Source organism: Rattus rattus, chromosome X (assembly GCF_011064425.1).
Source record: "Rattus rattus isolate New Zealand chromosome X, Rrattus_CSIRO_v1, whole genome shotgun sequence".
NCBI classification, from domain to species: Eukaryota; Metazoa; Chordata; class Mammalia; order Rodentia; family Muridae; genus Rattus; species Rattus rattus.
Window position 1 is genome coordinate 12287004 of NC_046172.1, and position 72089 is coordinate 12359092.

At 40.9% G+C, this 72089-nt stretch overlaps 1 long non-coding RNA gene and 1 pseudogene across 1 annotated transcript; one reads left to right on the forward strand and one right to left on the reverse strand.

Moving 5' to 3' along the window:
• Positions 1-7246: 7246 nt before the first annotated feature.
• LOC116889378 lies at positions 7247-43187 on the reverse strand. The gene is made up of 5 exons (XR_004386378.1): positions 42986-43187; positions 42836-42897; positions 13027-13474; positions 10479-12340; positions 7247-7676 (listed from the first exon to the last, which is right to left on the reverse strand). It is a non-coding gene; the product is annotated as an uncharacterized LOC116889378 (long non-coding RNA).
• A 9924-nt stretch (positions 43188-53111) lies between these two features.
• On the forward strand, positions 53112-53628 carry LOC116889062 (annotated as a pseudogene).
• Positions 53629-72089: the final 18461 nt, after the last annotated feature.

The following is a 72089-nucleotide window of genomic DNA, read 5'->3' on the forward strand; positions in this document are numbered from 1 at the left end:
GAGTAGCAAGTTGAATTGTCATGGCCTGGTTCTACCAAGAAGGATCATATTGAGAGCTCTCTTCATGTGTACTGGGTAGAGTAATGGACTTGTTATAAGTGAGGCCAGAACAAAAACTGTCTGTGGGTGTGACTTGAACAGTCACAAAAAAATAAAGGGAACAGAAGTAAAGGACTCTTGAGTTAGTGCAGACTTGCTTGGGGATCAAGGTTCAAGTATGAAGATTTATTTCCTGTGATGTGCTTCTCTATGTAACCCAAACTGGTTTTGAATGTGTGGCAACTCCTGCTCCAGCATCACATATGCTGGATTACACATGTGTCACACCCTGCCCAGCTTAAGGGAGATGTTGTATGGATTGTTTGTGCGAGTTTCCACAGAGACACAGGACATCCAAGTCTCAAAACATCACCAAGTCAAATCCTCTTGGTTTTCAGATGAAGGGCTAATAAGATGGCTCACCACCCCTTCAAATATAATCACCAACATCAGTTTGGTTTTAGGGGGCACCCCAGAAGTATAAGGGGCACAGATGATTCAGACAGGGTCCCTAACCCTAAGCAAGTCACAGAGTCTGAAGATCAGGAACTGGGGACAGTTTCATTCATAGCTTGAATCTGAATCTCTAAGTGGAAACTACATACTTAAGTCTTTCTCATTTGTAAGCCATGTTCCCATATATCACAGCAACATGTACATATATGCATGTATGCATACATGTATTGTAGGCATATATATCACCATATTCAGCTTTTTTAAAAAAAACAGCCTTTCATCTATTCCATACTGCACAGAAATACAATCAGTGGGTAGCAGGCATTGTCTCATCTTTTGGACTCCTCATTGATTTTAACATAGTACATTTTATTGGGAAGCTTGCACACTTGTTCTCACAGGAAATGGTCATCTTTGGGGCCACACTAGGCTTCCTCTCAATGTCCCAAAGCAATGACATCAATGCCAGCAGTTGTTAAGAGAATTACTGTCACAGTTACCTCTTGTCCCCTATTGGCCATCTGTATACACAAGAGATGAGAGAGCAATGCTAAGGATGTAGACGTTATTCCCGGTGCTCCCATCTCATTTTTAATATTATTAGGTGGAAACTGAGGCTGGAGTTCAAGGGAGCAAAGGTTTGCACCAAGATTGCATAAGCAAAGAAATTCATTCGCTCTTCATAGACTGAGAGAGACCAAAACAGGACAATTACATGGCTGCGTCTAAAGAGTGGTCAATAAGGTAGTTGGGGGAGGGTGGATATTTACAAGAAACTACCTAAAGAGCAGTTATGAGACTAATTTCAAGAATTTGAAAGGTATTTATGAGTTCAGCTCCAAGGAGTTATCCATAGGACGGATACAAAGCTATTTCAAAAAAATAGTGAACAAAACAGTTGAATTTCCTTCATTTGTCTCTTATCTGGCTCAGCAGACAGATGTCACAGGGTGGACACAGTGCTTTCCACTTAAACTAAGGCTCAAAGATGGGGTTAAGGTAAGAGGAAGGCATTTTATAGTTTACAAAGCTATTGTTTGGTTCTTTCAAATCCTCTTCTCAGAGTTTAAAAATTCACATTAACTGGAAAGTAAGGCCAAAGATTAACTTTCTCTAGGCTGCTTCCTGGTGATTAGGGCTGTAGAGCTGACCTTGCCAATCCACACAGCGGAAAATTTGAAGAGAAGGGTCAATACTGGACTGAGGTGCTGGAGTTTAGCTATCTATGCTGAAAGAGTTTGAACTTTTACTTATGGAAGTCAAAAGGATAAAAGTCAGCATAAGGAGGAAGATAGGAGTAGGACCTAGGAGGGAAGTTAACCAAGACGAGTATTTGCCTTCCATTTAAACCAGTATACAACTCAAAGTTTTTGTAGTTTTCTAAATTATTGCCTTTTTAAATTATGACAGGAAAGTTTTATAGTAATTGCCCAGATTCGCTGACATATAAAACATTCTTCTTGTAGCACTGCACAGACCCCACCTTCATTGGCTATTAGTAAATCTAGGGCAGTCTGTTTGGAAGTACCATCTCTCCCAAGGAGTTTAGTCGCCATTATGTTCCTTATGCCAAGAAAGTGGGTTTCTTTGCATGTTGGCTTGTGCATAAGAAAAGTGTTGTTTGGACTAAGTGCCAAGATCCAAGCCAGACAGCACCTTTGAAAGGAATACTGGGACTTAGCTGATTTGCTGCCAGAGACCATTAGGAATTAGTTTTTCCTCAAGGGTTTGTGAAGCAGCAGTTGGACAGGGATGGTTGGGAAGTATTAAAGTACTGCGTGGAGTCTCTGCCCAGTGGCAGAGAGATGCAAAATGCCTCCATTCCACAGAGAACGTAGATTCAAGAGGGTAAACCAAGACAAATAGAGATTACCAGTACCATATCTACGCAAAGAGTGGTGGAAAAGGGTTTTGAATAGAAGGTAATTTTCTCCTGTGGCCATAGCTCCCAGTGGAGGGACTTGGGAGGGTGCTATGTCAGGTTTAAGCATCTGGGTAAAAAGAGAGACAAGAAAACCTCTGAAGAGATCTATTGCCAGGCATGAGCTAGTTTCTCTTCTATAGTATTTCTTACGGTTGGTAGATTGTATTCTTTGGTTGGGAAAAAAAGTTAATTATCATAAAAACAGACCTTGAGTTGTAGAACAATGTTTTTATGTTGTTCACAACTCAAATTGGTTAAATTGTTGGTTAAGGTAACTATCCCTTAATGTAGTCGTCTAGTCTTCTTAGAGACTGGGAGTGGCTTCAGAGTTTAAAGAAGATAATGGAAGGAACATCTGTAGGCTTTATGGAAGATGAGGAGAGGCCTACAATTGTAGGTTTTAATACAAATGGGGAACTGAATTGGTTAATTTTAACCTGGGGGAGCATTGTCCATGTCCTAGTAGAGATTTATCAAAGTGAGTGAAGATTTGAACTTTTCCATTAAAAGGTGACATTTATATGGCTTTTGTCTGAATATGAAGGTAGCATTGATGATAATCCAATTTAAAAGATTTACTGAAATGGAGAAGAGCCCCCTTATTTGGAGATGTGGCAGAATAGACAATCTTTGTATATAAAATTCTTTTGTCTGTCTGTGTGTTTTACATTCCTGTTTACATTCCAGTGGAGACGCGTGCATTTGTGTGTGAGAGAGAGTGTGTCAGTCTATGTAAGGGTGCATGTGGAGGACAGAAGTCAACTTTGGGTGTCATTCCTCAGGAGCTTGTTTTCTCCAGACAAGGTCTTTCTCTAGAACCTTGGGCTCACCACTAGCTGAGGGACTCATCTGCCTACACTTCCACAGTGCTGGGATTACAAACATGCACCACCATGCCTGACCTTTGATGTAGGTGCTAGGGATTTCTTTCTTGCATAGCAAGCACTTTAGTGATGGAACCATATCTTCAGCCTCACTGTTTAATTTAATGCTTAGATGGCTTGGGTGCTTTCACAGGAGGGAAAGAGTGGGTTCGAGTAACAAAAGAGATGGAATTCTGGGGAAAACGTATAAGAGAAAATGGTTTATTTTATGTGTTGAAGAAGAGCTTGGTAGTAAACTATGTGTGAGAATCTAGTGAACTAAGACCTTAGTCTGTTTGAATTTGGTGGAGAGGTTAGAATGATTAGAAAGAGAGGTGGATCTAAGGTGGGTGTCCTAAACGTTTAGCTGCAGTTTGAGTGGTTAAAAAAAACTCCAAAGGATTCCTTCTGAGGTTGGTTAAAGGGTTTGTCTTGGTCTTGATAGGTCCTAAAGGAGGAATCAGTCTTCAGTTTTATGTTAAAGGTGGAGTGCGGGGAACGTAAGAGAAGATATTGATCATCATTCGCCATCAGCATACTTCTAGCAAGCTCTAAAATAGTTAACCAAAGGAAAGTGTTGGGTAGGAACATGAGGGTGGAGGGGAGAGATCTACAGTACATTAGCATGACAGGATTTAAGTGTAAAAAGCATCCTAAGGCTGGCTGTAAATCTTCAAAAAGCTAAAGGCAAAATTTGGGGCCAGTTTGTTAAATATAGTTCAGTGGCATGTGGAAATTTTGGTTGTTTGTCTAGAGTGGCTTGTGAGGGGAGAAGACAGGCTTCCCATAGGACTTCATATAGTTTCTTTTTTTATTGGATATCCCCACCTCCCTGCCATGGCATTCCCCTACACTGGAGCATCGAGCCTTCACAGGACCAAGGGCCTCTCCTCCCACTAATGCCAACAAGGCCATCCTCTGCTACATATGAGGCTGGAGCCATAGGTTCACCCCTGTGTACTCTTTGGTTGGTGGTTTAATGCCTGAGAGCTCTGGGGGTCTGGTTGGTTGATATTTCTTCCTATGGGGTTGCAATGGTTGGTTGGTATTGTTCTTATGGTGTTACAAGCCCCTTCAGCTCCTTCAATCCTTTCTCTAACTCCTCCAATGGCGACCCTGTTCTAAGTTCAATGGTTTGCTGCTAGCCTCTATTCCTCATGCTCTGACAGAGCCTCTCAGGAGACAGCTATATAAGGCTCCTGTCAGCAAGCACTTCTTGGCATCCACAATAGTGTCTGGGTTTGGTGGCTGCATATGTGATGGATCTAGGTGGGGCAGTCTCTGGATGGCCTTTCCCTCAGTCTCTGCTCCACACTTTTTCTCCATGTTTCCTCCTGAGAGTAGTTTTTTCCCTCTTCTAAGAAGGACTAAAGCACCCACACTTTGGTCTTCCTTCCTCTTGAACTTCATGTGGTCTGTAAATTTTATCTTGTGTATTCCAAGCTTTTGGGCTAATATCCATTTATCAGTGAGTGCATACAATGTGTGTTCTTTTGTGACTGGGTTACCTCACTCAGGATGATATTTTCTAGTTCCATCCATTTGCCTGAGAATTTTATGAAGTCCTTGTGTTTGATAGCTGAGTAGTACTCCATTGTGTAGATGTGCCACATTTTCTGTATCCATTCCTCTGTTGAAAGGCATCTGGGTTCTGGCTATTATAAATAAGGCTGCTATGAACATAGTGGAGCATGTGTCTTTGTTTTATGTTGGAGCATCTTTTGGGTATATGCCCAGGAGTGGTATAGCTGGGTCCTCAGGTAGTACTAGGTCCAGTTTTCTGAGGAACCTCCGGACTGATTTCCAGAATGGTTGTAACAACATGCAATCCTACCAACAATGGAGGAGTGTTCCTCTTTCTCCACATTCTCACCAGCATCTGTTGTCCCATAAGTTTTTTATTTTAGCCATTCTGACTGGTGTGAGCTAGAATCTAAGAGTTGTTTTGATTTGCATTTCCCTGATGACTAAGAATGTTGAACATTTCTTTAGGAACTTCTCAGCCATTCAATATTCCTCAGTTGAGAATTCTTTGTTTAGCTCTGTAACCCATTTTAATAGAGTTATTTGGCTCTTTGGAGTCTACTTCTTGAGTACTTTTTATATATTGGATATTAGCCCTCTATCAGATTTAGGATTGGTAAAGATCTTTTTCTCAATCTGCTGGTTGTTGTTTTGTCCCAATGACAGTGTCCTTTGCCTTACAGAAGCTTTGCAATTTTATAAGGTCACATTTGTCAGATACTGATCTTGAGCATAAGCCATAGTTGTTCTGTTCAGGAAAATTTCCCCTGTGCCCATGTGTTTGAGGCTCTTCCCCTTTTAAAATAAGCCCATAATTTGTGATACAGTTGCTAAAGATGCTGTGAGTGCAAGAAAGGTTTTTTTTTTTATTTGTGGGGGTTGTAAGGTAGCAATGAAGTGTTTTCTCTGCATTGTAATTGACCTTTGCACTGGTGTGAGGAGGAGCCCCTAGTACCAAATTGTTGACTAAGCTGGAAGATGGCCTAAGACAATGTGTATCCCTACTGTCCTAGGAAATTTAAGAAGGTGATGGTATTGCGAGGTGACATTTAAAGAGAACTACAAAGAAATAGACTGTCAACATATTAGAGAAGGATGTGCTAAGGAAAGAAAGCTCTAAAGCAAGAAGCCATCTAAGCAAATGTAAGTTGTCTTGTAATCTTTGGAGAAGGACCATCCGTGAGCTGTTGTGAGTGTTGGCTGTCAGGATTAGTGTGGGTGATGGCAAAAATATCTGGAAACTCAAGAGACAGGACAATGGTGAAAATAGCATCTTTCAGGTCTGAAACAGTGAAATAGGGTGTAATGGGGAAAGGTCCTGAGGAGAAGATATGGGATGAGGACAACCAAGTATAGAAGAAAAATCTCATTAATGATTGATCTTGAGCTAGATTTTCCATCAGAGGCCTTGGCAGTGGGAATGAAAGGGTTTGCATGGGAATTAGTGGGCATAAGGATCCTAGACTTTTAAGAATCTGAAACAAGAAACAAAAGGCTGGAGTTCTCTGAAGGACTTCAGTTTGAGGGTGTATTGAGGTAGAAATAAGAGTGATCTATTCAGTATATTGAAAGTAGAAAAACTTTTAGAGGTGCTGCCTGGAGTTTGTGTCCCCCAGACAGAAACAGAGTGCTATTAAGGGTGATGAGGTATACTGAAGGATAGAGAGGACTGGGAAATCCTGATTTGTCACAGTTAATAGGTCAAAGAAATGAGGAAGAGGCAACTCATGACCTAAATGTCTGCAGACTGGACATAATGTCTCTTCATAACAAAAGAACTGAGCAGAAGATGAGACAACAGTGTAGCAGGCATAGGTTGAGAGAAAACATCATTGACCCAAACTATTGAGATAAACACAGGAAAAGAAATTAAGGCAGGACAGAACAGGTGACACTAATTTTTTAATAGAAAAACCTCTTTACCTGCCATAGACAGAATTACCCTGGAATCAGCCAACCAGGTGACGGGACCATGCTGGGGTATGAGAGTTTCATATGTGCTCTAGCAGATAAATCACTGGAGACGGGTGAGCCTCTTAACCTGTGAAGTTCTGTCTTCATGTATTTAATGGTTCTCCTCTTCTTTTGAGGGAGGTGCACTCACTTTTCCAACATGCATCTAATTTTTATAACTACTTATTTATTTATATTTCAAATGCTGCCCCCTTCAACTCTCCCCTCACAAAGACCCCGCCCACCTCCCTACTACTCCTCTGAGAGGGTGCCCTCCCCTGGGTATCCTCCCACCCTGGTGTATCAAGTCTCTGCCAGATTAGGCACATTCTCCTACTGAGGCCGGGATGAGAACCCCACAAAAGGACCAACAGAGTCAACTAACCTGGACCTCTGAGAGCTCTGAGACTGAGGCACTAAATAACACACACAGGCTGAAATGAGGCCCCTGGAACATATGTAGCAGACATGCGGCTCAGTCTTCATATGGACATGTATCTGATTTATTTACTGGGCAAAGCATAAGAACAGGAAGCCTTGCTCTGGGACAATTATTGTTCCGATAGCCAGGCTGGCCGTACATAAAACTGTAACTTGCACATGTTCAGGATTGAACAAGGGCTGGCATTTGTTCTTAGGGTGACTGTCTTTGGGGGGGCAAAATAGAAGCAGTGAGTTGGTGCAGGGCCTAATTCTGATCTTGGATCTTCTTGTGGTCTCTTTGTTATCACCATTAAAAAAACAAGTTTCAGGATTGAGATGTATATTATAGTCAAAGGAGAGTGGTTGTAGAGTGGGAGGAAGTGACATTGCAATTCCATTGCTTGAATGCTGGTTCCATGTATTTTAATGTGCCCTCCCATCCTCCATAGGAAACAGCTTACTGAATCCAGGCTCAACCCAGCTGATGCTTCTTTCTATAGCACAGAAGGGAAAACACAGGCTGTAAAGTGGCTTTTCTGGAAGCACACACACATTCACACTCACACACAGTCATCTGAGACAGGGTATAATGTCACCAGGGAACTGAGCCTATCGTTATTACCAAAATATACACCTATCACCATTAAAAATAAACACTACACCGATGCCCTCCCACACATATAAAATTGTAATTTTTCACACTCTTGACTTGGTTCGTCATAGAACCTCCAAGTCCAGGGTCACATTCCCTTGAAGACAAGCTAAATACAGAGGTGAGGGTTGGAGAGACCTGGCAAAGACCTGGAATCGGCCCTTCTACCTGGGTATGAGTCAGAAGTAGATAGAAACCAAACTTTGGTACAAAATTTGGAGGTGGAAAGGCCTTGACAGTCAAAGCTGTTTCTCCTGATGGGGCAGGTAGAGGCTGTGCCATCTTGAGTCCCACCTGTGACTTAGCTACCAGGAAGGAAGGGAAGAGCATAGTTGTATAGAAGCTAAGAGTGCACGCATACCATCATATCGTGGCTATTAAAAGTTACGTAAAACTACACATAAACGGGAACACTTCAGGATTCTACTGGACATATTGCTAGGGATGGGTCTGCAGCCACACAAAACATCACAAAAAGCTCTGCAGCCAAGGATAGAAAGAGCCCTCTGGCCTGGCTATCAACATAGAAGAATCATGTCACTTGATTACAAGGTTAGGAGTGGCAGTCACAGCTTCTGAAAAACCTAGGAATCCCATAGTGCAGGCCACCTTGCTCAGCTGGAGGTCAAAAGAGACCCTGGTGGCTTGAGTAGGTGACTTGTGGGGCACTAGTGTGTAAGGCCCAAGGAGGTGGCTATATTCTAGGGGCTGCTGAGACCTCCTCACATCTGGGCATTTCAAGGCACAGGTCCCTGCACAGGACTGTAAAATGGGCTAGATTTCTTTTTTTATTATTATTTAGTTAGTTAGTTTAGTTTTGTGGAATTTTTTTTTGAAACAGGATTTCTCTGTGTAGCCCTTGGCTGTCCTGTAGTCCAGGCTGGCCTCAAACTCACAGAGATCCTTCTGCCTCTGCCGCCCAAGTGCAGGGACTAAAGGCGCATGCCAACATGCCTGACAAAATTTTAATTTTTAAAAGAACAGGTAAACTGGTTCTTTTTAAAAATATACATCTGGTCTGTAAGGTTATTTTAGTTGATAAGTTTTTAATTAAAGCAGAATTACACCTTGCTTGTCTCTCTGCCTTCCCTCCCTCCAGCCTCCTATCCAGCCCTTACTCTCAGGTTGATGGGCTCGTTCTGTTATTATTGTTACATGCATATCTATGTATATAGTGTGTACATCCAAGCTACTGAGTCCACTTTTGTTGTTTGAGTATAAATGGTCTGTAGTCTGATCACTCTGCATCAGACAACCAGTATTTGGGCTTATCCTTGGGAGACGCTAATTCTCCCAGGACTCATTAGTTGCCTAGAGTTCTCTGTCTGGTGGTAGAATCCAGTGAAAATTTTGCTCTCCTATGTCAAAATTTCCATCGATATTGGCATTGTTCTGGTTTTATTTATACAGCCATTTCTAGAAGAAACTTCAGAGGCTTCCAGGTAGTCTTGCTCTTACAATCTTTCCACTCTCTTCCTCAGTGTTTCCTGGGCCATAGATGCAAGAGCTGAGCGTTACGTGTCCGCGGGCCTGAGCTCCCCCAATCTGCCAGTCTGTGCAGTGTGCCCAGTTGTGGTTTCCTGTGATGGTTTCCATTTGCAGTAGAGACAGGCTTCCTGGTGGTAGTTACATTATCTCTGGGTAAAAGGATAAGATTTAAAATGTATTAGGAATTATGCTGGTCTAGCAAAGTGGCAGCAGTGCACTCTTTTCTGCAGTCCATAACCTCACTAGCCCCATGAAGTTGACTAGGGTTCAAGTACCAGGCATTACTTCCCTCCTAGTGGGTGGGCTTTAAGTCTATGACAGAGCTCTTGGTTGCCACCAACATGTTAGTGCCACTTATTCTACCTACAGTCTTACCATGATGGCAATTGTTCTGGTTCATAGGTAAGACTGGGTAGGACTGTTTAAGTGTTTCCCTCCCTTGATAGCTTCCATAGTATTTTCTGGAACAGCGGAAGCTAGACCACAGAAAAGAGGTTTTTAGGTCACATCCAGCTCAAGATTGTATATCCTAAGTGTTTGGTCTATTCAGCAATGGGGTCTATCCTCAACCCCTGACAGGCAACCAAGGGCTACATCTATACTCAGAATCACTTGGACTACCTTAGCCATTTGAACCAGGCTCGGTACTGGGCTATCTTTTAATCTATGATTCTTGTGGGGAACATTGTCAGTACACACACACACACATACACACACACACACACATACACACACACACACACACACACACATCCATTATACACATACACTTGTTCTTCTATTGTGTATAATCTTAGGTAAATATAAAATGATTCTCTGGGGCTTTATCAAATAATATTAGTTTTATCTGTCCCACATCCCTTCTCTGTCTGTATTGACCTCCCTCTCTCCTCCCAAGTTGGACCCCTTCCCTATTTTTTGTTGTTTCCTACTCCATATCACCTGTGTACTGCTTGTTATTCCTGTGTCAAGTCCAACACCCAGCCACCCAGCTCCACCTCTGGTTTCTGTGATGGCTATTCTTGACTGTCAACTTGACTACTTTTGGGATTAATTAAACTCAAGTGGTTATCCCTGTGAGGTCCTTTTTAATTAAATAATCTGAAGTGAGAAGGATCACTTTTAATCCTGATCCTTAGAGATGGGAAAGATCTACCTTTAACCTGGGCCACACCCTCTGTTGGAAGCCTATAGGAAGGACATCGAAGAAGGCAGCTTGCTCTTTCCTTGTGTGCTTGCTCTCGTCTTGTTAGCAAGTCCATCCCTTTACGAGCATTAGAGCCTACTTTGCCAGGGCTCTGATATATTCTGAAGATCGGCTGAGATATCCAGCCTCTGGCACTGAACAACTACTGGATTCTTAGACCTTCTGGGACCATATCTTCATTATTCAATTGTCAGTTGTCAGACATCTGATTTGTTTCCATTTCCTAGCTATAGAGCAACAGTGAACAGAGCCGGGCAAGTATCTGTAGAGGAGGATACCCCTTGGGCATATGCCGAAGGGGTAGAGCTGGAATTATTTTGTAGAGCTATTTTTAGCTTTTTGAGGATCCTCCTACTTGACTTTCAGAGTGGCTGTGCTAGTTGGCATTCCCGCTGACTTATCTGCAGCAGCATTTGTTGTCTACTGTCTCGTTAAGAATTGTCAACGTTGGGTTAGTTTACATTACCCTAACTGCTAAGGAAGTTGGACACTTTTTCTGAAGTATTTCTTAGCCCTTTCTATTTTTCTGTTGAAATTGTCTACATCCCCCACCCACTTTTTAATTGGGTTGTTTGTTTCCTTGACTCTTTGTTCTTTGAGTTCCTCATATATTGTAGATATTAGCCCTCTGACAGATGTGTAGCTGGCAATGACCCTCTCCCATTCTGTGGGCTTCCTCTTCACTTGATTATTTCCTTAGCTGCACAAAAAGCTCTTCAGTTTTATGAGGTCCCTGTTGTCAATTGCTGACCTTAATTCCTAAACAAATGTGGTCCTGTTGAGAAGGTCCTTCCCTTCATCTATCTCTTGAAGGAAACTGCATATGTTTACTTCCAGCAGCTTTGATGTTGTGGGTTTCAAGTTGAAGTCATTGGTACACTTGGATCTAATGTTTGGTATGATTGGACAGGTATGAGTCCGATCCATTCATCTGCATGTCGCCATACAGTCTTCAGCTTTAACCACCACTTGTTGAAGATGCTCTGTCTTTTCTCCAGGGTATGTTTTTTGCCTCTTTATCAAATAGCAGATGGCTGCAGTTACAAATACTCATGTTTGGGTCTTCTATTTTGTCCCATTGACATACATGTCTGTTTGGTGTCAGCGCCATATTTTCATTACTAGAGATCTATAATATATCCTGAATTCTGGAGTAACAATCCCATCAGCATTGTTCTTTTTGTTCAGGGATGCTTTGGTCGTGGATTTGCAGCTTAATGGGTGCCTGCACTTCCTCCTCCAACAAACTTATCTGGATCAGAACCATCACATAGTTCTTCTAGTAGGGATGATGGATGGGACAGAGAGCATGAAGTCAGGGCTGCAGTCCCTGAAAGAATTATAAGCCCTTGGTCATGCCCTTGTTGCTTGAGAAGTTCTTGAGGAACTGCTCTGACACTGAAGAAGGGATGTTGGTGAGTTGCCGGGTGGCTGAGAACAGGAAGAAATTCTTAAAGAACTTGGGGCCCAGCTTCTTGAAGCAGTGCACTGGTGAGCTATCAGCGTTTTTGGTGAAGCCAGTTTTCCTGGCCCTCACAAGGCAGCTGCACACTCTGGTGCTTTGATGTTGTAATACGCATTGGCTCCCCATGTAGTTTGTTTGGGTGCCTCATGGCCAGCTGGGCCTACCTGCTGTCTTCTCCTTGTTGAACAAGATCTTCACCTGCTTCACATAACCATAGATACTGAAGAGAATAAAGGGGCTTGGCTCTGTGCCTTCTTGTGTTCAGGTTTCCGGCCAGCAAGATGGAATCCCTGACACCTTCAGACTTGAAATGATGATGCAGTTGCAACTGCTGCTGATAGTACGCCTGATGGAGGTTGGAGGGGAAGCAGACAGAGACATTAGGGTCAAAAAGGACAATGCTGTAGCCATGGCCTTCTCCAAGAAGCTATCTGTTCCCCAAAGGTGGCCTCAGAGAGCACAGTCATGACTCTTGTACTTAGTGTTGTAGACATTTACGTGTCCTAGCTAGGATTCCAATGCTGTGATAAACCATGACCAAGAGCAATCCAGGGAGGAAAGGTTACTTCAGGTTACACCTCTCAGGTCATGCTCTGTCACCAAGGGAAGCCAGGGCAGGAGCTCAAGACAGGAACCTGGAAACAGGAACTGAAGCAGAGGTCATGGAGAAATGCTGTGTACTGACTTGCTTTTACGGCATTCTCAGCCTGCTTTCTTATATAACCCCAAGACCACCTGCCCACAAGTGGTTCCATCCACAGTGGGCTGGACCCTACCACATGAATCATTAATCAAGACAATACCCTCAAGATTTACCTACAGGCTAAACTTATGGAGGCAGTTTTTCAACTAAGATTCCCTCTTCCCAGATATAGGTCTAGGTTTATTGTCAAGTTGACAAAACAAAACAAAACAAAAAACCAACTGGCACTGTGAGCTTGGAAAAGTAATGTGTGATATGTAGCTGTTCTGGCTATCTAGAGCCAGATTAACATGTTGGATGCTCAAGTGGTGAGCACAGTACAGCAGTACCTGGAAATGGTCTTAGTGAAGATGATGATACTGAGGACAGTGCCACACTTGAAGAAGGCCTGCTGCAGAGCATCCAGGATCACTGAGTAGCAGAGATTTTCCCATGATGATCCTGAGTTCGGCGTTCTGGTCAACCATCACCATCTTGGTGTACGTGGGCCACTGGAGCCCATGAAGACCAGGTTTCTCAAATGTACTGACTTCACCACCTGTAAGATTACCCGATTGGCATGCACCTTGTGTGGGGAGCTATTGGTCTTGAGCACCTTGTGCTTGAAGAACTAGACATAGTTGGACTGGCAGCATGGCACTGATACGTGTGGTGTCAGCAACCTCTTGCATGTATATTTCAACGAAGGCTTGGCTCTTCCCCTTCAGTATGAGAAGGCTGGTGACCTTCCCAAATAGTAATGTCAAGTGTGGTGGTTCATCACTACAACCCCAACCCCTGGAAGACAGAGACAGGAGGATTAAGACTTGAAAGCCATCCTTGACTATATCCTCTCTCAAAAAAAGCAACAAACACAAGGAACAATTCAAGGTTTAGACCAGGATAAGGATAGATTCTAAGGTTACACCATATGTAATTTTTAAACATTTGAGACACGTTTCATGGATACACCTCTATTACTTGAGTCTTGAATTCATCATGATAGATCGGCTATTTCCTTGTTTAAAAGCTATTATCTGAGCAAAATCCAGCTTTGGACATAAACCTGACCCCAAAACTTCTAATAATCAGGTGTAACAAGATCCTCGTGATCATCTGTAACTCGACATTATCAGGACCATTTTCAGGAAACAGTTCTGAAAAGGAATCGTGTTTGAGCTTATTTTCCAGTATTTTGTTAAAAGTATCTATAAATATTTTAGCATATACATAAAAATTGTTTGCCTTAAATCAAACTAAATCACCTTAACAGCTGCCCTCATTAAGTTTTATAGTTTGTTTCTCAAGGAAGTGAGAACAAAGGTCTACTCAAACTTGTAATAAAGGCGAAGGCAACAACGTCAGGGGTTCCAGGCCAGCCAGAGCTACATAGGAAGTTGGAGGCCAACCTGGACTACATGATATCCTGTCTGAAAAAAAAACAAACAAACAATAAAGATGCCTAAATCTACAAGACTTTCCTGTCATTGTTGGTACTTGTTTCTCAGGGTGGAGACATGGTTATCACTTTGCTTATCTCAGGCCTTGTTACTTTTAGCTTGATATGGAAAAGAGCATGAAATATTTACATGTGGCTTTGTCCTTTACACATTAGACAAAAGATGGTTTGTCATATAATAAATTTTCAATATTAACAATAAAAGAACTTCTGGGGGAATCACCACCATCCCTAACCTCAAGCAGTATTACAGAGCAATAGTGATAAAACTGTATTGTATTGGTTCAGAGACAGGCAAGTCGATCAATGGAATAGACTTGAAGACCAAGAAATGAACCCTATGGTCACTTGATTTTTGACAAAGGAGCTAAAACCATCCAATGGAAAAGGATAGCACTTTTAACAAATGGTGCTGGTTCAACTGGAGGAAAGATAGCATTTTCAACAAATGGTGCTCATTCAACTGGAGGTCAGCATGTAGAAGAATGCAAATCAATCCATTCTTATTTCCTTGTATAAAGCTCAAGTTCAAGTGGATCACATAAAACCAGATACACTGAAACTGATAGAAGAAAAAGTGAGGAAGAGCCTTAAACACATGGGCACAAGGGAAAATTTCCTGAACAGAACACCAATGGCTTATGCTCTAAGATTAACAATAGACAAATGGGACTTCATAAAATTGCAAAGCTTCTATAAGGCAAAGGACACTGCCATTAGGACAAAACGGCAACCAACAGATTAGGGAACAATCCTCACCAACTCCACATCCAATAGAGGGCTAATATCCAAAATATATAAGGAATTCAAGAAACTAACTTCTAAATAACACAATTTAAAAATGGGGTACAGAATTCTCAACTGAGGAGTCTCAAATGGATTCTCAACTGAGGATTCTCAAATGGCTGAATAATGCCTAAAGAAATGTTCAACACCCTTAATCATCAAGGAAATGCAAATCAAAATGACCCTGAGTTTCACCTTACAACCATCAGAATGGGTAAGATCAAAAACTCAGGTGACAGCAAATGCTGAAGAAGATGTGGATAAAGAGGAACACTCCTCCATTGCTTATGGGATTGCAAGCTGGTACAACTGCTTTGGAAATCAATCTGGAGTTTCCTCAAAAAATTGGAAATAGTTCTACCTGAATACCCAGCTATACCACTCCTTGGCATATACCAAAAGGATGCTCCAACATGTAACAAGGACACATGGTCCACTATATCCATAGCAGCCTCATTTATAATAGTCAGAAGCTAGAAATAACCTAGATGTCCTTGAAGGAAAAATGGATACAGAAAAATGTGGTACATTTACATAATGGAGTACTACTCAGCTATTAAAAATGACTTCACAAAATTGCAGGCAAATGGATGAAACTAGAAAAAACCATCCTGAGTGAGGTAACCCAGACTCAAATGGACATACATGGTATGCACTCACTGATAAGTGCCTATTAGCCCAAAAGCTCAGAATACCCATGATAAAACTCACAGACCATATGAAGATTAACAAGAAGGAAGGCCAAAGTGTAGATGCTTCAATCCCACATAAAAGGGGGAACAAAACGATCACATGAGGTAGAGGGAGGGAGGATCCTGGTGGGAGATAGGAGAGGGAGGGGAAAAGCTAGGGCAGGTTTAGGTGTGGGAAGAGACAGGAGAGAAGTCCAGAGGGCCAGGAGAATGAATAGAAAGAAGTAGCAGTGGGGAGAGGGCAGGAGAACCACTAGAAAGTCCCAGATGCCAGGGAGAGAAGAGGCTCCCAGGACCCACTGGGGATAACATTTGCTGAAATACCCAACAGAAGGCAGATAGAACCTAAAGAGACTACTTACAATAGATAGGCACAGCCCCCCAGTGGAGGGAAAGGGCCATTCACCCAACTCAAAATTTTTACCCAGAAATGCTCCTGTCGAAAGGAAACACAGGGACAATAAATGGAGCAGAGAATGAAGGAAAAGCTATCCAGAGACTGCCCCACCTAGGGATTCATTCCATCTGTAGACACCAAACCAGACACTATTGCTGATTCCAAGAAGTGCTTGCAGACAGATGCCTAGTATGGTGGTCCTCTGAGAGGCTCTGCCAGCACCTAAAACAGATGTAGATACTCACAGCCAACCATTAGATAGAGCCCAGGTACCCTAATGGAATAGTTAGGGGAAGGACTGAAGAAGCTGAAGGGGGTTGCAACCCCATAGGAAGAACAACAGTGTCAACTAACTGGACCCCTCAGAGTCCCCAGGAACTAAACCACCAACCAAAGAGTACACACGGAGGGACCTATGGCTCTAGCTACATATGTAGCAGAGAATGGCCTTATCTGGCATCAGTAGGAGGGAAGTCTCTTGGTCTTGTGGATGCTTGTTGCCCCAGCAAAGGGAGATGCTAGAGGGGTGAGGCTGGAGTGGGAGGGTGGGGCAAAGCACCCTCTTAGAGGCAAAGGGGAAGGGGCATGGAATGGGGGGTTTGCAGAGGTGAGACTGGGAAGAGGAACAACTTTTGAAATGTAAGTAAATAAAATAACTAATTAAATGGAGATACAAGTACACATAAATTCAACTTGTGGTTATGCAACAGGGATTCCTTGTGCCTACAATCTACTACGTTGTCTTGAAGGAACTGCATTTTCTGTTCCTCGGGAGTGTCAGTGCAATAACCTCCATAATCTTTTACTCAATCATCCATGGACCTTTTTCTATCAGATGCATATTTTTCTGTATGCTAATAGCATTTGGTCAAATTGTGTCTTTGACTCTGCACACCAGCTTGACTTGCTCTGGTTCCTAGGTTAGTTACTTGAAATATGAATTTTCCACAGACCATATCATTCTTCTATGAAAACAATATGGTTTGTCTGGTGGGGAGATAATAGGGGTTCTAAATATAAAAAGATCAAGGGGAACTCAACCTTACAGCAGGGGTCCCATACTTGTGAGTTCTACCTGTAGGAACTTAATCTTCCCAGTGATTATCAGGGTTAAGTCCCCCTGCATTTATGGTAAGAAGATAGGAATGGGAGACATTTTGGAATGCGTAAGCACATTCTATTCTTAACAAGAACTTCCAGAAAGTCAAACTGTTCCCTTAGAGCCTAAGCTATTGATGTTTCATGAGGGTCCAAGCAACCTGCAGGAAGGAAAAAGTCAGACTGCTCTTCTGTTTATGAGGAGGTAAATATTAAATTTCCAAGTTCAAAGACAGGCTCACAGAAAGACTGAATTCTAATCATAGAAGTAGATTACGTGTGACCTCCCTTCGCCAAGCTTGACCCCCAAATCACTGAAGGACAGTTCACAGAAGTTATAACCAGTTTTACAAGGTACACTGAAACAAAAAGACAAACACGGATTGAAGAGACGGGAAATGTAAGAAGCAGATGCGGATATGGCAATGACGTTGGTATTGTTAAAGCAGAATTTTAAAACGTAAGTTTTAGTAGTCAGTTTTGCATACCAACCTTGGGTGGAACAAGGGATGCCCAGAAATCTGATTAGATCGTATTCTAAAAGGTACTTTTGAAAGTGAAGGATATTTTCATGATCTTGATAGTGAGAATGGATTTTTATGAATATGTGTGTGTGTTAAAACAGCAAATTGTACATTTGAAAGATGTGTAATTATTTATAAGTCAATTACACTCAATAAGCAGCATAGTTGTTCTAAGTAGAAGCAAGTTTCTCATGACCAAAGCATGGACTTACTATATTCATATTGTAATAGAATCATGGTTCAGAATTGGAGTTACTGGTGTGGCCCAATGGAGAGAAAAACAGAAAGAAGCAGAGATGTAGATGTGTACAAAGACGTGTCCATGGGTTCTCTTTATTAGCCAAGACAGCCTGAAGCGCTGGCAACCCAGAGCACACCTAGTACTAGTATATACGGTTTTGCTTTGTTTTGTTTCATTTAGTCCAGGCTGACCCAGAATTTGTTATGTGGTCAAGAATAGCCTTGAACCCTGATCTTCCTGCCTCCATCCAAGGGCTGGGACAACGGGAAGGCATTCCCACACTTTCAAATATTCTTTAAGATTGTAACAAACGAAGGCTGGAGAGATGGCTCAGCCATTAAAGGCTAGGCTCACAACCAAAAATATAAGATTGTAACAAACGATAAAATTAAAAGTATCAACAAATACATAGAAGATATTTAAAAAACAAGTAACAATTTTTAAGTATTTTTTAATTTTAAAATTAAAATATTACATATTACATATTTCTCTTCCTGTTTCTTCCTCCAATCCTTCCCATATACCCACCTTGCTCCATCTCTTTCATTGATCGTCACAGTTATAGATATATATAAATGCCGAAATATATAAATCCAACCTGCACAGTCTGTTTATTGTTACTTATATATATAGAATTTCAGGGCTGATCACTCAGTGTTGGATAACCAATTAGGGAGCTCATCCTTGGAGAAGACCATTTCTCTTGCCCTTAGCAGTTCTTAGTTGTCCCAGGGATAGGGCCCCATGATATTTCCCACTTCCATATTAGCATGTCTATTGGTGGTGTACTTGTTCAGAGCTTGTTTGGGAAGCCATATTGTTGAGGTATCATGGGTAAAGCTTCCCTGTCCTTTCTAAAAGCACATTTTCTGGTTCTCTGGCTCTCTTCTGCAATGATCCCTAAGCCTTCGATGTAGGAGTTCTGTTGTAGATGTATCAATTGGGGCCAGGTATCCCATAATCACTTCTTTTCTGTATTTTGATCAGTTATGGTTTTCTGTAATGATTTCCTTCTGTTGTAAAAGAAAGTTTCCTTGATAAGGCATGTGGTGGTTTGAGTAAGAATAGCCCCTATAAGATTACAGATTTGAATACTTGGTCATTAGGGAGCAGTGTTTCTTGACAGGAATCAGTAAGTGTAGCCTTGTTGGAGTAAGTGTGGCCTCTCTGGGGTAGGTGTGTCACTGAGCTTTTGGGTTTCAAATGCTCAAGCCAGGTTCTATGTCTGTCTGTCCCTGTCTCTAGGTCTCTGTGTCTCTTTCTCTCTGTGTCTCTGTCTCTCTGTGTCTCTGTCTCTCTGTCTCTATCTATTTATCTATTGATCGATCTATCTATTTATCTATCTATCTATCTCTATCTCTATCTCTCTCTTTCCCTGCTGCCTGCTGGTCAGGAAGAAGAACTCTGAGCATCCCCTCCAGCACCATGTTTGCCTATACACCAACATGCTCCCCAACATGATGATAATGGATTAAACCTCTGAAACTGTACGTCAGCCAGCCCCAATTAAATGTTTTTCTACATTAGAGTCGCCACGGTCATACTATCTTTTCACAGTAGAACACTGACTTAAACAAGGGGTGAAAACTACACATCTCTGTGCGTATACAGATGAATATTTAGAATGTAGTTAGGAATGGTTGCTGGCTTAGTAAGGCAGTAATAGGTTGTGCTCTAATATCCCTGACATCACTAGCTTCAAGTAATTAGCTAAGTATCCAATAGCAGGCATGACTTCCTTCCTGTTGAGCTGGCCTTAATTATAGTTAGAGAACTAACTGTTACCAACAACATGGTACAATACCTATCAGGGAATAGGAAAACTCACTCTCTTTGCCTGCTTCCTTCCATCCTCACTAGCAAGTCTTCCTTTTGGATTCTGGTATATACTTTTTATATATACTGATATATACCAGCGGAGAGACCCAGCATTGAAGAATGAACAACTACTGGAATCTTAGACTTTCTACACATAGGCAGTCATTGTTGGATTACTTGGAGTACAGCCTGTTAATGAAAAGCATGAAAACCTACAGAAATAAGAAAGGAACATCAATTTACAACTACTAGGCAACAAAACGGAAGTTCTAGGTAATGAGATATCACACACGCACACATACACACACACACACACACACACACATATTATGGGATATTTGAACCTGTTTCTACTTGTGTAGCTCGGTCCTTAGCACACACCTTTAATCACTCTGGCTGGAATACCGACACACCCTTAGTATACACCTGTAATCCCAAACAATGAAGATAACATTAGTATGTAGAAGGAAGCACCCATGTTTGACAGTGATGTCTAATTGAGTGGCAGACAAAGTGACAAATCAGAGAAAGATTTGACAGAACAGAATATGCCCAACTCTCAGGAGACAAGAGAGGAAAGGGGGGCTACTTAAGGAAGAGAAACAGACAGTACAAGAGAGTGCAGTACAGGAACACAGTAGTATTCGTGAAGAGTAGTGAAGTAGAGTTGAGAGGGAGAGTAGAGTAGCACAGAGATGGAGAAGGAGACAGTTTTACTGGGAATGTTTTACAGAGACAGACTGAAGAGAGAACGAGCTAGACACAGGTAAAGACAGAATGAGACTGAGAATGAGAAGGATCCAGAAGATTAGAAAAGATTACTAGAATTAGTTGGAGGCCAAGCAGAGCAATTCAGGAAAAGCCAAGAGAAACCAGATTGAAGCAGTCAGCTTAGAGAGGAGTTTAAGCCAGAACAGATGAGTTGAACCAGTCAGTCAGAGTTCAGAAAGAACTAGAAAGGGTGAGTCTATTCAGCAGTAAGTCTCAGAGGCTGAAAACATTCTAGACTAGATTGTACAGAGGGTAGAAGCTTCCAGGACTAGGCCTAAGTTAGCAGACCAGAGGCAGTAAGCCTTGGAGACCACAATTACATCACGCAAATAAAAGTTACTTTACACACACACACACACACACACACACACACACACACACACACACACACACACAAATAAAATTAAAAAATCAAATGTTAAATGTTCTTTTTAACTAGCGGCACATGCCTTTAATCCCAGCACTTAGAAGAAAAGCAGGCAGATCTCTGTGAGTCCAAGGCCAGTCTGGTCTAATAGCAAGTTGCAGGCCAGTCAGGGCTAAAGAGTGAAATGACTGTCTCAAAATAAAGTCTAACTTAGAAATAAGAAAAATCACTTTTATTCCAGGGCAGTATGACCCTTATTAAGAAAATTCCCAACAATTAATCCAGGAGAAAAATCAGACTAATGAATGGATTTAAAAAGATGTAATGTTCAAAATGTGATTTGTAAAACCAAAGGATAGAAATCATCAAGGACTTGGTGATGGTAGCGCATGCTTTTAATCCCAACACTTGGGAGGCAGAGGCATGTCTCTGTGAGTTTGAGGCCAGCCTGGTCTACAAAGCAAGTTCCAGGATAGCCAGGCTACACAAAGAAACCCTGTCTAGAAAAAAAAAAACAGAAGAAAGAAAGAGAAAAATTATCACGGACCTACAGAAAGCGGAGGTGGAGCACAACTTACCATTTTCCTAACTCAGATGCTTAGAACAGTCCACTTGGCATCAGAGTGCAAATTCCTTCTAATTGTACAAAGTCCAGAAAAAACATATCCTAGGTTAGCAAATAATCCTTAACAAATCTAAAAGAATAAAAATCATACAAAGTATCTTTTCACACAACAACTGAAGTTGAGAATAATAGAAAGATATCATGAAATTTTGCAAATACTTATAAACAAAATACTTCTAAGTAACTCATAGGTCAAAGAGTATAAAGATGAATTAGAAATATTTTGACCCTTATAAAAATTAAAATGTGGGGTTGGGGATTTAGCTCAGTGGTAGAGCGCTTGCCTAGCAAGCACAAGGCCCTGGGTTCGGTCCCCAGCTCCAAAAAAAAGAAAAAAAAAAAATTAAAATGCAGCACACAGCAAGTTATGTGGGTGCTACTTACTAGGCAGAACTGAAAGGCAAAAGAAAGAAAAGAAAGAAAAGAAAGAAAGAAAAAGAAAGAAAGAAAGAAAGAAAGAAAAGAAAGAAAGAAAGAAAGAAAGGAAAAAGAAGGAAGAAAGAAAAGAAAGGAAGAGAGAAGATATATTCAAATCAAGCTAAAAAGGGTAAGAGATAAAGTTAAAGGAAAAAAAAGGAAAATTTAAAACCAGAATAGAGAGTAAAACCAGTTACAGGAAACAATGATTCTCTGAAAAGATTAAAAAATATTGATAAAGCTGACAAGACTGACCAGTTTATCAAAATTCTGAGCAATAAGGGACATATAATATCATTACAGAGTCTGAGGATATTATGTGCATAATTAGAAAATACTTCAAATATATTTTGCCCTTAAATTTGAAACTGAGATGAAATGGATTAAACTCTCAAATACCATAAATCACAAAAACTCCGCCAAGTGATAATAAATAACTTAAATCATTCCACTTTGTAAGTCTATTAGTTAAAGAGGATATATTTTCAATTCTTCCTATTTCTACTAGAAAACTAAAGAAGATAACACTGCTCAGAAAAATGTGTTGGATGAACATTAGTTTAAATATACACAGACACTAGAGGAAAGAAAATTATACCAATATCTCCCACAATTATGAATACAGAATTAAAAAAAAAAATAACTGTAGAGGGCTAGAGAGATGGCTCAGTGGTTAAGAGCACTGACTGCTCTTCCAGAGGTCCTGAGTTCAATTCCCAAAACCACATGGTGGCTCACAAACCATCTGTAATGGAATTGATGCCCTCTTCTGGTGTGTCTGAAGACAGCTACAGTGTGTGTGTGTGTGTGTGTGTGTGTGTGTGTGTGTGTGTGTGTATTTTCTTTTTTAAAAGTGAAAAAGACTGTAGCTAATCACATACAGTAATATGGTACTATCTCACAGCCAGAGATTATCCTGGGAATACAAAATGGCTTAATATTCTGAAAGTAATCCACATCATTAGCAATGTAAATAGGTCAAAGCACATAATCATATTAATTGGTGCATAGAAGCTTTCGATAAAGCAAACATTTATTTATGAAGAAAACCTGTCAGAAAACTCAATCTAAATGAAAGCTTCCTCCTCATTGTCATTCTGTAACTCTACACCTCCTTACTCTGGTACACACCTGGGATTTGGCCCTAAGTAATGAGGAAAAATGTGTTGCACACATCCAATTATTTGGCCTCAAAAAGTAATCTGACACTCAGAAAATATATTTGAATGTTTTGTAACTTGGGAACTTCCAAGGAAGTCAAAATGAAGAGGCAAAGTTAAATGGGAAAGGGTCTGGCCTTTTACAAAGGGATGTACGCCTAAGATAAAGCACAAGAAGTCTTAAAGATCTGTTGATGGTATAGGGCCCACTAAACAAAGAAAAGCACGTACAAGCCAAAGACAATAAAAGGACACAAGGAGAAGTGATGGAAGTGGAGGATGGTGTGACCTTTCTGATCTTTCTTTGCAGAAGATCTTGTTTCCTTTTTTTTTTAGATTTATTTATTACAGAAAAATAATGACTGCAAGCCCAGTCACTCCCTTGTACATCAAGAATGTCGTCATTTGTCTTGATGACATAAACAATAGTGCCTTCCTAAAAGACAGCTTGTCTTCCTTGTCTTTTGTCTAAATCGCTACAACTAACAAGGGCAGGAAACAAAACAGGATGAAAGAGCTACTATCCTAGAAAAAACAAAACTAAATAATCACTCAAAACCAACAACTTTTCTAAACATAGACTAAAATTTATATGTTTGCATTTTCTGCTTAATGACCATTGCTATGAAATGAAATTGATTTTCCAGAAGCTGGATTCTAAATCAAGCATAAACACACAAAAAAGAAAGAAAAGAAAAGAAAAAAGAAAAAGCACTACCATCACATTTAGCTAAACAGACCCTCCATAGATTATAAAGAACATTATTATTGAGATAAACACAATCTCAGAGTCATGAAAGATGCCTGTTTCTTCATGTAAGCTTGAAGCACTGTAATGTATAAGGAAATACTGTTTAAACATTAGCATTATCCTGGTACTGTGAGATATGATGTGAGAAATGAGGCAGGTTATAGGACCAGCACATCCATGTCTCCTTTCTGGAGTCCACATCTATTCACTGAATCGTGGTTAAACTCCCATAAGTCAAATGCATGAATAAAAGAGAATATACTAGTTTTCACAAAGCTCATCGTTTCCTATAAAAAAAAAATACTCATTTTATAGACAAAGTTACTGAAGATCATGTAAGCTAAGCCATTTAATGTTTCAATATGAATATTGTTTCAGAACAGAAAGAGGGGACTTGTCTTTCTCAGTCCCAGGGTATCTGTTAAATGCTGCCTGGAATATACGAATGGGGAAGGCCCAGCTGACCCCCCCCCCAACCCAGGTCTAGACCTCCGTTCTCTAGGACTTCATTTAGAAACAAGGACAGCTAGTACAGAAACTAATACTATAATGATCTAAGCAAACAGGCCAGTGAAGATTTTAATCAACTCATGCCAATCAGTTGTCATTTAATTTGCACTGGGCCTCAGCACTGACAAGGCTGTACTGTAATAAGAATGAAAGGGATCAATAGTCCTTGACTGTGGAACAATGGCTGTAGTCCCCAACAGGGCCCACTGGCCACAGAGTAGGAAAGACAGAACATGCCCCAACTCCTGGGAGAATTCCAAGCACAAAGTCAAACTCCCCGCCCACACAGGCACCACCAAACAGTTTCTATTACTTATAGGATCCAAGCTCTAGGCCCATGTCCATATGTCTCTAAAAAAAAAAAAAAAAAAAAAAAAAAAACACGGAGCTGTAGAAATAGGTCAGTGGTTAAGAGCACTGACTGTTCTTCCAGAGGTCCTGAGTTCAAATCCCAGCAACCACATGGTGGTCCACAACCATCTGTAATGAGACCTTATGCTCTCTTCTGGTGTGTCTGAAGACAGTTACAGTGTACTCATATATAATAAATAAGTAAATCTTTAAAAAAGAAAAAGAAACCGACATGCCTTATATTACAGCTCCTGTGGCACTGTTCTGTGCATACTAACCTTTGACATAAGTTGTTCAGGAGACAAAAATCAATGGAATCTAATACAGAAGCAATACTCTCCAGCTATGCAGTGCCAGACAACTCCTGCCACCTCTCCTCTGCTAGACTTAAAACAGACTCATTGATAAATGATGGCCTTCTTGATCATAGGTAATATGTAGTACCATCACAGGTAATAAACAATTACAATACTTATGCTCAGCCTTAGAAAAAGAATCTACTATATATTCTCTCAAAACATATATGTAGGGGTTAGCAAGATGGCTCAATGGTTAAAAAATCTTGCTGCAAAATAGCTCAGTGGTTCTTGCTGCCAAGCCTATTATCTGAGTTCCATTCCAAGACCTTCGTAGTAGAGAGAACCAACACCCACAAGTTGTCCTCTGATCCCCACATGGGCTCCATGGCATATGTTCCCTAAAATGTAAATAAATAAAATATAAAAATTAAAAATACATACTGCATTATGTCACCAATTTAGTATATCCACAATAATAGTGTAAATGTGCTAAGAGAACCAAGACACTTCCACAAATTCTGTGACTTTTCCCCCGTTAAATCACTTGCTATGGGTCTTTAAACCATTAGCTCATATACTTGGGGCTCTCAGAGTCTGAACCACCAACTAAAGAACATACATGGGCTGCACCTAGGCCTCCCCACACATGCGCAGCACATGTGCACCTTGGTCTTCATGTGGGTCCCAAACAACTGGAGCAGGGGCTATCTGTCCCAAGAGCTGTTACCTGTCCCTGGGATATGTTCTTTTAGCTGGGCTGTCTTGACTGGTCTCAGTGGGAGAGGAAGCACCTAGCTTCACAGAGAGTTAAAGTGCCACCCCCCCGACCCCATCTGCTCAGACAAGCAGAGAATAGGGATTGTGGAAGGTGACCAAGAGGGGGTCAGTGAACAAGATCTAAAATGAATAAGTAAAACTAAAATTAAATTTAAAAAATAATTTCTCATTCCCAGTAATTAAATTTTCCTCCAGTCTGGTTGTATTAGGATATCTTACCACTAAAGCAAAATCCATCCAATCTTTGTTGACTTTATTACTTTTCTATTGATGTGACAAACTTTATGACCAAGGTAACTTATAAAAAGAATCATTTAAATGGTTTTACTCTTTTAGAGGGTCAGAGCCCAGAATGGCTGAGCAAAAGTGTGGTGGCAGGAAGACCTGAGGGCTCACATCTTGATCCACAACCACAAGGCAAAAGGAGAGCACTTGGGATGACAGGGGTCTTTTAAAACAAAAGCCCAATCCCAGTGATGCACCTTCTCTAACAAAGCCACACTTCTTAGCCCTTCCCAAATCGTTTTACCAGCTGAGAGCCATGTGTTCAAACATATGAGCCAATGGGGACCATTCTCATTTAAATCGGCACATTTGTCTCAACTTGTGAGAATTTAACTACCATTCGATGAGTAGATGTAGACTCCAAAAAGGAGACATGGTTCTGATGTCAAAGGTCAGGAAGAGATGCACAGAACAGTACCAGAGGAGTTGTACTATAGGGCGTTTCGGTTTCTTTAGAGAGACAGGGACAACCAGAATATGGACATGGGTCCAGAGCTTGGAGCCTATAGAGAATAGAAACTCATGGTGCCTGTGTGGGCGGCGGGGGTGGGGATGGGAGTGGTATTTTGCTTGGAATTTTCCCAGGAGTTGGGGCATGTTTCTGCCTTTCCCACTCTGGCCAGAAGACCCTGCTGGGAACTACAGATCTTTTAGCCTGACTCATTTCTCACTTGCCTCTCACAACAGTAGGGTAATTATAATGTTTGAACACTACCATTTTCTTACATATTATGGTACCTTTCTTGCAGAGCTCAGGACATCTGTCAACAAAATCTCCATCCATTTGCATATACTAAACATACTATAAAATGTAGACATTTTTAGAACCAGAGAGGAAAATGGTATAGTTAGAAACTGTAAAGGACTAAAATGGGTTTTAATTTTTTACAAAGTTCTTAGAGTATGATATTAAAGGGATATTTTGTGACTATCTGAAGATTATCCCATAACCTTTAAGCATTAACTTCAAAGACAAAGTCACCCAGCAACTCACATAATTCATACCAATATGATTGAATAAACTTAAGTAGAATACCACACAAAATATATATAATCCTGGAAAAAAAGAATACAAAGGAAAGGAATCCCAGTCTTTTATAAAGTCAAATAGAAAAAGTCCATGACGTACATGTGCTTAAACAATAACTTGTCATGTAAGAGAATCCAAAGCCATTGTTTGCTTGTGTTTTTTTTCCTCCTGCATGCTGGACGGACACACCTAAGTAAGAGATCGCTGTCTCTAAAATCTAAATAAGCCCACTAAGCACTGTGCTTCTTTCTTGGTGGTGAGACAGGACAGGTGTTCACCCTTGAAGGAATATCTCTGCATGCCCCACACCGCTGGACTCCTAAAATTTTCACTGAATTTTGGTTGGATTTATTTCCCATCCTCTGGTGCATATATGTGTTACCAACAAGTCCAAATTGGTTACTATCTTCTGCTCACTTGGTCCAATCATAGTAGACCAATGTGATATTTTGTAAAATATAGCCGACCAGTGTGATATTTTGTGGTTAAAACAGAAGATCATGATTCTTTCTACGTAAGTTAAGACACAAGGCTAACCCCATCTGCAGACACCAAACCCACATCCTATTCCTGATATCAGGTAGTACTTACTGACAGGAGCCTGGTATAGCTATTCCCTGAAAGGCTGTGCAGATGTAGATGTACACAGCCAAACATTGGACTGAGCATGGGGACCACAATTTAGCAGTTGGGGCAAGAAATGTAGGAGCTGATGGGGTATGACCCTCAAAGGAAGAACAACAGTATCAACTAACCAGACCTCCCAAAGCTCTTGAGGACTAAACCACCATCCAGTAAGTACAGTTGGGGGTACTCATGGCTGGATATGTAGCAGAAGACTGCCTTATCTGGCATTACTGGGAGATGAGCCCCTTGTCCTGTGGAGGCTTGATGGCCCAGGATAGGGGAATGATAGGGCACTGAGTCAGGAGTAGGTGGGGGAGCACCTCATAGAGGAATCCTGGGAAAAGGGATGACATTTGACATGTAAAATAAATTAAAAAAAAAAGACACAAGGCTAGACAGCTAATATGCCCACTAATATGCTCTTAAGATAAAACTGTAAAGCTATGCTGCTGGCCTTGCCAACTGAAAGCAAATTGATTCTGGTTGTCCTTATGGACAAGTGCTGAGAAAAAGGCATTTGCTAGACCAATAGCTGTATACCGTGTGCCAGGAGATGTGTTAATCTGCTCAAGTAAGGACACCACATCTGGCGCAGCTTCTGCAATTGAAGTCACTATTTGATTAAGTTTTTGATAGTCAACTGTCATTCTCCACAATCCACCTGTCTTCTGTACTGGCCAGACAAGAGAGTTAAAAGGAGATGTGGTGGGAACCACCACTCCTGCATCTTTCAAGTCCTCAGTGGTGGCACTGATGTCTGCAATTCCTCCAGGAATATCATATTATTTAGGTACAATATTTTTCCTGATAGAGGCAACTTCATAGATTCTATTTGTCCTTTCCAACTATAATAGTCCTCACACTATGTGTGAGGGAACCAACGTGAGTATGCCAACTTCTAATTATATCTATCACAATTATACATTCTGGAAATGGGGAAATAACTACAAGATGAGTCTGGCAATCCACTGGATCTACAAGCCTCTGCTTTATTTTTATAGGGGTTTTTTTTTGTTTTCTTTTTTAAAGATTTTAGTTATTTATGTTATGTATATGAGTACACTGTAGCTGTCTTCAGACACACCAGAAGAGGACATCAGGTCCCATTACAGATGGTTGTGAGCCACCATGTGGTTGCTGGGAATTGAACTCAGGACCTCTGGAAGAGCAGGCCAGTGCTCTTAGCCTCTGAGTCGCCTCACCAGCCCAAACCCGTGCTGTAAATGGAAGGACACGATGATCCTTTAGATCTCCCAGTATAGATGTTATTCTGAACCAGTATACAACAGACCCTAGAATATCTGGTTGTTTTCTCTCTCCCAGTGTATAGTTACCCTTGTAAAAGGCTGTAGATCCCTTTGGGGAAGGGTGGGGAAAAAGTATTTTAATCAAGATCCTTTCTTGAGGAGACCTGGCCACCTCTTCATTCAAGGGGTTGTAGGTCTTCAAACTGATGAAAGTCTGGAAATTGGTTTATGGACCAATATTTCATCTTGCCACAATGCGATGTAGCCATTCTTTCATTTCTTTGAGAATTTTTCTTCTTATACAGATCAAACAAAAATTCAGGAAGAGTCTTATCATTGCATACAAGGAACTGCCATGATTGATTAGCCAGTACCAAAGATCCATACAAGTCACGCCAACACAAAAATCACTGCCTATGCTGACCGTTATGATTTAGCCATTATGGGCATTCTTTGTCTATAGTGCCCGTTCCTATAACTACAATCACCTTGCTTTGGTGATTCAGTGCTGCCACCTAGTCCCTGCTATTTCAGGAGCCAACTAAATTCATTGCATTTAATTGATTCAACTGAGCAGCCATATATCCAACCCTAAGGTCTGGCACAAGGAAAAAGTCAACAACAAAGTTCTTTATGTGCTGGTGTCCCTCTCACCATGTTTTACATCTTATAGGATTCATAAAGGGCATGTCTTCTGGGCCATCCCATTAGGGAGGATTAGGTTTTACACAACATCCTAGCATTGCAATTTCCCTGAGCTTTAAAATCGGAGGGTGGACCAGGATGGGGTAATGACTGGACTGTAAAAAAATAAAAGTAATTTTAAAGATCCCTTCATCAACACTAAGCCAAGGAATATCAGGCATCTCCAACTCCCTTTCAGTAGGCCTGCTTTTGATAATGCATCGGCCAACCATTCAAACTTTGACACCTTTTTTTGTAAACTGTGCAAGCCTCCATATTAAACCTAGACTCTCCACTCAGTGGGCCCATATTAATAAACTCAGCCAGATCTCCTTTCAGGTTCTTTCCACCGTTATCCCGCGCCCTTAAAATCCATTCCTATACATATTCCCCAGACTTCTGCTTGAATGAATTGGCAACCTCATGAAGTTCTTTAATAGTGTAGGGCACCTCCTTGTAGACTACGCTTTCTGTCTCCCCTCTAGCAGTCTGCTTTGCCTTATGTCTGCTTATAACTCTAAAGGCAATTGTTGGTGGGCCCTGGGGGACATCAGAATTATCTTGCCTGGCTTCTCCTTCAGAGAAAGTCACCGCTAGTTTAGCAGACAGCCCTAAGTCCTGGGAAGGCTTGTTTTCCCAGCGTAAGGGAATGCCAGGGTGTTGAGGTGGAAGTGGGTGGATGGGAGGGGGAGCATCCTCATAGAAGCAGGGGGAGGGGTGATGGTAGAGGGGGGAACCAGAAGAGGGGATAACATCTGAAATGTAAACACATAAATTATCTAATAAAAAAGTATACTTAGCAAGAGAACAGTGCGTACTTTCTCCAGACACAAATGGGAAGCTGACTGCCTCCTGCCTCACCAAAAAAACTGCTAAAGTTCCTGAGGGAATCAAAGGAAATAAAGATATAGTGAATGAAGACAAGAGCTATGATGGCTTTGAAGACTGTGATGTATGTCAAATTATTACATTGTGACGGTCCTGAATTCACTGTAAAAACAGAATGCATGCTAACATCAGGAATTGTGAAGGCCTTGTTGAGTGGGCTCTTTTTTCCTTTAGTCCTTCTCCTTCCTAACAAAAGTTCACTGTTGTGCTGTCTTTTACAAATCATTTACAAATATAGACATTCAGAATAACAACAAGGATTACTCCTTTGACTGACCCAATCCTTTTACAAGACAAATGGTTCCCATTCCTTTGCATTTAACAGAACTTAAGAAAGGCCTTAATGGAGTTATCAGCCGTCATATCACAAAAATGATTTTTAAAGTCAGAATATTGACTGAATTTTGGAAAATATGTGAGCTGGTATTCATGAAGCATGGTCGATCTTGTGAAAATTACAGCACCTCATATAAATTGAGACGGATGGGATGAGTGGGTGGCTTTTTAACTTATTACTTGGCACACTTAAATTATTACTGGACTACATAATTCTTTTTTTTTTTTTTCCGGAGCTGGGAACCGAACCCAGGGCCTTGCGCTCGCTAGGCAAGCGCTCTACCGCTGAGCTAAATCCCCAGCCCCCACTACATAATTCTTGACAGTGTATTTTCTATTATTTGATTGACTTTGATGACAGTAAAATAGAATAACAGAAATCCCACTTCTATTAAGAAGCAGCCAGGGTCCCATGAAAACATAAAATTCAATTCTCAGCCCTTAACAGGATCTCTATATAAAACCTCCCAAGGCTCAGGGACCATTGAAGAAGAGAGGGTAGCAAGAGTCTTTAGAGCAAGAAGAGATGGATGACTTCAGGTAAACAGCATTTCCGAAACAAGGCAGGCAATGATGCATATGAATGCAGAACAGTTGAGACAGCATGCAGAAGCCCTGTGCATGCTCAAGCTAGACAGAATCCCAGCAGGAAGAGGACAGGAGGTAGACATGGCGTCCCACTCCTAGATGAGATGCTCTTGGTAACTGATAACTGCTAGAAGGGGGAGAGTTAGTTTTACTTAAGAGCATGGCCTCTGGTAGAGTGACTGCAGTCCAGGGGAAGGTCAAATCTACCACTTGAGTAAGTGGGCAGCACACGTCAGACTTGGTGGATTGAAAACCAAAAGAGGACACAAAGGTGGGTGAGGAAAGAAGGAGGGTGGATCTGGAAGAAGTTGGAGGAGAGGTGTATATGATCAAAATTCTTGAAGAACTGGACCAGGCATGTGGATTGCTGTCTATTTGCAGGTAAGGGCAAGCACGAGATAAGGCAAGGCCTGTGACTGGGCAGTGAAAAAGAAAGGTGGGGACAGAGTTTTGTAAGGTGGGAGAGAGGAGAAAGAAAGGAGAAGAACCAGAGAAAAACAACTCACATCTGTGTGGCCTTAAAGGACCACATGTGGTTATGAATGTTTCATAAGGGATAGATTTTTATAGGACAATTTGTCTGATCTAGGTGAGCAGTTTATATCAATATTAATTGGTTCAGAGTTTACTGTGTGACCATTTTGTGGGGTGAGCACTTACTAATAAATCTGATTGATAAATTACAAGCTTTTTTGATTTCACCTGGATACTGGGAATTGTGACTATAACTACATGGGGTGGATTCTGGGACTGTGAGCAGAGTCCATATCAAGAGAGCCTCAAGATAGACAGTCTCTGTATGGGACTGGCCTGGCAGTGACCCGCCTTGGGATGGATGGTCAATGATGGGGTTAGTCATGGAGGTGAAGAGACCACCAGAGACAGAGAGTAGCTGGCAGCAGTCTGAGATGGAAATTGGGAATCTAAAAAGTCAGGTGGAAACATTTAGCTCATTGAGATGAAAATACCCCGCAGATGCCATGTGGCCCACCAGTGCCAGCAATAACATGGGTTGGTGCATTTTGATTTTATTATTTCCCACTACACAGGCATGGTGATGAATGCCTTTGATCCCAGGATTCAGGAGGCAGGGGCAGGCCAATCTTTGAGTTCAAGGCCAACCTGATATATAGAGTAAATTTGAGAACTACACAGAGAAATTGTTTCAAAAATGGAAGAAAGGGATGCCCATTCAGAGCCTGCCCCACATGTGGCCCATACATATAGCCACCCAATTAGACAAGATGGATGAAGCAAAGAAGTGCAGGCAGACAGGAACCGGATGTAGAACAACAATGCCAAGCAACCAGAGCTTCCAGGGACTAAGCCACTACCTAAAGACTATACATGGACTGACCCTGGACTCTGACCTCATAGGTAGCAATGAATATCCTAGTAAGGGCACGAGGGGAAGGGGAAGCCCTGGGTCCTGCCAAGAGTGAACGCCCAATGAAGGTGATTGTTGGGGGGGGAGGATGGGGAGGGAACACCAATAGAGAAGGAGGGGGAGGATTAGGGGATGTTTGCCCGGAAACCGGGAAGGGGAATAACAATCGAAATGTAAATAAGAAATACCCAATTTAATAAAGATGGAGAAAAAAAATCTCAAATTCAAAAAAAGAAATTCTCAAAGAACTAATATTATAAAAATAAGTAAATAAGTAAAAAAGTGTAACAAAAAAGGTCAAAGATGAACTAAATAAAAGAAGAAACTTCCGTTGCATACATACACAGCATTTTCTTTATCTGAACACTTGTTGATAGGCTTCTAGTCTGACTCCATATCTTGACTACTGTGAATAACTCCATATGGATACTGAAGGATCTACAAGGTATGGAGTATGCCACAGAATATATTTGGGTTAATGGAAGAATAAATAAAACAAGCTAAAAATGATTAGCACAAATGCAAACTGAAGACAACGGATTCTAGCTATCAAGTTTTTCATAAAAGAAATGAACAAGAATGGATTTGACATAAAGTGGAGATAGTATCTGACACCCTGAAAAACCTCCACTTTGACAGTTAAACCATTTCGACTACCTCTCCATACCAACATAGGTCACGTGAGAAAACTGAAGATGCTACGATTCTGAAGATTGTATACTTTACCCTGCTAAATAAAGTCAGGGATCTTTGGGTAGTATTTAAAGAAAACAACAACATGCCTAACAAGAGCTTGCTTATCTAAATGTTTGTGAATTGTTAAGGAAAAAATACAACAAATTTTATAAATGCATATTTAGCCCAATAATTCTACTTATAAAAATTTGTCTCACAAATATATTCAAATATGTAAAAAGGCAAATTCACAGAAACCATTTGCAGTGCAAATAATGTTTTACAAAGTCAGATGTGGTAGCACACACCTATAATTCCAGTGTTTGGGATGCAGTCAGGAGGATTGGGAGTTCAAGGTCAGCCCCAGCTACATAATGGGACTTGACCTCAACAAAACAAGTGTTGAGGACATGGCTCCTGGATATGCTGGACCAGCAGGTATTGCAATATAGTTAGATCCCTAGCAGTGAAATAAGTTTGGAACCCACTGTACTAGCTCTTTTTTTTTTTTCAACTTGACACAAGCTAGAGTCATCAGAGAGGGGGGAACCATCCCTGAGGAAATGCCTCCATGAGATCCAGCTGTAAGGCATTTTATCAATTAGTGATCAATGTGGGAGGGCCCAGTCCATTGTCCGCTGTGCCTTCACTAGGATGATGGTCCTGGGTTCTATAAGAGAGCAAGCTGAGCAAGCCATAGGGAGTAAGCCAGTAAGCAGCACCCCTCCATGGCTCTGCATCAGCTCCTGCCTCCAGGTTCCTGCTTTGTTTGAGTTCCTGGCCTGACTTTCTTTGGTGACAGTGATATGGAAGTGTAAGCTGAATGTCATGGTGTTTTGTTGCAGTAATGGAAACCCTAACTAAGACATTGACCTAAATGTCTAAAATTTGGAGACTGGTTAAATAAATTGTGGTGCACAGACATGGATCTCTTCATCATGGAGATTCATTTTGAAAAAAAAATGTGTTATTGGGCAGTTTCATTATTGTGCAGTCATAGAATGGGATTATACAAACCAAGATAATACAAGTCAATTTTTAGTACTACATTCCTCCTCTTCTTCCTCCTCTTTCTTCTCCTTCTTTATGTATATGATACTCTGTCTGCATATTTGTCTGCGTGCCAGAAGAGGGCATCAGATTCTATTCTAAATGGTTTTGGTCCACCTTGTGGTTGCTGGGACCCCTGAAGAGCAGTCAGTGCTCTTAACAGCTGAGCCATCTCTCCAGTCCTTAATGTGGTCTCTTGATACAATTAAGAGGCATGGTAGGTATGGGATGCCGCGGGGCTGGCCATTTCCCACAAAACCATGCTTTGCTTTGGAGCTTCCTTTCTAGTCTTAGTTGTGGTGTGAGGAATTGAACCCAGGGCCTCACAAATGCAAGCAGACACTCTCCTACTGAGCTGCATACTCAATGCTGAACTCTATATAAGTAGAACTATACTTGCAAACACTAATGTAAGTATTATATGTTAAGTACATAAGCACATATTGTAGTCATTGGTGATGACTGATTTTCAAGTAATGTATGCTGTACATTATTATGTGTGCTACATTTTTCTATATCTGGAAGCATAGTAGGTTTTTTACGCTAGCATCCAGGACAAATACATGAATAATATATTGCCCTGGAATGTCTTGATGGTTAGTATCACTAGATAATGGAAACTGTTCAGCTCAAGACAAGCATGGTGGCACATGTCTGTAATCTCAAGCACTTAGGAGGTTACAGAAGGATATCATTGAGTTTAAAGTCAGCCTGAGCTGCATAAGGAGAACTTGAGCCAGCATGGGCTATATTTATCTCAGAAGAAGAAAAGAAAAGAAAGAAAGAAAGAAAAAAGAAAGAAAGAAAGAAAGAAAGGAAGAAGCAAATAGAGAAAGAGAGGGAGGGAGGGAGGGAGGGAGGGGAGGGAGGAAGGGGATGGGGATAGATAGGAAAGAAGAAAAGGAGAAAGAAAGGCTTTTCAGCCACATTATAATTTCACCAGATGATCGTCTCTGACTATACAACTATGATTATCAATGGAATGCTATAAATGCAGCTGATAAGAATCAAGGATTCTATATGCACTTAAGTGAAAGATCTCTAAGATATAACTGTTAAATTAAAAGAGAAAAATGGGGCTAAAGCAACAGCTCTGCAGAAAAAAAAAGTCAGTCACCCAGAACCCACATCTAAAGCAGCACGGAACATATATCTGTAATCTGAGCACTCCTACATATAAGATGGCAGTTAAAGACGGGGAAAATCACCCTGGTGGGCCAGTGAGCTTGGAGTACACAATACAATAGAAACAAGAGGGGCCTTGACTAAATGAGGTAGGAGAGAAACAACTTTGGAAAGTTGTCTTCTGACTTCCATAATTGTGCCATAGCACACACAGGCCTGCAGTTACATGCACACAAATAAGTCAATATATAAATAAATAATTTTTTAAAGACTGTATATCAGTCCATCTAGAACATTGGCATTTCTTTGACCACAGGGGCTATATAAATTTGAACATGTTTGTATCTGTGAAGGAAGATGCCATGGATAAGAATCAAGGGCCTTTTGGAAAGTGGCAGTGAGGTATAGGACTGAAAGGGGAGAGATTGGTTAAAAGTCTGTGTGTGTGGTGACTAGCTATGCACAGTATTAGTCACTTTTCTTATTGCTGTGACAGAACACCCAACAAAAGTCAACTCATACACAAGAGGTTGACTTTAGCTCATAGTTTAAAGTCATACTCCATCATGGCAGGGAAAGCACAGGGCCCAGAGTGGAGGCAGCTGCTCACATGGCACTCCCAGTCAGGAAGCAGGGAGCAGTGAAGGCTGGTGCCCAGGTCCCTTTTTCCCTTTTACTTAGACTGGGATCCCAGTCCATGGGATGGTGCTGTCCACAGTTAGGTTGGGTCTTTCCACCTTGATTAACATAACTGACAAACTCCCTCGAGCATCACCTAGGAGGCAAACCTCTGCGCATGTCTCAAGGGAATTTCTAAATTGTTGTAGAGTTGGGGGATAGTAATAGTTAACTTGCCAGGTAGGTTTTGATCAGCAACAACTGTCCCCCAACTCTGAACAAGGTGAAGCTGAGAGACTTTAGACATGCAGACACCAAGCAAAGTAGAGACAATGTTAAGAGTGTGCAGGTTTTTTTTTTCAGTTGGTAAGATTAAAGATGTCAAACAAATTATCGTTGGTGGCATATGCATTTATTCCTAGCACTCAGGAGGCAGAGGCAATCGGATATCTGAGTTTGAAGTCAGCCTGATCTACAGAGTGAGTTTCAGGACAGCCTGGGCTATATAGAGAAATCCTGTTCCAAAACACAAACAAAAGATATCAAACAAAAGACTTCTAGATACAAAAAACTGAGGTATTCTCTTACTGTAAAAGCTATCATGCCTACGTCACACTGCCTGGGGGTCAAAAAAACAATATTGGACAATTTCTTCTCACCCAGATGGAACTCTCATTCAACACAGCTTCCTACAAAAATGACAAAGTAAAATGAAAGCAGGAGGGAATGGAATAAAATTCATAAAGCAGCAGATGAAAATTTAGAAATTTTTAATAAGTATCTTATGGAAGAAAAACTCTGTGCCTCTAAAACTAGATTCATTAACAGTCTTAAATAAGCAAGACAGAGAAGACAGAGGTGCCATTATCAAAACAGAAGGAAATACTTCAGAAAACATAGTAAAAGTATTTTTTAAATTATTTACTTATGCTTTATGTGTATGGGTGTTTGCCTGCATGTATGTTTCTGCATCACATGCATTCCTGGGGCCCAGAGAAGAAGAGGGTAACTAATCCCCTGATGGTTAGTCATGAGTCCCTATATGGGTTCTGGAACCTGACCATGTCTTCTGCAAGCACCCTTAACCTCTGAGCCATCACTCTGGCCCCCATCCCACCCCACCCCTGTGTGTGTGTGTGTGTGTGTGTGTGTGTGTGTGTGTGTGTGTGTGTGTGTTGCTCTTTTCACACCAACCTCATTTGTTTGTTTGTTTCTTTGTTTGTTTGTTCGTTGAAACAGGGTTTCTGTCCTGGAACTCACTCTGTAGACCAGGCTGGCCTCAAACTCACAGAGATCCATCTGCCTCTGCCTCCCAAGTGCTGGGATTGAAGGAGTGCACCACCAGCTCAAAGAAACTTCTTTACACCAGCAAAATGATGTGGTACTAGTACTAAAATCAGGCATGCAGACCAATTGAACAGTACCCAGAAGCAAACCCATACATTTCTAACCAACTGATTTTTATAAATGTATCAATAACATACCATCATAAAAGCATAACTTTAGGGGTTGGGATTTAGCTCAGTGGTAGGCGCTTGCTAGGCGCAAGGCCTGGGTTGGTCCCCCAGCTCGAAAAAAAAAAAAAAGCATAACTTTAAAGGGGATAACTGAATATCCATGGAGAGGGGAATGAAATTAGATATTGTCTCTTATTATGCATAAAAATCAACTCAGAGTGAAAGTTCTAAAACCTTAAAATGACCACAACAAAACACAGAGGAAATGCTATATGCTATTGATCTGGCAAAGGATGTTTTTGAAAGAAAAACTCTAAGGCACAGATGAACTGAAGGATAGCAAACTTTCCAGGATAATAATAAAGAACCTTAATCAACACACTAAAGATGCGGACAACAGAATAGGGAGAAATATCTGCAAATTTCACATTTTATAAATGAATAAGCATAGATAAAAGAAACTCCAGTGACAACAACAAAAACCAATACGCTAATTTCAGAATAAGTTAAAGACATGAGTAAACATCTCAGAAAAGAAAGCATACAAATGGCCAAACATCCAAGAAAATGCTCAATGTCAACCATAAGAGAAATGCAAACCAAACCTGAGTACAATATCAGCTCAGCTCAGCTAAAATGGCTGTTATCAGGAGGGCAAAAAATAGTTTCTTCGTTAGAGAATATGACTTGATGTCTACTTCTCAGTTCTGGAATTGTCTCTGGTTTAAACCTATGCAGGTCTTGTGCGCACATGCTGTCACAGTCTCTGTGGGTTCCTGGATGTCTCAGTCTTATGTCTGTGAAACTGTCTCCTTGGAGTCGCCTCTGACAGGTCCAGTTCTTCTCACTCCTTTGTATTCCACTCCATGGGGTTTGTGTGCTTTGGTTTTAAGGTTTGGGGATTTTTGTTGTTGTTGTTGGGGGGAGGTTGTCTTATTAGTTTTGTTTGTTTGTTTGTTTTGATTTTTTTCATTTTCCATTTTGAGGTTTGTTGTTGTTTAGGGAGTTTTGGTTTTGTTTTGTTTTAGATAGAAAGAAAGAAAAAAAACACGATGAAGTTGACTGGGTAGGGAGATGGAGAAAGCCTGGGAGGATTTGGGAAGGAAGAATATGAACAAAATATATATTATTTGAAAAAATCATAATAAAAAGCTAAGAATAACAATTCCTTGAAAGAATATGAAGAAAGAGAATGCTTGTACACTTTTAGTGTGAACATAAATTAACATAGTCATGTGGAAATGAAGATGTCAATTCATGAAAAAATAAAAACACAATTACTATATAATCCTACACTCCTACTGGCCACGAGTTTTATTGTCATGCTGCTTATGATAGCCAAAATATAAAATTAGTCTAATTATTCATAAACAGATGAATGGATAAAAAATATGCTATATATACATAATATATTACCATTTGGCAATAAAAGAATGGAAGCCTATTGTTTTGTTATTATATGACTAAAGAAAGGGACATGAATCTAAGTGAAATAAAACAGGCACCAGGGGAAGGAAATTCACAGCATTCCTAACACCTACAGGATACTTGAAAAGTTACTTTTATAAAATAGTGATTAACAGAGGTTGAAGTAGGTGAGAAAAGACCAAAACAGAGAAGATTTGCCAATGGGTACGATGCTACAGCTAGAAAGAATAAGTTCTAGAGCCAGGTGTAGAGGCACATCCCTTTAATCCCAACCCTCAGGAGGAAGAAGCAAGCAGCTCTCAACGAGTTCAAGGCTAGCCTGGTCTAGAGAGTGAGTTTCAGGACAGCAGGGTCATACAGGAAAAAAACATGTCTCAAATAAACAAAATTGCATGCTCTACACCAAGCCAAATCCCAGTCATAATGAGTAAGTTGTTTTAAACTGACAAAATGGCTCACTGGGTACCTGCCTTCAAGACTGGCAACCTGTGTTTGATCTCCAAAATCCACATGGTGGAAAGAGAGAACTAATTCCCTGCAAATTGTCCTCTGAGACATTCACATGCATGATCACACACATATCCACCTATATCCACTCATACACACACACACACACACACACACACACACACAAATACACACACACACATACACATGTACACATACACAAATAAATAATAAATGTAAAATAATAGGATTTGAGATATGGCTTGGTGGTTAACAGTGGTTGCTGCACAACCATGGCAGCTGGAGTTTGGATTGCAGCACTCACATAACAACCTGGATGTCCCAAGCATGCCAATAACCCCAGCTTCTCATGAGGCAAAGATGGGAAGATTGCTAGCACTCTGCTAGTTTTCAGGCCTTGCTGAAAAAAACATGAGCCACAGATTCAAAGAGAAACCATGCTTGAAAGGAATAGATCAAGAGTAGTAGAGGCCACCCAGTGACTTCTTCCTGTCTTTGCACACTTATGCACCACAGTTATAAGAACCCACATATACATGAACACCCTCTATAATCCATTAGATAGATGATAGGTAGGTGGATAGATAGATAGATAGATAGATAGATAGATAGATAAAATTACAATTGGCAGAAATTCAGGTAGCAATTTTCTGTCCATGTCAGTACATGCTATCCATCTTTCTTTCATCTTCTTGTCCACCTCCCAGCTTCTGACCATTCTACATTCCTACCATTACTCTGCATTCAGATTCATTATCGCATATCAAAAACAAAGCACGGTATTTGTTTGTCTGCCTTACTTTGCTTATTCCATTAGAGCAGCGAAAGTTCTAAAAATAATGAAACAACACTACACACTATAATTGTCTAAATCCACAGTTCTGGAAGCACCGGGTAGTGGTGAGAATGCAGAACAACAGAACTCTCATACACGGCTGGAGGAATGGAGAGTAGCATTCAGCTATTGCTTACGAAGCTAAACATCATGCTTATCTTATGACCCCGTAATTACACCCCTGTTGCTTACTCAATGAGTCGAAACTGTTTATGCAAAAGTCTGCACAGAAACACTTAGAGAGGCTTTACTCATATTTGTTAAACCTTGAAAGAAGTCAAGAGTCCCTTTAATGAGTAAACAAATTCTAGCACAAGTGCTATTCAATGATTTAAAAACTGAGCTCTTGAAATATCAAAGAGCCTCGGATAAAGCACATATTCCCAAATAAGTATATAATTGTTAAAAAGAATGTTATTTCTAACCCGAACACCAGTATCAGGATAAATAATGAAATGTGAGAATTTTCAATAAAGTCAGGGAAGGGGGTAAATCCCCATCATCACCACAATGACTATTCTGACAATATAATAGACAAAAGAATGAAAGGAGACATAAACGTCAAACTAGACAACAATCTTATTCATTGATGGCATGGGCATATAATGTGGAAGCATGGTGGAATCTGCAGAAAACATATTCAAAGCAATAACAGCCTTGAATTATGCACTAATAATCACTATTCCATATTGAGTACAAATAATACTGAGGGAGTATCTACACAGCAACAACCAAAAGTACTCGGAAATATTTCAGAAATATTCAGAAATACTTGGAAAATTGATCTAGGAAAATTGAAAATGCTGTTGAGAAACAGAAAGCACAGGAACAATTCAAAACCCAGACCCTCCTCGGGGCTAGGAAGACTCAATGCTGTCACAGCTGATGAAATCTTCTCCAAATTCACCGACAAATTCAATATGAAAAGCTCAGTGGGTATTTTGGAATAATCAGATTCACATAGAAGAAGAATATGTGGAAATACACAATAAATGTTCTGGAAAGGAATCAAAAAGAAGTACTGCCCTCCCAAATATGAAAACGTATTATAAAGTTATGGCGATTAAAACAGGACGGTACTTGTATAGGTGTAGACAGCCGGGTTGACAGAGTAGAAGACAGAGGACAGAAATAAACAGAGCGCATATGAAACCTCAATGGTAAGAACCCAATTCTATGGATCCAGGGAATTACTCAGTAGCTGTTGGACTGAAACAGCAGAGACTTAGCATTTGAAGGGCAAGAAGCTATAGCCTGTTCCAAACTCTACCCTAAAATAAGATCCACATAGATCCAAGCTTAAAACTGCAAAAGTGGAACCATGAAATTACTAGCAGAAATGTTGAGCCAATCACTTTAAATATTAATATTTGGAGCTAATAACATCTTTGTAAGGCATAAAATGAACACCTAGACTCCATGAAGGAAAGGATCAAAAAACATGACCATGTATAACTTTAAATAAAGTTGGGCAGCATATCTATGACAAGGAAAGTCAAAAGACAACAAATGGGTATGGGAAGCATTTGGGGAAATATGTATTTGTCAAGAATATTTATTCAACATCTCTTCTTAAAATAATAAGAGGAAATAACACCCTCCAAGAAAAACCTGGTTACATAATTTCCAGTATATATACATACTTCTATACTATAGTGTTATCATTTTAGTACGGTTCTGCTACACAAAGATGTAATTGATAAACTGTTATATATTGTATAAAAACAAGTTGAGAATTTCCATCCTTTTTAAAAAGTGGTCATATTAATCTTTATAGAGAGATATATGCACACTTGTAGAGTTATATAAAATGCCTCGGCAGATACAGAAGTGATTCATGGTGCCTCTGGAGAGACATTGAGAGAAGAGAGTTAATGAAGGACTTTTTTTTAGTTTATCCATTTATGCATTCATCAAATAGCAGTTTAAGTTGTTCTATAGAGTATCTTTTAGATCCCAAGGATACAGGTAGGACTTCAGTTGCTATTTCTGAAGGGAGCTAGACAATAAGCTAATTCTACAAATGATCAAGAAGATTTCAGACAATGAGGTTGTGAGGTTGACCAAAGGCCTCTCTGAGGAGGTAACAATCAAGACTTAAATGACATGAAGGGGCCAACCGCCAGAAAATCAAGAGGAAAAGCAGTCCAACTAGAAAATGAAGAGGAGAGTTGGAGTAGCTGATTGACAGTGGGATCGGGTAAGATCAGATGAGACTAATCCTATATCCTCTTTTACTTTTTTATAAATAAAATACTGGTAGCAATTTTAAACAAGAAATTAAGAAATCAATTCAGAGACACAGGTAGACTGGATAATCCCTTAGTCAAGCTAATCTCATTAAGCCTCAGTTTCTCCACTTTGTAAAATGAGGAAAAGAACACTCACCTCTGAGGGGATGAAGCACAAATTAAATGGAATCTATGGAAAGGGTTGCTTGGGTTGGGCCTCTTTTGGATGCAAGAAACAGAAACCAAATGAAGCAAGATCAGGAAGCAGAAATCCAAGGGTAGGAATTCAAAATAGAGCTCATTGTACCTGGAGCTTGAGGAAATGTCTAGCTGTAGCATGAACCTCTCTGCTCTAGAGGTCTGTCGTTCATATGGCTCATCCACGTTACATGCCTGCTTCTCTCTGCACAACTGCCCCATGTCCTTGCTTGGCCAACTACATTTAGCTGTTCAACAGGCACTTGACCTAGTCCATAGCACTCCCAACCCAACCAGCATCTTGGTGTACTGGACCTCTCAGCTTAGCTCCCCACAACTAACTGGCAACATCCCTCTGCATCTCTTATTTCACATTCCCAAGGAGAGCAGATCGGATTGGTCCACCTCATCTACTAAAGCTGGGCCACTCACTCACAGATAGTGGGACTGGCCTTGGGTCAGTACTGTGCCCTAAAGTGAAAGATCTGCTGCACAGTTACTCCTTGCTTGGCTCTTTAGCAAGAGCTGTCTGTGAGTAGAACTGGACTCCACACACAAGGAGATGTAAGGATGACCTGGCAAGAAGTGGCATCGCTGATGTATGTAGGTAACACAGTGACTGGCATGTGGTACATGTGGTACAGCAAATGGTTATAATTATTAACAGTACCATCATGCCACCTCTTACAGGAAGCCTTCCTGGAACTCTGTCAAACTCCCTAAGCTTTTCCTCTCAAGTCAGAGCCCCAACAACAGGAATTGGATAATGCTTTCAAGATGGAAAGTATTGTGCTGGACCCTGAAAAGGAAATACACACACACACACACACACACACACACACACACACACACACACACAACACACACACAAAGGCCTTCATCCCAGCCTGAAGGAGCAGCTCCTGGGGCACACTGCAAGGTAACAGGCAACATAAGCCACAGAGATGCAGACAGGGGGCCCTGGGAGTTCAGAGAAGGGCAAGCTGTTGTTTATCCATATGTACTCCTGTCTCCTAGCTACCTCCCCTTAGATGTCCCAAAGGCACTTAGAACTAAACATATTTAAAACTGATCTCATCTGCTCCCTCCCAAACCTGTTCCTCATCTCAGATTCCCTCTCAGTGAGGCAAATTCATCCAAGCCATTTGCTCAAGCCTGAAACATGAGCTGCAGTGGCTCATGTCAGCTGTCGCAGTTGCTAAAGTTGTCCCTGAACCTTTGGTGTGTGTTTGCCTTGCCCCAAAGGTCAAGACTAATAATAAAGTTGAGCTGAGCAGCAGGGCAGGAAAATTAAACCCAGCTTGGAGACAGACAAGACCCAGCGTCACCAGAATCAGTTTCTGATTTGACCTCTGATGTCAACCAGTATAATCCCTTTTGGGAAAGCGGGTTGACAAAAGCCTAAAAAAGATGCTCGTGGTATTTTTCCCAGAGAATCTGCTTCAGAATCAATGACCATTTATCTGGGTCCCCTCCTGAGAAACAAACATTCTAAACACAAAATTATCCCTTGTGGGACCTTTTTTTCTCTGATCCAATACTGGGGAAGCAGTCTTTGCATCCAACAAAAGTAAAAGGGTTAAAAAGCACAGCTGTCTACAACTATTACCCTAGGGATGAAAGCTGTGGACATTCTATAACAAGGAAAAATTATTATGCTGTAACTAAGGATACAGGGTTATGTGTGTGCTCTGATTGCAGCAATGTAAAAATTTTGGAGGCATAGCATTGCCTAGGGGACATTTACATTTTCTTCTCTGTGAAGTTCAAAACTAAAGATCCAAACATTGTCATTTATGAATTATCCTCCAGCTGTTGACTTATTTAGCCAGTCTCATCTTTCAGTCAAGAGTCTTAATCATATGTCTGTTTTCTATCAGTTCTTCTTTGAGTTCTGCTCTGACAAAGGCAAGTCACCCAGTATCCATTTGCTCTCATATGTCAGGACAAGAAAAATAGGATATAAAAACAAGCGCTTTCAAAATCTATGGTGCAGACTGCGTGGAGCCCACTTGGAGTCTTTTGCAGACATGGTCACCCCCTGGTGGCCACTTGCCTGGTCGCCTTCGGGTAGCTCTATGGCCGCTTGGACAGAGGGCTCACCTCTCCCTGGCCCAGTCCCAGCTTTTTTCCTGGCGTCCAAGACTCCTCCCTTTCTGTTCTCCTGGGCGGGCTCTAAGCTCCTCCCTTTCTGTTCTCCTGGGCGGGCTCTAAGCTCCTCCCTTTCTGTTCTCCTGGGCGGGCTCTAAGCAGTCTGCACTGCTGGCATGAACTCCCCACCAGGTTGCGCTCTCACACCTTCCTCCCCAAAGTCTCCTCCAGCTGCAATGACGTCTTTGTCACTTGTTCGCATGCGCCCTCGCCACTGACCAATGATAGAACGTCACTGCCACAGGCCCCAGAGTTTCCCCTCTGATTTTTCCCCGTAATTGGAAAAAAAAAATGGAGAAAATCTAATACTAAGGCGATCCTCCAAACTCGCGGTTCTAAAAGAGAAGTGACACACAAGAAAAGCTACAGTCCCCAAGCCAACTACTTGCTTGGTCATCCTACCAGTACCCGCAGCTCTACAGCATAGAACACCCACCCTGGCTAAGCCTGGCAGGCCCCCTCCTCCAGATATCCACATGAGGCCCCGCCCTCCTTGCAGCAAGCCGACTGAGTGTGAACACCAGGGCTGGCTAATGCTAGGCTGATGCAATCTGGAAGCTAGTTGGGAACATCTGGTGAAAGGGGTGTTGGGAAGGAAAATAGTTCCTGCAGTAGCTCTCTCCTCAGTAATCCTATTTTTGTAGCTGTATACAAGCATCGCTCTCCCCTCAGTAATCCTATTTTTGTAGATGTATACAAGCATCGGCTGCCTACCTAGGGTAATGGTTCAGAATCACTTAGAGGGCTTGTGAAAACAAAATGGTTGGGAGTCATGAACTGTCAGGGATTTTGTGTCCATTGATTTGAAATGAGACCTGAGAAACTGTTTCTAACAGTTCTAAGGTCTGGTTCAGGCAGTACACTATTAAATAGATAGATGATAGATTGATAGATAGATAGATAGATAGATAGATAGATAGATAGATAGATAGATAGATAGATAGATAGATAGAGATAGATAGATCATAGATACCTCTGAAGCAGAGTTTTTTTTTTTTAATAGCAAGTTGAAAAAAGTGTTAGTTGTGCAGGAAGATCACAAGTTTGAGGCCAGTCTGGATGCTGTATTCAAAAACACAGGTTATGCCACATACTTACTAATTGTGGTGGAGGCTATTATCAAAATAATAGCAGAGACACCTCAAAAGTCTTATTTCTCCATAGATACACTGCAGACTAAGCAGAAACTAATAACCAACTTGTCAAAACACTAAGAACCAAGAAAAGGGGTTCCAGCAACTAAACAAATGTTGGATTTAAAAAGGCAATTTTAAAATGGTAGGTTTCTTAGTTAGGATTACTATTGCTGTGATGAAACATCATGACCAAAAGTCAAACTGGGCAGAAAAGGGTTTATTTGGCTTACACTTCCATATCAGTGTTCATCACTGAAGGAAGTCAGGCCAGGAATTCAAACAGGGCAGGAACCTGGAGGCAAGAGCTGATACGGAGGCCATGGAGGGGGCTGCTTACTGGCTTGCTCTCCATCACTTGCTCAGCCTGCTTTCTTATAGCACCCAGGATCACCAGTCTAATGATGACACCACCCACAATGGGCTGGGCCTTCCCCCATCAGTCACTAATTAAGAAAATGCCCTACAGATGAATCTTATGGCAGCATTCATTTCCTTGACTGAGGCTCCTTTCTCTGGTAACTCTAGCTTGTCAAATTGACACACAACCCATCAGCCGAATAGGAAAGCTTATTGGAATCTGTACTTGGTGTCCAGTACATTGGTGGTCCTGAAAAGAGAAGCCTGCATTTCCATGTGGAAGCCTGACATCTGGTTCTGGAGGGAAAAAGCAGAGCAGACTCTATGGGTAAGTTACCCTTTCTGTGTGTTCTAACTAACTTACTTAGATGTTGGAGGACTTCCAGAGGATACTGATCTCTGTCTCACCTCACTCACAATGCAGGCAGGGGAGAAGAAAAAGGACCAAAATAGAGTGTAGGAAAATTTTTAAATAAGAAGACCCATCATATACATGCACGAAAATTTCAAAATATAAGTGAATTTTTTTTTTATTTAAAACGTGAGATTGGATTCCTCAAAACGTAAGAAAAACTAAGAATATGTAGACGTCTAGAGTAAAAGGTTGAGCCACCTCGCCTGAAGGAAGGGGCTGTGACTTCAGTGAATCTGACTAAGCTCGAAGGTGGTGTGGCCTATAATGTGTTACCTGCTACCATGAGTGCCTGTTTTGACTTCCGAGTGGCGCCAGATGTAGGCATGAAGGCCTTCAAGAAGCAGCTGCAGAGCTGGTGCCAGGAAGCGGGAGAGGAGGTCACCTTTGAGTTTGCTCAGAAGTTTACAGAGCCTCGAATGACACCCACTGATGATACGGACCCCTGGTGGGCAGCTTTCAGCGGGGCCTGCAAGGAAATGAACCTTACTCTGGAGCCGGAGATCTTTCCTGCTGCCACTGACAGCCGTTATATCCGAGCGGTAGGGATCCCAGCTCTGGACTTCTCGCCCATGAACCGCACATGTTACTACATGTTACTACATGACCATAACGAACGACTGCACGAGGCTGTGTTTCTATGTGGGGTTGACATATATACACGCCTACTTGCTGCACTCGCTAGTGTGCCCGCTCTGCCTGGTGAAAGCTGAGCTTTCAGCCCAATCAGTGCCAAGGATCTGTTGCCCCCGCCCAGTAATAAAGCCAGTGTTGAATGGGATGTTCTTTAAAAAAAAAAAAAAATTGAGCCAAAATGTAAACTGGACCATTTAAAGTCTTGGGAGCAAAGCTGAGGGTGGGTTTCTTTGAGAAATTGGAATATTCAAAAGAAAAAAACATAAATGGCAGAATTTAAAAAATGTGCTCAGAAAAGAACTGAGCAGACCCCCAGCCATCACCAATAGCGATTCTTAAGGCAACAGTACCCTAAAATAGATCAGTTTTTGCAAAAATAAGAAGATAAGTTTTGCTATTACTTTTGACTTGTTTTTGTAAATTTGGTTTTGGTTTGCTGAAGGGTTTTGTGGGGGAGGAGTGCATGTGTTTTTTGGCTCCTTATGTTTAGGAAATCTCTATGAAAACACCAACTAAGAAACGGAGACTTCAGTGAGCACACATAACGAATACAGTGTTCACAAAATTAGTCTGGAAAAGTCACCTAACAAACACATTATTAAGGCTTTCAAAAACAGCAAAGTCAGGGCGAAGGGAAGAGCAACTATAATTTGCAGCATTAACACAGTAGGACATTCAAATGCATTCTCCTTTGGTCTTGAACTTAGGAAGCCTGGGCTGCCTTCAATCTTTGGATCCTTCACCTCAGTCTCCATCTGAATGTAAGGTTTGCCACAAAAATAACACGAAAAAGTAGTTCAGCTAAAGGAACAAAAGAAGGAGGCAGGAGATGGCTTTAGTATTTTACATTACTTGCTGCTCTAGGGGGGCCTGAGATTAGTTCCCAGCAACCATAGCAAATAGCTCACAACTGCCTCTAACTCTAGCGCCAAGTAATCAAATGCCCTAGTTTGGTCCACATGGGCACCCACACACAAATGCACATACTCATACAGAGACATACACAGACACATAAATAAAAAACCAGTCTTTTAAAAAAAGGGGCAGGGGTTGGGGATTTAGCTCAGCGGTAGGCGCTTGCCCTAGCGAGCACAAGGCCCTGGGTTCGGTCCCCAGCTCGGAAAAAAAAAAAAAAAAAAAAGAACCAAATAAATCAGTAAAGCCATCCTTGGAAAATACGAAGAATTAGGTTTACCAAGTAAATACTTTAACATGGTTGGCCCAAATGTGCTCAGATAGCTAAAGGAAAACATGAGCAAAAGTTGAAAGAAAAAACGTTCTGTGTGTTAATATAAATTTAAATGATAGAAAGTATGAAGAGAAACCAAAAAGAAATGTTGACTATGAAAGCTACAGTCCATCAGACACATTTGACCAAAAGCTGTAAATATAAAGACTAGAACAGAAATAAAGTATAAAAGAGAAAAGGGGTGGTTTTGAAATGATAAATGCTTTACTAGACTAGCAAACCTGAAATGTATGAAATCCAACAGGAGGGCCAGTTGAGATGGGTCAGCATGCAAAGGTGCTTGCAGCCAAGTCTGACAGCTTGAGGCCAATCCCTGAACCATACATGGAAGAAGGAGAAAAATAACTCCCTTACTTTGTCCCCTGAACTCCACACATGTACCAGGGTACATACAAATACAAATAAATAAGTAGATATAATTTTTTATCCAAAATCGAGCTGGAGAAAAAAGAACCTTATAGACAATTACATGGAAATATGATAATATGAAAGATATTGATGAATCCCTGAAGAAAAATACAACTTCTTAAAGTGCAATAGGAAGAAAAATAGCAAGAACAGACAAATAGCATAGATCAAAGTAATAATTATAAAACTCCCACTTCCCCATAAAGCCCAGGGCAAGGGGAGTTTATAGCTGAATTGTATCAAACTTTCAAATATGAATTCATACCATAACTGGCAAGATAGCTCAGAGAGTAAAAACACCTACTATCTAGGCTGCAGACCTATTCGATCCTCAGGGACCACATGGTGGAAGGAGAGGACGAACACTTGACTGCCCCTTTGACCTTTACAAACACTCTTGGGCTCGAAAGTGAATGATTCAAAAGAGAAAGAAATTTGAAGCATCTATTAGCAAGAGATGAGGACTAACATGAAGACCCACAACTGGCCAAGGTGTAGAGCATAAGGGCCTGCGGGATACTCAACCCTAAAAGCAACATCTCTACTGAAGACCTCCTCACAATTCTCAGGCATCTGTGTGGAAGATGGGGCAGAAAGGCTGTGAGAGCTGAGGATGCTGTGGGACTCCAAGGAAACTGTATCCTCCCGACACTAGAGGGCAACTGCACACACAAACTCACAGCAGTTATGACAGCATGCACAAACCTTGTGCGAGCTCTAGCCAGAAAAAAATCCCAGCATGGAGAGGAGAGATGAATATTTAGTCCACCTTTAGCCAAGGAACTACGGACAATTGAGAGCTGCTGGGAGAGGGACAGTAAGTTTTCTTTAAGAGTGCAGCTACTGATCCACTGACCAGACTCCTATGAAAATATGAGGACAAATTGGACCTGATGGCTGAAGAGAAAAAAAAGGACACAAAGTTGGGTGCATAGAGAAAGGTGGGCGATCTGGAAGGAGTTGGGGGAGAGGTGAAAACAGACAAAACTCACACTTTGAAATTCCCAAAGAACTAATTTTTTTAACAAAAGGGAAAAGATTACAAAAAGATCTGAAGGCACGTCTTCCTAACATCATGAAACCAATGTCACTTCATACGTAAGGTGAACAAAGACATTACCCAAAAATATCTACAAAGCAGGATCTCTGAAAAATATTTATACAAAATTCTTAAATAACATAAAACAAGTTGGGGATGGGGAGACAACTCACTAAGGTGCTTGCCACTCCAAGCATAAGGACCTGTGTTCAGATCTCCATCATTGGCATAAAAATATGGAAATGGCATTGGGTGGTGGTGGCTCATGCCTTAATCCTAGCACTCAGGAGGCAGAGGCAGATGGATCTCTGAGTTCAAGGCCAGCCTGGTCTACAGAGTGAGTTCCAGGACAGCCATAGCCACACAGAGAAACCATGTCTCAAAACAACAACACTGACATTGCAGCAGCACCAGTAATCCCAGTGCTGGGAACAGAGAAGACCAGCAGCTTACTTGCCAGCCATTCTAAATAGTAAAATCAACAAGCTCCAGGTTCAGTGAAAGACCAGTCTCAAAATATAAGGTAGGGGAGTTAAAGAGATGGCTCTGTGGTTTAGAGTACATGTTGCTCTTGCAAGGGACCCAGGTTCAATTTCCAGCACTGGCATGGTTGCTCAACCATTTGTAACTCTGCTCCCAAGAAGTCTAACACCCTCTGCTAGCACATGTGTGACACATATGTATATAGGCAAACATAAATGCATAAATGTAAAATTAATATATATATATATTTTTAAAAGTTTAAACATCAAAATACATAGATATAAATTTAAAAAGAAAATTGGACAGATTATACACTTAAAACTATAAAACACTAATGAAAGAAATTGAAAAAGACATAAATGTTCAATGCTCATAAATTGCAGAGAATATTGTTTAAATGTCCATATTTCCTGTAATAATATGTAAGTTGACTGTCATCCCTATAAAAACCTCCATGTCTTCTTCATAAAAATAAAGAAAACTTTTTTAAAAAGATTCATTTATTTATTTCATGTATGTGTTTACTTTGTCGCTGTCCTCAGACACACCAGAAGAGGGCATCAGATCTCATTACAGATGGTTGTGAGCCACCATGTGGTTGCTGGGAATTGAACTCAGGACCTCTAGAAGAGCAGTCAGTGCTCTTAACCGCTGAGCCTTCTCTCCAGCTCCAACATATAGCTTTTTAAGAACATTTTTATAAATAAGGAATCTCACTATGAAGCTCTGGTTGGCCTGAAACTCACTATGTAGACCAGGCTTGCCTTACACTCAGAGATCTGCCTGCCTCTGCCTCTCAAGTGCTGAGATTGACAGTTTGTGCTGTTATGCCTACAACAATAGCTTTTTCATTAGCATGTATGAACTTTACCTAAATTTAGTGTGATATGTCCATATATATACAATCTGTACTGATCAAATCCTATTGTGGGGTACACAGCAGAAAAGAATGTTTGGCCATGGGTTTAAGCCAATAGAAAGTCTTTATTAGCTGCTGGCAACTACATTGGGTGTTTGCAATCCCAGCGTAGCCCTGAGCCTTTCCTCAGTCCAATTTTAACCCTCATGAGAACAATACTTGCTATCAACATTTGTATAAACATTGTGGTCTTTTTCTTCTTCAACCAAGATGGGCTGTTACTCTCTGCTTATAGCTCTGTAGGCGTCTCTAGCCCACAGCTCCAAAGTCTTCTGCACATTCCTCCTTGATAACAAGTGTCAAGGACCTGTAATTCACAGGGTGGACTTAAGGGAGGAAGAGCTTATCTTCACTCATATTTCAGAAATTTCAGTCCGCCACAGCAGGGAAGGAATGGCAAAGCAGAAAATACAGACATAGGGCAATATAAGGTTGAGACCTGTACCCAGAGACTTACTTCTTCCAGCAGACCCACTTCTGGGTGCCACATATGAAGCCATGGTCATACATGAACTCCATCATACCTCCCCTGTGATGGGCCAAAATCTTTGATGATATGAATCAAAATCCCATAACGTCCTCTGTCTAATATGATTCATATCCTCAGCAGAATAGATGCTGTGGATATACAAAAAGAGGTGAAGCTATATAAGACATAAGAAGAAATGATCCCTTCTAGCACCTTGGATCTCAGGCTTCAGAATTATGAAAAAAAAAAGCTTTGCTCTTCCAGCTTCCTAAGCTATGGCTTTTTAGTATTACAGCCATAGGAAACTAAAGTGGAAAGGAAGAAGTAAATTGTCTCTATAAGTGACATTGTTTATAGAGTTTCATAAGTGAAACTCCCAAAGAATTCCTAAGAAAGCTATATAGAGCATATAAACAAATTCAGTAAAGATACTAGCTCAAGATACACACACACACACACACACACACACACACACACACACACACACACTTACCTTTTCTATGCTTCTAATGAATGAGAATTAAGAAAACAATTTTATGCACAACCACAACTAAAGAATAAAATAGTTGGGGCTAGAGAGATGGATCAGTGGTTACAAGCACTGGCTGCTGTTCCAGAGGACCTGGGTTCAATTCCCAGCAACCATATGGCAGCTCACAACCACTTGTAACTCCAGTTCCAGGGAATCTGATACCCTCTTCTGGCCTCCGTGAGCACCAGGCACTCATGCAATATACATTCATACGTGCAGGCAAAATACTCACACACAGAAATAAAAATAAAAAAAAAATACTCAGAAATGAATTTAATCAAGGACACGAAGGACCTGTAGAGTAAGAACTACAAAGCATTACCAAAAGGAATGAAATGGCATCCTGTGTTGAGGAAGACTTAACTGTTCTTTTAAGAGTTTATTGTTGGTTTCTGGGCGGTGTGGGAGGCTGGAGGCCAGAAGGCTGGCCCTACCGCCGGGGACATGGAAACTCTGTACCAAGTCCTGTTTTTAGTGTTCTAATGCACCAACCTGAAGCTTAAGAAAACCACCCTGGGTGCACATGCCATCAGCTATGACAGTGCACACCCTGGTGGTGGCATCTTACTTCCTCATTACCGGAGGAATAATCTATGATGTTATCATTGAACCTCCAAGTGTTGGCTCAATGACCGATGAACATGGGTATCAGAGATCAGTAGCTTTCTTGGCTTACAGAGTAAACGGACAGTATATTATGGAAGGACTTGCATCTAGCTTTCTGTTTACAATGGGAGGTTTAGGTTTCATAATTCTGGACTGATCCAATGCACCAAATACACCAAAACTCAATAGGTTTCTTCTTCTTCTCATTGGCTTCATCTGTATTCTACTGAGTTTCTTCATGGCTAGAGTATTCATGAGAATGAAATTGCCGGGGTACCTGATGGGCTAGTACCTTTGGAGAAGAAATCAGTGAATCACGGCTTTGCTCCTGTTAATAAAGTTGTAAAGGCTGAACCACTCCTTTGTGTAATGTGGAAAAGACTGGAGAGTGGCATAACCATTGCATGAGTGAGTGACACCCAAAGCTAGGCCTGGAAGTCGTGGTGTCAAGTGCACTACAGTATTTTTCCTGACCTATCCCAGTGTACCAGCTGTGTTAATTGGCATTTTTTCTTAGTTTTTTATTTCTTAAAGAAAATATACTCCTCCTAAAACTTTGGTATGGAATAAAATGATTATTTTTTTTACAAACCCATCATCAGTTTTTAGACATGATATTTCTGACTTTCAGAAATTAATGCAAATCGAGAAGTATATGGTGAAAGCTGAGATATTTGGATGACTGGCCAGTTCTGCAGTGGTGCTTTGCCTTGAAACGTTGTGTGTGGTACTCCGCTACTTCAGATGCACATGGGGGACTTGTTACCTGGACAATGTGGTGTATGAACGGAGCAGAAATAAATGATTCTTCTAGTTAAAAAAAAGAGTTTATTGTTTTGAGACAAGGTCTTGCTATGAAACTGTGGCTGACCTGGTATTCGCCAAGAAGTCAGAACCCCCAAATTAAGATGCCAACTTTATACACCATGATTCCAGATTCACATAATCATTATTAAAATTTCCTCAGCATAGTATTAATATGTCAATTGCAGATCAGATTCAGGGAAATCAACTCAAGGAAGAGCCCTCTGAGCAGAGCAATCAGAATTAACTACTCAAATAGGGAAAGAGTCCTGTAGACAGAGGGAGCAAAAGAGGGTGGTGCAAGTGGATTTGGCCTGTTTCCAGAGGAGGGATAGAGAACAGGGAGAAAGCTCAGTGGGGAAATAGAGACCAAATCGCACACTTGTCTGTGTGAGGACTGGACTTTTTAATTGAGTTGGGAGTCATATACATGTTTTAAGAAAAGGAGAGACAGTTTTAGCAGAGTTTTACCTCTTTGATCAAGTATAGTAGAAATTATTTTAGGTTTTTTTTTTTTTTCAGAGCTGGGGACTGAACCCAGGGCCTTGCGCTTCCTAGGCAAGCGCTCTAACACTGAGCTAAATCCCCAACCCCTAGAAATTATTTTAATCCCAGCCCAGGGCTTCTACCCCGCCTTGATCATTGACTTCCCGAATGAAAGACACACTCATAGACAAGAGAGAATTAAAGAATTCTGACTATAGGAGAAATTCTGTCATATCTGGCTGCTAGAATCTCTCCACAAGAGCTAATATGAAGAGCAGGCTGGCTATGTACGTCACACACAACAGATACAATCCAAGGAGGTTGAAATGTGAGGATGAAGAAAAGGGCTACAATTTTCAAGCTCTTAAATAGGCAAAATGGACCACATTTGGGAAATGCATATAGATATGAAGATTTAGTGATCTTCTATTCATTCAACAAACTCCAGCCTTCAAATGCCCTATTTAAACTAGAACACAGAGCATACTCTAATCCCCTTACCCGGCTTTATTTTTCTCCATAGTAGTCATAACTGCCTTACACACTACTCTCAAGTCATCCCTCCATATCTGCAATGTCTACAGTCACAGGTTCAAATAACCACAGATTGGAAACATTTGAAGAAATGTTTCGATACTGCACATGTATAGATTTTTCACCCTAAACAATATGGTACAACTGCTATGTATATGGTATTTATATTTTGCTAACTATTAAAAGTAATTTTAAAATGATTGAAAATATACAGAAGAACCAGAAACTATAGCACAGGAGATCACTTGAACCCATCATTTGGGACCTTGTCTCAAACTTAAATTAAATCCCAGCCGGATAACTCAGACCTGTAATGTCAGTAATTTAGGAAGCTGAGGCAGAAGGATGCCAGATTCAAGGATGCCTAGGCTGCAGTGAGTTCAAGTTTAGCCAGAGCAACTTCAGTGAGGCCATAATCTCAATATAAAAAATGCCTAGCATGTACAAGAAATACAATAAAAACCATAAATATCATGTTTTATATCTAGAAGCTTGATTTATGTGACATGAAAACAGAAGCAGAACTATTTGGACAAAGAAGAGAGTGAACAGAAGGGGAGAGAAAGAGAACAAACTAGGGGGCAGATAGGAGCAAACTGTACTTGTATATATGGATGAAGATGTCATAATTAAATCCATTGTTTCCTATCCTAACTAAAATAATAGCAAAGTATGCAGTAAGATATGCAAAGTCTATATGCAAATGTCATCAATTTTTATAAAACAGTCTTAAGCATGCATAGATGTTGGTATTTGCAAAAAACCCTGGAATCAAGTCCCCAGGGATATGTAGGGATAACTGGGTGTTCTTAATGACTATTGTTGGTTTTTGTCGACCTGTGTGGATCTTGTCTGCTGGACCTGAGATCTGAGGACCTACAATAGGGTGGATTGTAGCCTGATGCTATAGACAACCTTACTTCAGTCTTTGTAAATGAATGTAACCAAGAAGGCAATGATCAGAAAAATGTGATCAGAAAACCATGTAAATAACTGCCAGTAAGTGCAGACTAAGCATTAACAGAGGAGTCCATCTCCAGAACTCCCTGCAGATGAATTTAAACACAACTGCCTGATGACACATACTATAGATTATATCTGGGAAAGCGCGAAAGCAAGGGAGAAGAGGAACAGATGTGCACCCATATCCAGGTTCAGGGTACACTGACCAGATTGGGTTCTGGTATGATAGCTATAATCTGATGTCCACCAAGAATAAAGATATCTTATTAAACTGAATGTAAATGTTTGTCCCAAGAGTCATGAAATCATGTCCTATGACAAACCAGGGAACAGAATGCACCTCAGGTAAAAGCCCTCTGCCTTTTTTCCTGGAGCCTCTCTCACAGTTCCTCAAGGCATTCTTTCCGTGCGTCATTCTTTCGACTGTGTTCCAGTATCTCCCCACTTTTTTGGTTTTTTTCAATTTTAAGCTATTTCCTCTTGTTTGGAGCCATCACACTCCTAAGAGAAGCATGACAGACATGAGATGGGCATAAGATGTAAGAGGATTATACATGGTACTGTCATACATGGCACTGTCCTGCCAGGACACACGATCCCCTTCTGCTGCTGCTTCTCCTCAAATTCCAGGCAACTTAGAAAAGGTCTGAAATTTGTCATCCTGGTACCCAGTGGTCTAGTTCTTTATACTATACGGGACAGAACAATGGCTGCATGGCTCAGTAGCCTGAAAATGCCAGGAAGCTTAAGCAATAGGTACCCCTTAGGGCAAAAAGTTTAAGTAAATAAGATAACAGCAAGGGGAATATCTTGGGAAGTAGTTCCCTGCTCCCTTTTATTTTTAAAAAATTGTTTCCTTTTTTATATACTTATTTTTATTTTAGATACATTGGTGTTTGACTGCACATATGTCTGTGTGAGGGTGTTAGAATCCTTGAGGGGGTCAGATCTCCCAGAACAGGAGTTACAGACACTTGTGAGTCACCATGTGGTTGTTGGGATTTGAACCCAAGACCTCTGGAAGAACAGCCAGTGCTCTCAACTGCTAAGCCATCTCTCCAGCCCCTAAAAGTTGTTTCTTACGGGTAAAATGTGTATGTTCTACAAATGTTTGACCTTACAGGCCATAAGGGATTCTAATGATGTGTTTAATTTGCCATTCTTCATAGAATTTCGTAAAATTCCTACTAGTAAAAGTTGGACCATTATCAGTTTTTAACTATGTGGGAATACCCATAACAGTAAGTGTGCAATAAGATGGGAACTAAAAGTTTTAGAGGAGGGTAAGTTATCTAACTTTGAATATTGAATAGTTACTACTTTATCATGTAAGGCTTGAATTGTCAAGTGACCCTCTTTCCTTGAGGAACAATATGGTATCCAAGATCTCAGAGTCAGTGACATAAACTGGACTGTTAATTTCTTCCCAATTTACAAAGTGAAGGACAGGAGGATCAGGTACATACGCCCAGGGTGTTTCAGCAGCAACAGATGCACTGAACACTGACAACATACAAAGAACAGTCAGCCATTCTGCTGCCATCACGCCCTTCCCTGAGAATTCAGCAACTCTTTTCCCTTGGTCACTAAATTCTTCATCTGAGTCTCTGTCCCTTGAGTTTGACAACTCTGTTGTTCCATTCTGTATCTTTTCCTCAGGTGTAGGCCTTTTGTAGACACTTTGTAATGTCTTTACCCATCTGCCATAGGTCAAGTTAGTCTTTTAGATACTGACACTGGCTTTTCAGCAGTCTGAGGAAAAAACAAAAACACAGCCTTGGCTCAGGTGAATTAGTGGAGCCAGGCAACTCGATTGGCTACACATAACATCTCTCCAAAGAACTGTGACACTGAATTGTTTCTGAGGGACCCCGCAACATTCTGTAGCAGTAAGGCCGTCCTTGCCCAGTTTTTTTTTTAAGTATATAAAATACAAGGTATTTTAAAGAATAGTCCAACTACCCTACTCCACCTCCTTAATTTGTAAATTATGCTTAAGTTGTCCATTAGCTCTTCTCACAAAAGATTGACCCTGAGAAATGCCTGTGATATGGGCTATATCAAACTATTGGCAAAATTCCTGTAAAAGATTAATAATCTATACAGGAGCATTGTTAGTTTTTAAATATTTTACAGGGGCATAAAATAGCAGAACCCAGTATTAAGTCATCCAAAGTATTTAACAAAAATTTTATTTGTTTAATGAAGAATACAAATTTAAAGGGTTAGTCTAATATTTATTTTTGTAAGCAAATCTTTTAGCATTTTATTATTTTCTGTAGAAAGCAGAATATCATCTATATGATGTATAATAAAAGCAAGAAGAAGCAGTTCTTCGGCTCTTTTTTAAAACATTAACAGGCAACTTTTGACATAAAGTTGGGCTACTTGTCATTATCCATTCCTTATTCCCATGTTGAATGATTGCCAATAGTTAAGGCACTGTCTGCCCATGGAGGGCTGGAACCAGTTATCCCTTGAATATAGGAAGGCCTACTATCAGCACAGAGGCAGATGTGATCATAATATCTCCTTTTTTTTTCTAAAGGGATGGATGCAAGTCTGGCAAGCCACATTAGCTTTCTCATATGCCAGTTGTGGAATAATGGGTATTTCTGCCTCTCCATCAACTCTAAGACATTTCACCAGCTGTTAGAGATGAGAAACAAAATCTTGATATGGATCATCAGGCCCCTGTCTCATTTCTGAAAGTTCCAGTAGTGTTTGTCTAGAATCTGGTAATTCCTGCCATGTGTCCTCACTCCTAGGCCCTCCAATCATCATCACAGTCCTCAGGTAGAGGAGGATACAATAGTTCAGGGCAGGGCGCAGACAATGAGGGGTGCTTAGCATCAAACAACAGTTTTGCTTTTGCTCCAATGGGTCCTTTCTGACCTTGCACTGTAAAAAAAAATTCTTTCTAGTATGCATGCGCATACCCATGCGCACGCGCATGTATGTGTGTGTGTGTGTGTGTGTGTGTTTCATTATCTGACTCATCCTCACATAAAGAATCTGTCATGGCCTTTTCTAAATCCATTGGCTTGTCCCCATTTATTGTTTGTATCTCAATGTGAACCAATGCCCAAGTCACCCAGGATTGTATTGGAATACTTCCTCCTTATTTATGGGGTTTCACTATATTTTCTTTAATTTGATCCCATACTCCAGGATCTAGAGTGGCCTTTTCAGGAAACCAAGGAATATAAATTATTAAATCCCAACAGTCTTGCAGCTGGGCTTTTAGACATGGCATCACTAGTCTTTTTTAAAGAAAGGATGTATCAACTCATACATATGGTGCCATTTTCCTACTTGTAGCCCCATATTAATCCCTGCTTACCGCCTCCTGTAGGGGTCCTCGAGTCCTCTCATGGCTTTTCATTTAGGTCCCTGAAACAACCCCTTGTTGACTTTTTGGCCAATCTGTGCAGATCGTGTCTGCTGGACCTGAGATCTAAAGACCAGAAAGAGAAGGGTGGACCACAATCTAATGCTATATATAGACAAGCTTACTTCAGTTTTAGAGTACTTTATACACAAATGTAACTAAGAAAGCAATGATCCGAGGAAGGTAACCAAGAAAGGTTGCCCAAGTTCAGAAAAATGTTATCTGAAAACATGTAAATAAATGCCAGTAAGCATATACTAAATATTAAGAGAGCAATTCATTTCCAGAACATCTTGAAAACAGATGAATTTAAACACAATTGCCTAGTAGCACATACTATAGATTGTGTCTGGGAAAGCACAAAAGCAAGGCAGAAGTCCATATCTAGATTCAAGGTACACTGTCCAGATTGGGTTCTATAGCTCTGTTCTCACATCCAACGAGAATAAACATGGTCTATAAATTGAATATAAATGTTTGTCCCAGGAGTCATGAAATCATGTCCAAGGACAATTCAGGGAACAGAATGCACCTCAGGTAAAAGCCCTCTGCCTTTTTTTCCTGGAGTCTCTCTCACAGTTCCTCAAGGCATTGCTCACCGTGCGTCATTCTTTCGACTGTGTTCTGACAACTATGCACTCATTGGACTGAACAGTCCACAAAGGACAGATAGTGTATCTATCGAGTCCACCATTTAGCTTCAATCCACAGAAGTGTGGCTAAAGCATAGGAAGGATTAGACAGATTTTCTGGTGGGCAGACAGATAAGGAATGTGGTCATGGCTGGCTCCTCCTCCTCACCCTCCTAACTAGAGACAAAAGCCTGACAGCTTAAAACAAAGGCTTTTGTTTCCTCCTGACAGTTCCAAACTGATGGGCTGGCTCAACAAGTTCAAGGCCATATCAGGACATGTTTACACAGCGGTTAGGCCAATCAGCCACCCTGTCTTCCTTTCAACTGGCCAACTCTAAATTAGGGGAGAAAGGCCCTTCAGAGGCTTTTTTTAAAAAAGTCAATCCAAGGAGAAGTTACACTTTAGCATCCCAAAACAAACACTCCTCCCCCCTCTGCCAAGGGTCTTTTCTCTGTATAAGTATACGTGTTTCCTCATCCCTAATAAAAAGCTTTTCTGACTGCTTGGGGACAAAATATACTGTCTCCAAACAAGAATGTGGTATGTTTTAGTGGTATGGTACTTGAGGGTGAAATCCAAGCCACTGAACATGCTAAGCAAGGATGTACTGAGCGACATACCCAGGCTTTATCTTGCTGTGGTTTGTTTTGAATTTTATTTCACATGAATTAGTATTTTGCCGGCATGTAGTTATATGCACTGTGTGCATGCCTGACATCCTTGAAGAGTCAGAAGAGGGTTTTAGCTCCCCTGAAACTAGAGTTACAGATGGTTGTGAGTTACAAGGTGTCTGCTAGGAATCAAACCTGGTCCTCTGCAAGGGTGACAAGTGATCTTAGCCACTGTGCCATCTCTCCACCCCAGCCCTCATGTTACGTTTCATTTATTAAAATTCCATCATTTGTAGTATAAATATATGTAGGCCCACTAAAGAAAGTGCTGTAAAAGAAGCCAGCTATCTATGGCTCCAGGGACATCGTGAAAGAGAGGACAAATGTTGTAAGAGCCAGAATGCCAGGTACAGACACATGAATGCATACACATGACTGGGACGAGAGCCATAGAATTAGGCATGCCAACACTAAAGGGGTGACCTATCACGGGGTTCCACTACTATACAAACAACTATACGCAACCAATGACGACTATAAGAGGGAGAACTAGCCTTTCCCAAGAATGAACCCCTGAATTGGTTATCTGATTCAAATCATATATAGACAAACGACAAAAACATATTCAGTGGGTTCTCTCTCTCTCTCTCTCTCTCTCTCTCTCTCTCTCTCTCTCTCTCTCTCTCTCTCTCTGTGTGTGTGTGTGTGTGTGTGTGTGTGTGTACCACAAATATCATCAAGGAAAAAGAAGCCATTGACTTGAGAGATGGGCAGGAGGAATTTGACGGAGACTCTGGAGAGGAAAGGGAGGGGTAAGTAATGTATTTATTATTTAAACTAAAAACATTATAAAAGTTAAGAAATAACTTTTATCTAGCAAAAGTCACAAAAGTCATCATAGTCATCAAAGTCACCTTTCAATATGTAACTTTGGAATTGTACTGACTTTTATATCATTTTACTTTTACTAACAAAAATATTTACTTTTTTTGTTCAGTACATGAAGAATGAATACACAAGAAGAAAATTTCAAATAAAATCCAAAACAAACAAACGAAAAGAGTGTGGTGTTGGGTGTGGTGGCACATGCCTTTTATCTCAGCACTTGGGAGGCAGAGGCAGATGGATCTTTGTGAGCTTGAGGTAAACCAGGTTTACGGAGTAAGGTCCAAGACAGTCAGGATGACACAGAGAGACCCTGTCTCAAAACACCAAAAAAATGATTATATTGTCCTGATTGAGTTGTTTTGCCTCAGTTTCCTCCTCTGGGAGTGGCACCTTTGTGACATTCTAAGGTTGTGGTGGCAACTACATGTTAAGATTTCTGGAAACAGTAAATGCTGTGCTGTGTGTTTTCAGTGTCTGGAAAGGGAGGACATAAAGGATCCAAGCGAGAAATCCTAGGGACACAGACTTGTTGGAGTTGTAGGGTAATAAAAGTGGGCTTTCTGAAGTAAGGCCAAAGGGATGTGGAATGAGTAGATAAAGTAGAGAAAAGAAGACTATGGCTTAGGGGCCAGCTCAGAGAAAGCTGTGGAGTTGACTCACACAGGCATGTCAAGGGCAAATTGGTGGCTACAGAAAGGAGCCCACACTTCTGTAACACTTTTTGAAACCCATAGCTCTTATCAAATTATAAAGGGACACAGGACTAGGAATATCACAGGGACCTGGTTGTTCCTCCTAGAGGAGAGGAATCATCAGTGTACTGCTAGATCCTAGAGAGGAAAGAAGACATCAATGGAGATGACTGGGGAACACTGAAAAGACTGGAAATGTCGTGACTAGTGATCAACATCCCATTCTTCTGACTCATGCTGAGGACCTTACACAAGGAATAGGATACGGAGCACATGGGACCCCTGCTGTCCTTGCAACCTTTCCATACACCTAAAGTTTTTCACAGATAAAATATAAAATGGTATTTTATGGCCCGGATCTCCATGGCCAGTCAGCCTAACCTAATTAGGTGAATCCCTGGTCCTAGTGAGAGATCCTGTCTGGAAAAACAGGATGAGTGGTTCCTAAGGAATGACCCAGGAGGTTGACTTCTGTCTCCACACGTATACAACACACACACACACACCCCCCTACACCACACACGTATACACACACAAAAACAACACATACATACACACATACACACACATCCCTATACACACACATACACATACACACATAAACACATGTACATACATACACAAAGAGAGAAAAATAAAATGTCTATCATTCTTAAATGTCCCAAAAATCAATTCATAAAAAAATAAGTCATATGTCTGTATATATACATCAAACAATAAAACTGTAAAAACTGCAAAAACTGATAGGATTCAAAAGAAAAGTAGAGAAATTTGCAGTTAGAATTGAATATTCTTTTTTCATTTATTATGCACACTTATACACACCATGACACGTGTAGAGAAGAGAGCATGCTAGAACTGCTTCTCCCCTTCCATTATATGAGTATTGAGTATTCAATCTTGACAGCAGGCACCTTTACCTGCTAAGCTATCTCTCCAGCAGAGCTGAATATTCTAAGACCCTTCTTTTAACAATTGATAAAATAATTAAATAGGATATATATATTGTCTATATGTTCTATATGGGATATAGAAGAACCCAGTAGCCCACAATCAATCAACAGGAAGTAATAAATATAGGCTACTCCATCCAATGAGAGTAGAATATGCATTATAGTCTATTGCTAATGGAACAGCTAACAAAACAGGTCATGTCAAGACTCAACAAAAGTATATATAAAACATATTTCTATATGCCAGCAATGAAAAAGTAGAAACAAAAATTAAAACAATCTTTGTTTCAGCTCAAAGAAACTAAACACTTAGAATTCAATCTAACAAAACATGTATAGGGTTCGTATGCTTTAAAATGCAAAATGATATTAGACATGATAGTGGATGTCTATAACCTCATCACTTGGGAGGATGAGGCAGGGGATCATAAGTTCAGGGTCACCATGAGCAGCATAGTGAGTTCCAGGACACTGTAGGCTATGTAGTGAGACCTGATCTTAAAAAACAAAAGCAAACGATTTATCTTACATTACAAACTAAGTCAAGACTGTGGTTCAGGCCTGTAATCCTAGCTCCTCAGGAATCTGAAGCAAGGGAAGTACAAGTTGCCTGGGAAATGTACTGAGACCTTGATCCCCCAAAAAAGAAAACCAGCTGACTGGGATATGGCTTAGTATAGAACATTTGCCTAATAAGCAAGGTCCTGGCTTTCTAGAAAAGAAATTTTAAAAATCCATAAGAAATTGTTGAAGAATAAAATCAAAGACCTGCACTAAATGGAGATAAACATCTTCAAGTTTGGAAAGGCTTATTGCATGCAGTCTTTTAATTTTTACACACACACACACACACACACACACACACACACACACACACATACACACACACTTTATCCTGTTATTCCCCAGTTTTTCAAATAAATGAGATGAGCTGGTGTGGTGGTACATACCTCAGCCTGATCTACATAGTGAGTTCCAGGCCAGCCAGGGCTACTTGGTGAGACCCTGTCTGAAAATAAAATGAAATGAAATTGATAAATGCTTAAAAATGTTAAGGTACCTTATGGCCTTCTGTGAGATATCTCAAAACTAGTGAGTAAGACACATCTGGACATCAGTGCATATCTAAAAGGAAATGAAACTTTTAATTTGGGTAGATGAAGTGTTCCATTCTCCCTGGCTTATCAGCTCTGTTCGATATTATCTTGGACAAATGTCATCTGTAAATTTCCTACCAGACCTTAGACTCATTGTACTCTGTGTCACTGTGTGTGACATCACTGAGTTGCTATGGATACAAATCACTTGCTTTCCTGTGGAAGTGGGGAAAGGGCAGAAAACAGGCAGGACACTGTATTCCAGACAAAAGGCAGCAGCTGGAGATGAGTGTTCTCTTATATAGCTGAGGCTACACCCATCTCTTTGTGGCCTGCTCAGCCTTCTGGACCAGTTGCTCACAATCTACCATCTTTGCAGATGAAATTAGGAGGCAGACTGATGGACAGGAAGGTTTTGCAAGGACTGACCAAATAAAGAGCTGAGGCTATGTCCATGTGCAGAAGATAGCTTTGACCTTGGGCCTTAAAAAGGCAACTATCTAAAACAAATACATTTGTTTAGTGTTATTTCGACCCAAACCTGACATTCCTAGTAAGATTTTAAAGAAGCAAGTCAGCAGCTCCAAAATGTATGTGACAATGCTGAGAAATAGGATATCCATAAAATCCTCAAAAACTCCAACATATTTCCAGCAATCCAGACTGTTCCATGCAACCCAGGGCTGTGTGCATACGTAGGGAGGTGCAAACTGATGAACAATGAGAGTACCATAAACCCCACATGTCACGGAAACAAGAGAAGTAGAACCTGTGGCAGAACTGTGAGCTACATTACAAGGAGAAAGGTATGCCTCAAAAAAGATGAGCATGCTTTGAAATGAGAGTCACTGCTTCTGGCCCCTTAAGGAGACCTAGGGGCAGCCATTAGCTGACCAATTTGCTCACCGAGAAGAACCTTCAGTGGCCACACATGACAAAGGATAAGTTTGCAAAATTAGTTAAAAAGCTAGGTGGTGGTGACGGCAGCACACGCCTTTAATCACAGACTCGGAAGGCAGAGATAAGTGGATCTGAGTTCAAGGCCAGCCTGGACAGCCAAAGCTATACAGAATAAGCCTGTCTCAGAACCCACCCCCACAAACAATAGTTCATTAAAGACAGTAAATGAAAAAAAAAAGAACAATAATATACCAAAAAGAAAGAGAAAAATCAGATTATCAAAACTGCCATATATTTTATAAAGAAAATTGTACATGACAGGGTCTAACTATGTAGCCATGACTCCTAAAACTAGCTATGTAGACAAGGCTGACCTCTCACAGAAATTAGCCTGCTTCTGCCTTTCAAGTGCTGGGGTTAAGAGTATATACCACCATGCCCAGCACATTGTATATTTTAAATTTGTACTTTTCAATGCAAAATTATAAGGTATAAAAATAGTGAGAAACTATGATTCATAGGCAGTAAAAAAAAACAATAAATAGAAATGGGGGGGCAGATATTGGCCTGTGAGATGGTTCAATGAGAAAAAGTCCTTGTGCTTGCCACACAGCAAATGTGATGCTAAACAGAGAGTAACTCAAAGCATTTCAACTAAAATCAGGAACAAGACAAGGTTGTCCATTCTCTTCATACCTATTCAATATGGTACCTGAAGTCTTAGCAAGAGTAGTAAGATATGTAAAGGAGATCAAGGGAATCAAATTGGAAAGGAAGAAGTCAAACTACATTTACAGATTGTACAGGCTAGTTTTGTGTGTCAACTTGACAACAGCTGGAGTTATCAGAGGGAAAAGAGCCTCCCTTGAGTAAATGCCTCCATGAGATCCCGCTGTAAGGCATTTTCTCAACTAGTGATCAAGAGGAGAGGATCCAGACCATTGTGGATGGTGCCATTCCTGGGCTGCTAGTCTCCTGGGTTCTATAAGAGAACAAGCTGAGCAAGCCATGGGAAGCAAGCCAATAAGTAACACCCCTCCATGGCCTCTGCATCAGCTCCTGCTTCCTGACTTATTTGAATTCCAGTCCTGACTTCCTTTGGTGATGAACAGCAAAGTGATATGCTGAGTAAACCCTTTCCTCCCCAACTTGCTTCTTGGTCATGATGTTTGCACAGGAATAGAAGCCCTGACTAAGACACAGATGATATGATAGTTGTCTTAGTTAGGGTTTTATTGCTGTGAACAGACACCATGATCAATGCAAGTTTTATAAAGGACAACATTTAATTGGGGCTGGCTTACAGGTTCAGAGGTTCAGTCCACTATCATCAGGTAGGAGCCTGGCAGCATCCAGGCAGATATGGTGCAGGAGGAACTGAGTTCTACATCTTCACCTGAAGGAAGCCAGGAACAGACTCAGCATCCTCAGGAAGCTAGGAGGAGGGTCTCCAAGCCCACCCTCAAAGTGACACATTTCCTCCAACAAGGCCACACCTTCTAATAGTGCCACTCCCTGGGCCAAGCATATGCAAACCATCACAATAGTATACATAAGTGACCCTAAAAATCCCACCAGGGAACTCCTACAGCTGATAAACAGTTTCAGCAAAATAGCTGGATACAAAAATAACTCACAAAAATCATCAACCTTCCTATATAAAAATGAAAAATGGACTGAGAAGGAAATCAGGGAAGCAACACCCTTCACAATAACCTCAAATAATGTAAAATATCTTGGGGTAACTCTAACCAAGCAAGTGAAAGACTTGTATGCTAAAGAGACCATCTCCAATAGATAGGCATGGCCCCCAGTTGCCCAGAATTGTTCCTGTCTAAAGGAAATACAGGGACAAAAATGGAGCAGAGACTGAAGGAAAGGCCATCCAGTGACCAGCCCAACTTAAGATCCATCCCATGTGCAAGCACCAAACCCTGACACTTTTACTGATGCTGTGTTGTGCTTGCAGACAGGAGCCTAGCATCACTGTCCTCTGAGAGGACAGCTGACTGAGACAGATGCAGATACTCCCAGCCAGGCATTGGATGAGAGTAGGAGACCCCTGTGGAATAGTTAGGGAAGGATTGAAGGAGCTGAAGGGGATAGCAACCCCATAGGAAGACCAAGAGTGTCAACCAACCCAGATCTCTGGGAGCTCCCAGAAACTAAGCCACCAACGAAAGAGCATATGTGGGCTAGTCCATGGCCCCTGGCACATATGTAGCAGAGGACTGCCTTGTCTGATCTCAAGGGGAGAGAACGCACCTAATCCTGTAGTAACTTAATGCCCCAGGGAAGGGGAATGTTAGTGGGGGTGAGTTTGGGGTGGAGGATGAATTGACTGCTGGTGAGAGTGTAACCTGGTACAACCACTGTGGAAATCAATGTGTAGGCTCCTCAACAAAACTAAAAGGAGGCATATTATATCTAGTCCAGCTTCTTAAGAATATACCTACTCAAAAGACTCCGCACGTTGCTGCAAAGACAATTCCTCTATGTTTACTGATGCTCTAGTCACAATATCAAGGAAATGGCAGCAGCCTAGATGACTATCAAGGGATGAATGGATAACTTAAATGTGATAGTTTTACATTCAACTGTCAAGAACTATGGAATTTTCAAGTCAATGAATGGAATCAGAAACAACCGTTCTGAGTGTGGTAACTCCAACACAGAGATATAAATGTTGCATGTTTTCTCTCATTTGTGGATCTCAGCTCAGAATCTTCAGATATATGTGCTCAATTTAGAATACCCCTAGAAGTATTCTAAAAGAGTCCATGGTCGAGGGGGGCTTGCAATGGGAAGACAGATAGAACACAGTGGTATAAAGCAAGGGAATAATGGAATAGGAAGGGTTAAATTAGGGTAGGAGTATGAGAGTGGGATAGAGGAGAAAATGAGGAGGGATAACTAATATGAACAGCCTTTGAAAATGCCATATAGAACCCCAATGCTATAGATGCCTTCTAAAATATATATGTATACAAACAGAGGTTTAATGGAGTTACCGTTCAACGGTAGTAAAGGACAACACCCCCACGAGATACCCTATACAAACAAATAAAAGCCCCAGCACTTAGAATAGGTTATTTCTTTGAAACTTGTTGGTCAATGGGGTCACACGAACACCCTCCCCTAAGCATTACAGGCTAATGCAAATACTCTTGGCTACACTAGGACTTGATGGTTAGGACCACTTGGTGGTTAGGACTATTTGGGGTACAGAGCTAAACAAAACATTCTCAGCTGAAGAATATCAAATGGCTGAGAAGCACCTAAAGAAATGTTCAGCATCCTTAGTCATCAGGGAAATGCAAATCAAAACAACCCTGAGATTCCACCTCACACCAGTCAGAATGGCTAAGAAAAAAACTCAGGTGACAACAGATGCTGGAAAGGATGTGGAGAAAGAGGAACACTCCTCCATATTTGGTGAGGTTGCAACCTGGTACAACCTTTATGAAATCAGTCTGGAGGTTCCTCAGAAAATTGGACAATGCACTCACTACCAGCTCTACCTCTCTTGAGCATATACCCAAAAGATGCTCCAACATATAACAAAGACACGTGCTCCACTATGTTCATAGCAGCCTTATCCATAATAGCCAGAAGCTGGAAAGAACCCAGATGCCCTTCAACAGAGGAATGGATCCAAAAAAATGTGGTACATCTACACAATGGAGTACTACTCAGCTATCAAAAACAATGACTTCATGAAGTTCATAGGCAAATGGAACATACTAGAAAATATCATCCTGAGTGAGGTAACCCAATCACAGAAAAACACACATGGTATACACTCATTGATAAGTGGATATTAGCCCAAAAGCTCAAATTGCCCAAGATTCAATCTACTGGAAACTCAAGAAAAAGAAGAATGACCAAAATGTGGATGCTCCCACTCCTTCTTAAAAGGGGAAAGAATATCCATAGGAGGGGATATCGAAGCAAAGTTTAGATCAGTGACTGAAGGAACAGCCATTCAGAGCCTGCCCTACAATGTGGGCCATGTGGTCCATATATATATATATATATATATATATATATATATATATATATATATATATATCCCGTGTGTGTGTGTGTGTGTGTGTGTGTGTGTGTGTATCTACCAAAACTAGATAAGATTGATGAAGCTAAAAAGTGCATACTGAAAGGGACCAGATATAGATCTCTCCTGAGAGACACATCTAGAGCATGTCCAATAGAGAGGTCAATGCTAGCAGCAAACCACTGAACTGAGAACAGGACACCCTTTAGGGGAATTAGAGGAAGGATTGAAAGAACTGAAGGAGCTTGCAACCCGGTAAGAACAACAATGCCAACCAACCAGAGCTTTCAGGGACTAAACCACTGCCAAAAGACTATACATGGACTGACCCAGGGCTCCAACTGCATATGTAGCAGAGAATAGACTTGTTGGGGCACCAGTGAAAGGGGAAGCCTTTGGTCCTGCCAAGGTTGGACCCCCAGTGCAGGGGAATGTTGGGGAGGGGAGGCGGTAAGGGGGGTGGATGGGGAGAACACCCATATGGGGGAGGGGGAAGGGATGGGGTTTATGGACAGGAAACCGGGAAAGGGAATAACATTTGAAATGTAAGTAAAGAAATATATCTAATAGAAATAATTTTTTTTAAAACAGGGTCCTATTGCTGGAGAAAAACTCAAGTCCCAGGACATGAAGGACTCAAGCTGGTACTCACATGGAATCTTCCTCCTGACTGGCTAGCATTCGTGGTGCTATGTGCATTGAAGTTGCCATGCATACCACTGAAAGAAAAAAAGTAATAATCTCACCCACCTATGAACCCTACAAAGCAAACACACACACACACACACACACACACACACACACACACACACAAAGGTGATTTATTAGAATGGCTCACAAGCTATAGTCCAGCTAGTCCAACAATGGCTGTCTACCTACATAAGACATAAGGTCCAAGTATTTAGTAGTTGTTCAGTTCACGAGACTGGATGTCTTAGCTGGTCTTCAGTATATGCTGGAATCCCAAAGAAGTATGTTCTAATACTAGTAAAGGAACGAACTTGCCAGCAAGAGCAAAGAAGCAAAAAGCAAGCTTCCTTCTTCTGTGCCCTGCAGGAGTGACTCAGAGAAAAGATTTATCTTCTCACCTCAAAGGATCTGAATTCAAGATGAATCTTTCCACCTCAGAAGATTCAGATTGAAAGTGGATCTTCTTGGGGCTGGAGAAATGGCTCAGTGGTTAAGGGCACTGACTGCTCTTCCAGTGGTCCTGAGTTCAAGTCCCAGCAACAACATGGTGGCTCACAACCATCTGTAATGGGATCTGATGTCCTCTTCTGGTGTGTCTAAAGACAGCCACAGCGTACTCATAGACAAAATAAATAGATAAAATCTTAAAAGGAAGACAAGTCCTAAAAACTGAAAGTGGATCTTCTCACTTCAAATGTTTTAATTAAGAGGGAAAAAAAACTTTCACAGGTATACCCAGCCAATTTGGATCTTAGTTAATTACAGATGTAGCCAAGAATAGCCATCACATCATAAATCAAAGCATCTCTCAATCCTCATCAGTGAAGTTTCTCCATGCAGTTGATGGAAATTAACACAGAGACCCTAACATACAGCTACTAAGAGCCTGGAGTGCTCAGCCTAAATGGGACATACATATTGCACTGTGCCCCCATCCCAAGCTTCAGGGATCTTAGAAGAAAAGGAAGCAAAAAGATTGTAGGAGCCAGAGGTGATAGATAACATAAAAGAAACCAGTGTTTTTTTCAGCCACAATGGGTAGTTGCACATTTGACCTCAGAGTGATTGTGACAGCAATGACCAAGACCTGCTTAAGCTTAAGCCAGGTCAAATCCCAGAATGGAGATGTAGAGGTGGGCACAAAATCCCACCACTAGTTGAAGAGCTATTGGCATGTGATAGCTGCCAGGAGAGTCAATTCTGTTTAACTATGTGACCCCTGGCTAGACTGACCCCATGCTAGCAGAAGCCCTGCTCCCAAGACTCCCAAGACTAGTTGGGAACACAAACTCGACTCAACAGGGAGAGGAAAAGGGAAAGAGGAAGTTTGGAAGTTAGGTATGAAGAGATGGGAGGGTGGAGAGGGTGGTCACAGGAAGAGTTGGGGGAAGGGACATGAAAATGTCCAATATACATTGCATAGAAAGACAGCTCAGAAGAGCACTGGCTACTCTTCCAGAAAACCCAGATTTGATTTCCCAGCATCCACATGGTGACTCACCATCTGGAACTTCCGTTCCAAGGAACCTGACAACCTCTTCTCGTCTCCATAGGCACCAAGCACACTAGTAGTACACAAACATACAGGCAGGCAAAACACCAATACTCATAAAATAATATAAAATAAAAGTAATAGTTAAAATAACATAGGAGTTGGATGCCTCAGCAATTAAGACAATCTGCTGCTCTCTGAGAGAACCATGGTTCAGGTCCCAGAATAAACATGATGGTTTACAACCAACCATAATTCCAGGGGATCCAATGTCCTCTTCTGACCTCCATGGGCAGTAGACACCACATACGAATGTGGTATACATACATGCAGGGAGACAGGGAAAACACTCATACACCTAAAATTTAAAAAAAAATGTTTTAAATATTTAAATTGTCATAATAATAATAATAAAATCAATGTAAAAGAGAAAGGAGAGGGGAAGAAAGGTTAAAAAAACTACAAATACAAATACATGAACAGATACCAATGTTCAGGAAGCACAGAAATTAGTATGGCTAAAATGTCTAGACTACTCAAAGTAATCTAAAAGTTCAATGTAACTGCTATCAAAATCCTAGGGGAAAAATTCTAAAATTCCAGACAGTCCTTAATAAAAAAGCAAT